We start from the raw sequence: 70,501 nt of genomic DNA, 5'->3' as shown, positions 1-70,501 counted from the left end.
AAGAGAAAGCTTGTCCTAATGTAACTGCCTTGGCATGAACTTTGCAGACTCCATCTGGATTAGGCCCTGCTAGTTTGGCTTTCTTTCCCCCCCCATTCCAGATTCCATGCCCAATCTGGTCCTGGTTTCCCCCATTCTTTGATGCTACCACTTCTTGGAGCTGTTTATAGTTATGCAGTATTAAATAAAAGCAGGTAATTAAATGATGGCTCCTGAATTGCTTTTTAGAGGGCTCTGCTGAGTAGTGTGTTGGGTTTGAGTTGCACAACACACCTGTAGTATTTACCTGTGGAATGTGCATACCATGTGTTTGGAAAGGAGTGTGTAGCAGAAGAGATTGGGGGTCAGTAGTGGGGAGACAGTTCTTTCAGCAACAAAACTGTCTAAGCCCCCATTCTGCTACTGATTGGTACAACTTAGTGTGAAGCAGAAAATCTACCTTTGTTTCTGTATTATGAATATGCCCTGGTATTGGTATAAATATCTGTATTGGTATTTATCCCCATGAGTTTGAACCTATTTTGTATGAGTATTTGATAATAAGGACATGTGGGAATATGCTTTGGTTTGGGCTGACCTGTCCTGAAGATACACGTATTGTGTAAGCTGCCTGTGAAGACTTTAGTTTTGTAACATGGAAATTAGGTAGAAGGTACCTAGATGGATTTGTCCCTGGGTATGGGTGGTGCTGTTCACCTGAGTAGTGCTCTGAATTTAACTAAGAAGTGACTTGCTCCATTTGATGGAAGCAGGGGAAGAGCAGCATGTATTTGTTTGTGGCATAGTAATTTTAATATAATCCGATATTCCTCTACAGTGCCTGACACTCACAGCAAGCAGTGCTGCGCTGCTGGTAAAAATAGATTGGACTTACCATGACCTTTTAAAAATGCTCCTAATACAGTAGCACAGGCTTTGCCTTAGAACATCTGACTTTTAATTCTGATTGTGAAGTCAAGTGAGGTAAGTAGAATTGGGATCGACTGTAAATGTCTTAGCCACTTAGCAAATCCTCTTGAAGAACCATACTTGCTTGCCACCTGCTTTTTACTGAGGATATGTGGGATGATTACTGGCATGTTATGAGGTGATGTCCCTCACCCAGGCAGCCTCTCTCACCACTGGTTTGGCACCCAGGAATCCTCTCCCCAGCACCAAAACACTGATGACTCTGAAAGCACATTGGTTAAACTGCTTACTGGGGTAGAACAGTTTTGGTGTGTGTGCTTCCCGCTGTGATTATGTGACTTACGTGATCGGGATGTGAACAGCGATTTGAAAGGCTCATGGTTTATGGAGCTTTTGTTTTTTCCACAGTTTTCAGTTGACCAAAGAAATGGTGATGGAGAAGCCAAGTCCCCTGCTGGTCGGGCGGGAATTCGTGAGGCAGTACTATACCCTGCTGAACCAAGCACCTGACTATTTGCACAGGTAAAGCTCTGCTTCACTATGATCTCTTTTTCTGTGTGGATTTCTCAGTTTGTGTGTTAAAAGTGGTGAATGAGCTTATCACCGTGTCTTGGCTTGCTGAAAATCTGATTTATTTGAGCCAGATTCTGGGTGTAGTTTACTTTCGGTTTTGATCAGCTGGATTAAAACATGAATAATAAAGATTACAGGAATTCTTTAAATATCTGAGTTCTGGCTGTTATTGAAATGCTGCTAGACATGTATTCTAAGCAGAAAAGAAGAAAATGTAAATCAAAAATGTGTTGCTTGCTTCTTCTGGTTGTAATCAATATAAATTGAAGTTGGGTAAACATTATTTAGTTAAGCATTTCTCTAGTTTTGCCTTGATACAATGCTCCCAGACTAGGAGGAAACAAGGAAAATGTTGTATGCTTGTGTAGTGGTATCTCTCAGGAGTTGTACCAACAGCTCTTTCTTAAAGGAAAGTCAGGGAAATGAGGAATGTACAGCAAACTACAATCTGTTATCTAAACAAATCGATCCCCTTTGATATGACAGGTATCCTACATTCTGGAACTAACCTCGTTTATGAAGATGTGCTTTGTTTTGCTGTGCTTTGAATAGCCAGACAAACAATTTCTAAAACCTTCTTCCCTCCAATCTCAGGAACACTTATTCAGAGTGTTTCTCCGCTTAGGTGGACAGCTGACCTTGTCCATTTGGGTCAGAGGAAAGTTCACAGTGTGCCGTGGAATTCAGTTCTAGTCTTTTATCTGCTGGCAGAGTGCAGCCCTGTGATGCTTATGGCATTTTAGCTCATAATCCCTCAGTTACAGAAAGGAGGATTGACCTGCAGTGCTTTACTGTACATGAGCAAAACAGTACCACTGCTCCTTGCTCAAACCTGAAATAGAACTTGAGGGGAAGCCTTTCAGCACTCTGAGTGTTGAGGGTTTTATGTTACTTTGGGGACCTCGTACAGAAAGGGGATGATGGGAATGGATCGTTAGCTCCTGTGAGACTTTGGTTTTGGCTGTTAGTACATGGGTCTCTCAGCTTACATGGGAGAACTTTGCATTTTCCCCCCACCCCCAAATTGCTAGCAGGATTATGGGATTGTATGGCTCTATTCCAGTGATTCAGACAGAAAACTTGCTTGAGAGTGTATTATTCATAGTGTACTGTAATGTAGAGGCTTAAGGTTCTTACATAGCAAAGCTTAGCATTTAAATATTTCTTTACAACAGGTTTTATGGAAAGAACTCTTCCTATGTCCATGGTGGCTTGGATTCCAATGGAAAACCAGCTGATGCAGTCTATGGGCAATCTGTAAGTACTTAAAAAAAAAAAGGCTGTTCTTTCCTTCTGTTTTGTCACCTTTGTGGTTGACAAGAGAAATATATCCAGCTGTGATTCATCCCCCCTCTGTCCAAGTGCTTTCTGGAAAAAAAATTTAAAAAAATGAACTGTTTTAACTGTAAGCAGCAAAAGTTAGGCAAGATTTATTGGAAAGCTCATAATGTAAAATTGCTTGCAAAGCAAACTTAAAAAGGATGCTGCCAAGCTTTCTCTCCCGACTTAGGGAATATATTCTAAACTAGTGTTTTATGGTTTTGCTTTCTTTGAAAACCGTTAACGAGCAGAAATGGCTTCTGCAGTGTAACCCATCTATGCCATCCTTTCCCAGGACATCCACAAGAAGGTGCTGTCATTAAACTTCAAGGATTGCCACACGAAGATTCGTCACGTGGATGCTCACGCCACCCTCAACGATGGTGTCGTGGTGCAGGTGATGGGGGAGCTCTCCAACAACATGCAGCCCGTGCGCAGGTTCATGCAAACCTTTGTGCTCGCACCTGAGGTACGTATTCCTGAGGGCCTGGGGTGTTACAGTGCTTCTGGAACCCTGTCAGGATCCATGAACTCTGTCTGGTTCAGTGTTGGAATCTGCAGGGTTAGGCTGGGGAGGTAGCTTGCCACTAAAGTCAGCAGTAGCATTCTGAAAATTCCTTTGGGAATTATGCTACTTCTGGATGATTGTACATTAACCTTGGATATCAAAATTAGAGTTGTAAACATCTTGACTTTTGACTCCTAGTGTGCAATGCATATTTTTTCTTGAGCATATTAAAGTTATGTTATCTTTGCTTTGCTCTCCTAGCAACTGGTCCTCTTACTGAAAAGAACTAGTAGAAAAAGGGGAATGTCTCCTGTCATTTGAAAGCATGGGTTCCAGATTTCCTTGTTGTATAAAGTGCTGACTTAGCATTTGAAGTGGCTTTTTAAATAGTCAACATTTTTTAACAAAGTAGTTCACAGAATTGAAAATGATAATGAAAAAGGAGTGTTGCAAGATTATATTCCAATATGACTTGGACATAAGAATTGATACTTTTGACAGTAGGAAGTTGTCATTCATGCTTTTTCAGTGTTGTGAGCTATTGGAATTAAAGCACTAATACAATTTTTTCCACTGTTTCATGCAAACTTGTTAGTGTCATGTATCTATCTTTCTTGTTTTCCTGCCTCACATATATTTTGTCAAAAGAGGCAAATTTGGATTAATCTTAGGTGGGAAGGATGATTTGTTTCTTATTTTCACATTATTTCAGTTCTTGCATTACTGAATGGATGTAATTGAATCAATTTTGCTTCTAGGGTTCTGTTGCAAACAAGTTCTATGTCCACAATGATATCTTCCGCTACCAGGATGAGGTTTTTGGGGACTCTGACACTGAGCCTCCAGAGGGTAAGTAGCAGAAATTTTTAGATGGTACTCTTGGTTAGTTTGTTTCTGGATCTATATCAACATTCTATACCCTGACCAAAGGAAAATATCTTGCTGGAGAAGACAGATCAGTGTTAACTTTTATGTGCATGTAGGTGTTTTTTTTTCCTTCCCTGTAGTTTCTTTACACTCCAGCAGGGAGTTGTGACATGCAGATGATTATTTTTCTGGCATATTCTGTTTCTATTAAAAGAATTGTAAGACTTACTTTGGCAGTTGCAGTCAGATTTGTGGGCTATAAATCTGGTTCTCTGAAGTATTTGGAACGTGTTGTTTAAACTTGGTCAAAACTGAGTAACCAAAGTGATAGTGGAAATATAAGGAAATGTCTGTTCTTGGTAGTGTTTCCCATGGGCTCTTTGGCAGAGACTTCACCTGCATGTTGTGGTAGGTGCCTTGTCTCTGAACCTCATAGTGAAGATGTGTGTGATGTATCTTTTTACTTTTCTAACCTTATTTAGAATCAGAGGAGGAAGGGGAGGAACCTGAGGAAAGACAGCAGACACCTGAGGCTGTTCCTGATGATACTGGTGCTTACTACGAGCAGGCTGTCAGGTAACAGTATATTTATAGGTGAAGTCAGATGTTGTGTAAGACAGGCTGCTTGTAGAACAGGTCAAATGAATTTATTGCTATTCATGGTTTTCCTTTTAGAGTCAAAGATTTCTGTTTATTGGTCAGCTGAAACCAATATGCTGTTAGGCTGAACATGGAGACTGGGTTTTTTTCGCTCTTTACAGTGTAACAATGCAAATTTGCATCCCTCTGCAATGTGGCTGTATTTAGATTAGCCTTGTTCTTCCTCTCATCTGCCTGACTTCTCTATTGGACAAGTAGGATTCCTTAGCACCAGCAATAGAATAAACACAATGCCACCTCTTTCTTGCTTTTTGTGCTGCTGTATGATAGCAATGACATTGAGGAACACCTGGAAGAGACGACTGCAGAGGCAGAGCCTGAGCCAGAGGCAGAACCTGAACAGGAACCTGAACCAGAGGCGCAGGAAGAAAAGTCTGAGCCAGTATTGGAGGAGTCAGCTCCAGAAGAGACTGTGGAAAAGAGTCCTTCTCCAGCTCCTGCTGATCCAGCTCCTGCAGTGCAAGAGGACTCAAGGGTAATGACAATGGATGAGTCATTTCCATGATGTGGTCGCTTCATCAGTATGTTTGGCTCCCCTGTCTTTTTTCAGAGCATCCTCTCTCTGTCAAGAGAAATATCTGGAATTAAGTGTTTGAATGCTCTAACTCCCCCCCCCCCCAATTACTCTGCTTGTGACCAATTGCCTCCTTCCTATTTGTTTGTATATGATAACAGGTTGAAATTCTAGTTAGTAATAGTTGGTTAAAATACCAGGAGCTAAGGTCAGGCTTTGTGTATTTGGTAGGTATGGGAACTGTGTGGCAGCAGGGAGAGGCTCAGATTCTTTGTTTGTAAACAGAGCTGCTGAAATTCTGAACAGATTGCAACCAACATGCTGAGTCAGGAAAATGGGTGAAATGTGACTTTATTTCCACCTGGGGATATTTGTCACTCCTCAGTGTTAAGGGAGGCAGAAGTGGACAGATTGTGATTTGTGAAACCAATACTTTGGTTAACCTTGATGTGCTGCTTGGTCGTGGGCCACTGCTGTGTCCTATTTCAACTTTATGTAGAATTTAGAAGTAGGGTGGAAGTGTGACTCCATTGTCATTATACAAAGTCTTTTGAATTTAAATGATTTGAAGGAAGTTGCAGGGAAACTAGTGGCTGGATCCTGAATTTCAAGGATAGGTTAAAATTTGTTACTGTTATCCTGTGTCTGTTAGCTGTACTATCAGGACTGTATTTCAAAAAGAGATGTAGTTGTATTATTATCTTCTTCTTTAAGACATTTTCCTGGGCATCAGTAACCAGCAAGAACCTTCCTCCCAGTGGGGCTGTTCCAGTATCGGGAATACCACCTCATGTTGTGAAAGTACCGGTCTCGCAGGTAAGAATCCAGCACCTGGAGAAGTTTGTGCTGAACTGGCTGACAGTAAACTGAGGTGGGGAAAAATATAGTGAAATCTACTTGCTTATGGGTCTGACTTCTCAGACTCCAAAAACTTTAAAATTCTGTAGTTCCTGATAGACTTGATAAAGATGTTTATTCTCTGGCTTTTGGGTTGAGAAGTAGTTGTTTCTCCTGGAGGAAAACTAGGGAATGTTCATGTGAGTGCTGCTTGCTTTTAGCATATAAACCAGCGTGAACTAACATGTATTTTTATCAAAGGTGTAAAGAACTATTATTTTTTCCTGTATTCTGTCAACAACTTGACAGTGAGTTCTTAACAGCTGAACCCTACTGGTATGTCTGTCTGACACTCAACTATTCACTGCTTTTTGAATTGATACAGCCCCGCCCTGAGGCAAAGCCCGAGTCTCAGACCCCACCTCAGAGACCTCAGAGGGATCAGCGAGTGAGGGAGCAGCGAACCAGCATCCCACCACAGAGGGGTCCTAGGCCAAGTAAGAGAAGCTACAAAGAATAAGATATTTTCTACTGTTTAAAGGGTTTTGGGGAAGCAGTGTGATGATTAAAGCTTTTAATTTTTGTTACTAGGCAAATGACTGCTATTCAAGTGTTTGGCCTCGTTGAGGTGATAGAAAGCAAACAGTTACAAACTTGCTAGTGTAGAATGCTTATCTTTTTATATATATGAATGGATAAGTAGTGTGAATTCTGATTCTTGTATATGGTGCTAGTGCTGACCATGGTGTGCTTTTCTCTTTGTTCCGGGGAGTACCTTTTCTTACATAAGTTTTGCTTTTCTGTTCAAGTTCGTGAGGGTGAACAAGGGGATGTGGAAACCAGACGGATTGTGAGATACCCAGACAGTCATCAGCTTTTTGTTGGGAACCTTCCCCATGATGTGGACAAATCTGAACTTAAAGACTTTTTCCAAAGTAAGCTGGTTGCTTTGCTGCCCTGAGGGGTTGGGGGTTGCAGCCACAGGCGTGGTCAACAGAACATTCTAATGTATGACCCAAGAACTTGGCTTTTCTCTTGCAGGCTATGGCAATGTTGTTGAACTCCGCATCAACAGTGGTGGAAAGCTCCCCAATTTTGGGTTTGTGGTGTTTGATGATCCTGAACCAGTTCAGAAGATCCTTAGTAACAGGGTAAATAAACTTCTAGTCAGTGCTTTTTGGTGTGTTGACAACAGACTGTGTTTTTCAGATTAACAGGGAAAGATTGTACTTGGTCCCATTGGCCTTTCTTGAGCATTTTAAGTAGGTGTGATGTCTGTCTCTCCTGTTACCAAGGTTTGTGCAGCATTTGTACAGATGGAGTCTTTTGTCATTGAAGTAGCTTGTAACAACTTAGGTGAACATGAATTTATTCATTACAGAGCCTTTTTCTAACGGGAAGTTGCTGAACACAGGAAGCAGCTAAATAGCTTTCAGGAAGGTAGAGAAGAGAGTCTGATTCTATGGACAAGTAGAATCTTGTTTGTTGAAGAGGTTGAAAGGAAGAAGCTGTACTGGTGTGTAGGCTGAAAAGAATTGTGCTAACAAAGGCAGGAGGTACCTGCTCAGCCTGTCAGCAGTGATTGCTAATGCAGAGTGTGCACCCATGACTGCATGGTAGGCAGTGAGTCTGTACAGACTTAAGGAAGCATCTCTATGAGCATCCTGATCTTGATTTACCCCTGCAAGAGTCCTAGGGCTGCTGGGCTTCAGGTACACTGACTCATCAGCACTGCCATAACCGCTGCTGGCATCCCACAGTGAAAGGTGTCTGCCCACATGAAACATCCCAAGCTCAGATCAAATCTCAAGGCTTAAAAATCTGCACCCAAGTTGCCTTTCACCTTAAGCACAGAAATTTACTGGCTATGCTTCTGTGCAGTGATGAAGCAGAGAAGAAAGGATGTCCTTGGTGAAGATCTGGGCTGTAAGCAAGCACATGGCATTTTAACACACCTCCTACCCTGCTTGGAACAGCACTGAATTCTCTTTGTAGTATCCACTGTGGGAATCGCCTTGCAGATAGGCTCAGTGCTTTGAGCAAACATGTCTGGAAACTGTAGGACTTTTTTTCAGGCTAAGGCTTTGGTAGACAGCTAGCCAGTAAAGCTAAACTTGATGTCTGCTGCCTGAGGTGAAATGTGGGTGTTTACACTGAAACACGGTGTGCTGGTCTTTGCCCTCCTCAAGCCATCAGCTGTGCTGCACAATGTGTTCCATCCTTCAGTCTGTTCTTCTACAGTCAGTTCAGCAGATGTGAATGGCTTGTCTTTCCATTGGATGAGAAAGCATTGTGCCTGTACCAAGGATGGGTCACATTTTTCACGTTGTTGTGTGGAATAATTTGAAACAAGCAAGTCCTTAGTCCTGTAGTTGGTGGATTCTTGCAGGCTTCAACTTTTTGTCTGGTTGCAAATGGGATTTGTGGGATGTTGCAGTCCTGCTCCTCTTCTGGTTTTGCTTCACTGAGGTTTCTGATCAAGCAGCCACTTGTCAGTGCAGTTCTAAAAAAATGAGCTTGACCAAAGTGAAGGACTTGACTGGCCTGTGCAGCAAGGTGGCAGAGAGGATCTGACATTCTTCATGCCACAGGAAAAATCATCTGGGACTCTGCATGGTGGTAGACTGAGTTGCCACATAGTAATGAAAGGAGGTTGCTGTTAATAGTGCAAGTCCTTTTCTAAAACGTGTCAGAATGCTCAGTGTTAAGCCTGAGATTGCTTTTCCAGTGTCACTCCTTTGCATCTTTATACCTTCTCCAGTAAAGCCGCAAGACTGGATGCATAGTTTGACTATTGCCATTGTTTAGTAAGCAATCCTAAAACACTTCAGTCTTTCCTGGAGAGGAGGATATGAGACAAGGTTGCAGGAATCTGCTTGACCTTGAAGAGCTACTGGTGAGTCATTACTGAAAGTCCCTTCTCTGCTTTCATTGCAGCCCATCATGTTCAGGGGAGAGGTGCGCCTGAACGTGGAGGAGAAGAAGACACGAGCTGCCAGGGAGGGTGACCGCAGAGATAACAGACCTCGTGGACCCGGAGGCACTCGTGGGGGGCTGGGAGGTGGGATTCGAGGGCCTCCACGTGGAGGAATGTCCCAGAAGCCAGGATTTGGAGCTGGAAGGGGGATCGGGCAACGCCAGTGAAGGCATCGCGGATGTTGACACGGAGGCGCAAACCCTTTTTCCTGCAGATTTGTGAATTTCAGCCTTGGGTATCTTGGAATGTGGCCCTAGCCTGTTATAGACTGCTACGTTTGATACTATTTTGGCCCCTTTTTGTTTGTGTTATGGTTCTGTGATTTATTTTTTTTCTAGTCCTTGTCCCAGATTCCAGCTTTGTGGAACAACGTTTTAGGAAAAGTGGATTTTAAAAAGAGAAGAACTGAGTTTTCTTGTTCACCTCAAACTTACGGACTGAATTTTTTTGGTACCAGTGGTTTTTCCTAAAGGAATGTCTCTACTTTTTTTTCTTTTTTTTTCTCTCCCCTTTCTACTGAATTTGGGTGCATTTCAGTCAGTGGAATCATATTTCACGTGCATGCGTTCAAGAGCCTGTAGGAAAACATAGTACTTGGCAAGTATTTCAAGGGCAGAAAAACAAAACTATTGATGTTTCTTTGAGGGTCATATGAACATCCTCTGGTGTGAAGATATTGCCACTTGAAAAATTGACTTTCACCTTTCTCTTTGTGGCGCTGTAAGAGTGGAATAATGGGTATCTGTAGAATCTCTTTTTCTTTTGATACATGATCACAGAAAGGAATTCGAACTACTGTTTTACCACTTTGAAATTTTGGATTGTGGGATAGCTTTTAAATGTCTAGAACTTGACTCTTCAAACACTTTTCCTGAACTTGTGAAATTTTTTATTGAAATAGGGAGTTTTTTTCATGTTTAGTTTGTATTTGTATAAAAAAAAAGCAAAATTGTTGTGCCTTCTATTTATCTCTCATTCCAGTTTTGGCAAATTGTTTTAAAAAATAAAAATAAAAAAGGTCTAGATTTGCTTTATCAAGTCAAGAGTATGTTGGAGTTTTTCCAAGGGGAAGAAGTTCTTCCTTCAGTCACTAGGTTTACTAGGTAGAGGTGGTTATAGTAAAGTTTTTAATACCTTCTGTGCATCAGCTTAGCTGCATTTAAATAATTGAAAACAAGCCTTTTTTGGATGCAGAATTTAATAACTTGAACTTGAGGCTGGGCAGGTCCTGTCACAAATATGGCAAAAATACAACGGAAGAAGAAATACCTCACATCCTTTACAGTTCCACCTGTTGTATGCAGTAGAGTTATTTTTGCAGTACTTCATTCCTTGCTTCTGCCAGACCTGAAGTGGATAAGATGGCATTTTTGTCAGAAGTACAGAAGGCGCCTCTCTGTCCTGGTGTCAAGATGTCGAATGGTCTCCACTGCCTCTGAAAGAAGATGAAACTGAAAGTAAAATACAGAACTGGGTAATTGCAATCCAAGAGATCCTGTGAGATTGTGCTGCACAAAGCACTGTTCATGCAGTGCGTGGTGTTAAACATCCGGATGAAAACAGCAGTTTTGTGTCTACACCAGACCTTCGGATCTCTTGGTAGTACAGAAGAGCTGCTTTACTTACCTCTGTCAGGTTTCACTGTGTCCATGTTTCCTTGGTTTATTACTATGACTGTGCACATGCAGTGTGTCATCTCTTGACCTGTGCTTGCTGTAAAGCTGGAGCAGAGCTGCCCTTGCTATTACCTGTTTCTGAACAGTCATTTTTTGCCTTTTACTTGCCAAACTCAGTGGTTGAACTTGGTTGTACTATATGTTGGTAGAGTGTTGGTTTCTGTTTTATCTTTCTTTTCAGAGGTGGTACACTGTTTGTCCCTTCCCTCCTTACAAATGTGTCTTAGATTAGCCTGCTTACCATCTGTACCTGAGGATTTAAATACCTTAGTGAACAGGGGGAGAGTGCAGTGTGAGTGTGGTGTGCTCTCACAGCCAGGATTCTAGAAATTCTGCAGTTCAATCACAGTAATTTACTCTCTCTTTCTAAAAATTATTCAGTACATTTTAAAAATAGTTATAGAATTAGTTTTTTTGTTTTTTTTAAATCCAAACAGGAAAAGAGCTTGCTTTCTGTAATGGTACTTGCATTCTTTGTCTCAAAAAAGAACTGTACGTTTCATATATTTCAAATATGTACAATGTCTGAAAGGTTTATGCACTGATACTGAATATAAAGCACCCATGTGCCTTTCAGAAAACCACTGTAAATCCCCAGAAAACTGAATCACTGTAATGTACTGACTGATGCCTGGGTGGTGTTGACAGCTGCCCAGTAGATGCACTGACAATATGCTTTTGCTGTTGCCTCCTACCATGGAACCTTTGCTCACCCTCCTGGACTCAAGGTGGGAAATGCCTCCATGCCACCCACTCCAGGTGCTTGCTTGGAGAGAACAAGAGTTCCTGGAACTGGCAGTTCAGTGTTTTCTCAGTGAGTAAGTTGCTTTTTTACTTGTTCACTTCTGCCCCAGGCTGATGTACCAGCTGACATCCCTTTATGCCATGGGGGGAGGCTGCTCACCCAAGAGACCTCTTTTTCTGGAGGCAGATGCCCAGGTCTCTTTACCTGATACCTCACTTTCTAAGTGGTTTTCTTCCTGCATAACATGCAATGTGCAATTTGGGTGAGACCAAAGTTAAAATAACTATCAGGGAGTCGAATGTTTCAGTTTCGCTTTTGTTTCCAGCTTTCCAAAGTGCTGCTTTATTAAATAAAACGAGGAGCAGCTTGAAATAGAAGAACACCTACACAAGCTGTTTTTCCTGTGTGCAACATAAATTCTTTTTAAGGGACAAATAAACCACTGAGGACTAAAAGCTTTAGATGGTTTTGCTACATGTTAAAAGTGACCTTGGTTATAGATGACTTAAATGGTCAGTGGTGAGATGTAAATAATTACAGGAGGATCGTTTATGGATGCTGTAAATCATGGGGCAGCATTTGTTTTAAAGGAAGTGGGAGCAAAAAAAGTTTTGCCTACTGACTTTCTTCCTTGTCTATTCCCCTTGCTTACATTAGCTTTTTTTTTTTGTCACTTAAGTGCATGCAAAGTCAGACTGAATGAGAGACAATCTTAAAACAGATAAGAGATGACAGAGAATGTGTTCAAAACCAAATTATGCAGTAATCTGATAGTGGCAGTAAAGATGTTACCAAACCAGAAATAATGCTGTAAGTCATCATCTTTTCTCTGTAATTTCAACCTCTGCTAAATGTCTAATAAATACTAGAAGGATATGAACTGGGTGAAAATATGGAAAAAATAAAAATAGTTCTAGGGTTTGACAAATTGTTTAAATTGATGTGCCATTTCATCAGTTAGCTCCGTGATTTAATTAATTGACTAAACTGCTCCATTATAACAGATATCACTAAATTGACTATTATTTCCATGCCCATATGTGCTTACTTCTATTGAAGATGTTGCTGTACAAACCAACGTCATCCTAAGTAAGAACATAATTATGTCTTCTGAAGTTTTGTTTGGGGGGAGCAAAAAAAAAACTTTCTTGATATAACTCCCATTCCCCCATCCAAAAAAACCTTTAAAAATAATCAGCAACAACCCTTAACCAACAAACCAAAAAAAAACAACCCCCAAACCCACTGTAGTTGCATAACTCATGTTTGTTAAACCTGTATTTGCAACCTGACATTTGGACTCACTGGGAGGAGAAATTCTACAGCCATTAATGACAGAGTAGTTTTTTAACAATATTCCTCTGTATTTCTCTTTTTTCTGAAGCTGTGTTTGTGAGTCAGCTGACAGGAGGAGTTGGGGACATGAGAGGTGATACTGCCTGTAAGTTTAATTTTCAGATAAATAATTGGTATTTTGATTCTTAGAGTAGCATAGGAGAGAGAACCTGCTGGTTGCATGATGCTGCTTCTGGCTTCTAAATGTTACACTATTTGAAAATTGGCTTACTGTAGAATCTGCTCATGTTTTCCTAAAAAAATAATTGTCACTGGGATGCCATATCACTGTGAATGGGAGGGGAACACTGCTGCAAATCCTCCTGAGTAATGCACACTGTGCTCTTGCTACAGCTGAGACAGGTAAGAGTTCCTCACACCTGTCCTATAGCCTGAAACACTGGGCTTGGCTCATCCTGCTCTTCCCACAACACTGTTCCAGCACAGGTTGAAAGTCATTCACTTGGTAAGACAGTTTATGGGTAACTGTTACAGTAAAAACTGGAGGTACAGGATCTAGTTACTGCACAACTTAGGCACTTCTTCCTATGGAAATCAACAGGAGTCAAGAACTGAGATATCTCTGTAGATCAAAGGCAGGTCTGGGGGAGGTCTGTGCCCACCTCCGTGCAGGATAACCAGTGCTGGCACAGCGGCTCCGTGTCACACTGGTCAGAAGAGGGTTGTGCTGGCTGATGCTCTCACCCCTGAAATTCCACCCTCCTGCAGAAACATGCAGTTACACCTTTACACTCCCTGCTCCCAGATGCAGTTTCTCCAGATGACCCCCAATGACTCTTGGTTATGGTGCCTGACAGTGCCACTCTGTTCCCTGCAACCAGATGGAATAATAGGAACTGGGAGTCCTGGCAGCATCTGCCCTTCTGTCTCACACACAGCTGCGTGGTGTGTGCTGTGAGACTGGTGCACAGGAAGAGCAGGAGCCAGGCTTTCCCTGTCGTTCCTGCCGCTTCCAAGTGACGTGTGTAGCTCCAGTAGAAGAGGTTTTTGTGATGAAACTGAAAACTGAAGCCAGATTAAACTCTACTTATCTATGTGCAGTGGTCATTCCCATACAAATAGGAATGTGACAGGAATTGTTGAAATTCTTTCACAGTGCACAATACTTTTTAGAAGTGAATTTATATGCTGCATGGGGTTTTGTTGTGCTACTGTGCTATTTTGTGTTTAACTTTTGGGCAATGTGGCTTGCCTCTTAAGATCACTTTGTGCTACTATATTGCATATTTGAGACAAAGAGCAGTCTGTGGGGTATTTTGGTCTTGAACCTGCTTGTCTAAGCACCAAGAAATGTCAGAGGTTTCAAGGAAGCGGCATCACCTTGACAAATGCAAGATTAGTGTCTGTATGAGACTGGATATGACAGGATTTCCTCAGCGAGGGATTAAATCTTTCACCGAATATTGACCCTTCTGCCTCCCACCCAGCTCAGTGTTTTACATTTTGCACTGCATTGCAAAGTCTGTGGAACAGGGAATATTTCTTACTATGTGTTGGTGCACTGCATTGTACAATGGGCCCCAGTCTCGTTCGGATCCTCTCTTGAGCCTTTTTGTTTCATCATCCAAAAGCGAATTACTCATGTTGAATTTGCAACGCAAATGTGGCAGCACTCTACCAGTCACACAAACCCTAAGAACAGAAAATTGTTCAAGGGTCCAAATATATAATTCATTAATTTTCTACTGAAGAATTAATTATTTCAAACATATATTTCAAAAGATAGCTTATGCATAGTTGCAGCTGAAGTTTGGGGAAGCCAAAGTAGATCCACATCTGTAGAATCTATGAAGATGTTTTAGAAAGTACTTCTAAAAATACCACCACAATAATTAGAGAAACACAATACTATTAATTATGCAATAAAGTGTTAGGATTTATATTTTTCAGAATTATATATATATTTTTATTTGTTATATTTTTCAGAATTTGAATTTGAAAATTAAGCAGTAAAAGGTGCAAATACATTCCTAGACGCCTTGCAATGAGAAGATATGATTTTATATGTCATTAGGAAAGTGCCTAGAAATCAACTTTTAATGTACTATCTTGATATTCTAATAATGTATTATAATAAAATTTTTATATTGATAACTTGGAGTTATATTAAGTGGCATCTGTTGTCTTTGAAACAACGTATTTGGTTAAAATAATCCTTTAGGATAGTTTTGTTGAGTCAGTGGATTGACACAAGGAATTCATTTTGATAGGCAATATCTTGCATGGATCAGAGCTTCTGTGAAAAAAGTTTCATATTAACTGTAGCAACTTGCTTAAAGTCTTGCATTTAGAGATTTCACAAGCATGGTAAGTTCTCAGGAGAACCCAACAAACCTCTGGATTAATGTTCTACTAAATTATGAATGTGTAAGAAAATTGGGAGTTGAATGACATGCACTATGAAGAAAAGAAGATAGTGTTTTTGGACCCTAGGGAGGTGGAAATCCCTGCTATTTTATGTGTTCTTTAAAAAAATCTGGGATTCATCAGTGCAAGTAACAGTGGTTTCGTTGTTAATGATCTACCTCTTAATAAAATGACTCTTACTTTTTATTAAAATTACAAAATACTTCATCCCAATGCCTTTTCTGTAATACAAAGTGTATCCGGTGTCGATAACATGAAAGATTCCTAAATTTAAAACTCTCCTACGATGCTTATGTTCATTATAGATACAATGCCTTCTCTTTCTGACTTGTTATATGAACATAACAGTCGCAAGAAGAATCACTTGGAAGATGTGGTGTTGAAACTGTGAATCCTGTGTAAGAGAACTTGCTTTAGAACCAATACACTATCAGATTTAATTGCCTGTTTGAAGATGAAGCTATTTTTTTTTTTTGTATCTCTTGCTGCTTCACCAATTTCCAGCCCACTGAAGCCCGTGAGGAGTCCTCCTAAGAGGACTGAGGACTGAGCTGTGCTCAGCTATGCCATTCCCCCTTCCAAAGTCCATCACCTATATTTGGTTTGGCAACTCAGGCAGGCCAGCTGTAAGATGCCAGGACACGATTTCAGTGGCAATAAGAAAAGTCTGGCTCCACTTCCAGAAAACTCTGTGTGGAGGAGCGCTGTCTGTCCCTGGAGCGTTCGGGGTTCCTTCCATCCTTTCAGCAGCTGGTGGAAAGGATGGAGCGAGCCGCCCTGCTCCTGGCACCTTTTAAAGCGTGTGTCTGGGGCTGAGAGGCTGCTCGGGCCACGAGGGTGTGCGAAAACAAAGAACGTGAGCACCGAAACAGAACCGCGCCTGATGTTTTATCGCAGACACAGCGCGGTGCAGCCGCCGCGCCGGAAACATGGCGGCGGCGCCGCTTCCTGCGCGCAGAGATGGCGGCGGCGGCCGGTTCCTGCCTGAGGCGGGCGGGCACCGCGGTGACAGCGGGTCCCCGAGCGCCGCCGAGGTGTTCGGCGGGGAGGATGGACAGATGGACAGCGCTGCGGGTACTGCGGGAGCGACACCCGCAACCTCTGCCGTGGCGCGAGCAGGGCGGGCTGTGACGGGAGCTCCGCCCGGTGCTGGCGCGGAAGGGGCGGCTGCGGGCGCGGGGCTGAGGGAGGGCGGAGGACGGCGAGGAAAGGAGGCGGCTCGGCCCCAGCCTCTGCCCGCCCAGCCCGGAGCTCAGAACACCCCTTCTGGACCCAGTGCTTCCAGCTGACCTTAAGCAGAATTAAGCGGCAATTTCATGTTTTTTTTCCCCCGTGTATTTCTGGGAAAGGAAAGCAGGCGGAGCGGTGAACTTGGCGCTTGTGCAGTCGGAGAAATAAGAGTTGATCGCAACTCCCAGTGTTTCTGTGGCATTTGAGTTTCTTTAGGCGAATGTGGGTGTTGAAACGCGTAATTTGTGATATTTACGAATATGTTAAATTTAAAAATAAAATTAAAAAAAAGAAAGAAAAACAGAAGCCGGGGGCCCTGCAGAGCGGATGATCCTGGTCTCAATCTCCCACTGTAAAACCAACACCCACAGTCCTGAACACACCGAAATTTCAGTTCAGTTTTACACAACAGCCCCGCACAAGTCTGCCGGTACTTCCTCGGTGGGGCCACATGGCAGGAATGTCCTTTAGACCGGGGAGTTCGCTTTCCTGGGTGAAAAGGACGATTCTGGGTGCAGATATGAAGGTTTGGAGCTGATCTCTGCGGCTGCTTATTCTGCACATCGCGAAAGGACGTATTTTTGAACAAATTGTATTTTAATTGTTTCTCTCGTCCCTTACAAAAGTGCTGCCTGGGGCTGGGAGCACATAGCACACGACCAGTTTTAAGCTGTGTGTGCTCTAGCAGGAAGGAATTATCTTGGTGATGATTTCATTTCCCAGCAATGCCATTATTACCTTGGCTGGTAACTTGAAAAACTGCTCTCCTAAGATCTTTATCATCGTTTACATGTTATATGGAAGAATGGGGCAAGGGGGTTGTTAATAGTTTATCTGGTTTTGAGACGTGAAACAACTGTGTAAAATTCTTTCAAACTCCATCATTCCTTGAAGACAGCAGATTTTAGAGTAATGGCATGTTCTCAGAATAGATTTGAAGGGCAGGATGTTGCCCTTCTGTTTTCTGTCACAAAATGCCACCTGCCACGCCAAGAGGGATCTCCTGTTCCACTGATGATATTTCAAACCTGACAAAGCACCTGACTGTGGAAGGAAAAATACTTTTATCGTGTCCATCTTTAAGATTCAGTGTGAGAGGCAGTCCCTTTAGCATTCTGAAATGTCATTTTCTGTGTCTGCACAGTTCATCTACCCAAGAATTTTATGGCTAAGTAAAAAAATGCCACATCCTAGCTTGCAAAATGGTACAAGAAATTTGGGGTTTTTTTTATCTTATATGGACCTTAGGCCCAGTTAAACTCCTGGCTAGAAGCTGTTTCAACTTGCAGGAATATTTAAGGCATATTTTGTCTCTATTGAAAATACTGTTCCTTTGGACCTGACTTTAAAATCCAAGATATTGTCAAAACAAGACAAACATGGACCTCTGGAGATCATCTAATCCAGTCCCTTCCAACTCTAACTATTCTGTGGTTCTGTGAACTTTCTGTTGGGTACCTGTCTTTGCTGTGTGAAAGACCAGAGTTGTGATATGTCCCTCTTGTGGAAAACTTGCTTCTGCTGCCCGGAGTTGATCTGAAATCCTGAGAAAGGAAGAACGACTGTGTGTTGGCAACTGGGTTAGCCCTGCAAGTCTGAAACAGCAAGGAGCAGTGCAGGAGCCTGGCTGCTGTGGCTGCTGCTGGAAGAATTCCTCTGTGGGGTGGAGCTCAGGACGTCACAGATTGGAGAGATTATTTTTCAAAATAAAAGGCTTAATGTAAAACTGGTCTTTTGCCTTATTTTCATGAAATGTGTTAGCACTAGTGTAGCAGCAGTGTGGGCTGCAGTGTGGAACCTCCAGCACTAAAAATCCATGGAGAGAATTTCAGAAAAATCTTTAATTTTTTTTTTATTAGAATCAGCATGAATGTATGATTCAATAAATATATTTTATATACATTTAACGGCAGAAACTTTACATTCCATCTTCAAACTGCTGAAATAGAACTTCTGTTTTAAAATCTTTTTTACAAGCCAGAAAAATAATCTGCCACAGTGTCTGTGTGGTCATGCAAATGGTCTAAGTTACAGGTTTATTTCATCATGATGTAAAAATACTGATTTGAAGGAAGCAATTGCTCTGCACTCTGACCAGTGTAGCAAAATATCCTTAAATGGAGTGTAAGGCCATACCAATTTTGTGTATGTATATATTTATATGTAGCTATATATAATAAATCCATATAGAAAAGACAGGGAGGTCCCTTTTAAGGTGGACAGGGAGAAGACATGTAAGTACTTCATGATTAATCTAGTTTATTCCTTTTGAAGAATTTTACATCCTAAGTTTTAAGCATGGGTGCACTTTATATTTTGTATTTCTCTAGTCTCTCCTCTATTCTTGAAGGGAGAGTAGCATGAAAATTAATAAGCATTGACTTTTCCATTCTTTTTTCAAACCTGTGTTAATGAACTAATAGAGGCACTCAGAGAGCACTTGCATTGCCCACTTCTCTCTCCCTTCTTACCCTAACTCCAAGGATTAATTCTTACTCTGTGAATACTTTTCTGATTATCTCCTGTGAGATGTGGATATTTTGGCACCCACCTTGCAAGGCAGAAGATGAAAACAGCTGAATATCAACTATTTCATTGTCTGTTTTAAAGAGGCTTATGTGAAGTTACGGGGAGATGAGTTTTGTTCTATTAACAGCAGCTGCTCCTTTTTTCTATGCCGAAAAGTTGATCAAACCAGGCCAGTTTAGTGTCCCTGCTTCCTTCTGAGGTCTTGATAAGATTGAAGAAGGAAGAGAAAACACTCTGACCTTGTTGCCATCCTTTCCTGATTATGAACAAGCTTGAGAAAATATCTGTATCCTGATTTGTCTTTTTTTTAGCAAGCACACAAAACCCCACGTAAATAGTTCAAATGTGGACCTAGTATTTACAAAAGAGCACTGATAAATGGGCCATGGTGGACATGTCAAGAGGGTCTAATCCTCGGTCTGTCCTGCCCCTTTGCAGGAGGGTCTGTCCCACAGCTGACCACGTTCTTACCCTGAGTGGAGGGTGACTGGCATTGCTCTCCTGGAGGGGACAGTGACTGCTGGCACAGGGATGGGGCACCCAGTAACATCTCACACTGAGCCAGCCCAGCCCTTGGCTGTCCCCGGTATAAACAGGGTCAAGGCGCTGTTGTGTTTTGGAACAAATGAGCTTCAGTAAGCCAAGCTTTGGAAACAAAGATTTCCTTCATACAAATGGCTTGCAGATGGGAGTGATACAGAAAACCGGGCAGAACAATGCCACTGCTTAATAGGCTTTTTTTCAAAAGGTATTTCTGGGAGATGTTCTTCCTAGATAGCAGATTTTGAGGGCTGGACTTGTGAGGTGAATGCTGAGGGAAACAGAAAATGTTTATCAAGGACGCAAGGAAAACACTCTCTAGGTGCTGAACTGTTCCCACTTCTATTTATTTTGCGTGTTTTCAGTTGGAAAGTATTCCTGCTGTGTGTGTTTGTATCTCCCCTCCAAAGTAAAACCAAATGTCCAATGGTTGTCCTGAAGGGAAATATCTTAGTATTTTTATTTTTCTTCTAAATTCATTTACAAAACAATGTAAATGGATGTGCGTTTATAGTTGGACGGGAGAAATTCCTGGGTCCTCCCCTCTTTTTTTATATCACTTAAGTGTAAGTTTTTCATTACTCATCACTTGTAATATAATAAGCATGATATGCTGTACACTGTGGTAGAATGTGAGGGAGAACAGTCCATAAAATGTCCCTGTCCACGATGGTGTTTAGCCTGCCCGTAGCTGTGGTTTGATCTCGGGTGGGTGGTCACAAACAGCTGCTTCGGACAGGCTTGTGCATCGTCGGGATTCAAAGGCTGCTTCCAGGATGGTGTCACCAATGCTGCAGGGATGGTAAACTGCGATGAAATGCAGTGACCTTTGCATGTCAGGCCATTTTCGGCTGAAGTCCGTAGTCTGTTGCTTCGCCTTTACATCTCTCTGTTAGTCTCTTAATTCACTGAGGTTTCACTGTATCTCACACACAGACATGTGAATGGCTTTTAGCACTTCTGTTTCAGTTCTTTTGAAACAGCCATCTCTTTGCTGCAGCTTGGTAAGTCCATAAAGAAGAGGTGAGCTCTGGCCATGATTAGTGCTGGCAGCATGTCGTGACCAGACTTGAGAACCGCACGGACTTATCTTTTTGTGTACGAATTCCATTTCACAGTAGGCTTGAGATGCTCCAAGCGGTGCATTTTTCAGGATAATTAATTCCACATGCATGTGGTGAATTAAGTCCCTTGGCCTTTGTGCCTTAATGCCATCTCCCGTGCCTCTGGAGCTGCTGGTGTCCCCTGACCTCCCGCCCCAGTCCCAGGGAGCGCCGTGCTGCTTGTACAGTGAGATGCTCTGACCTTGCACCGAGCAGCGAGATGGAGCTCAGAGGCAGAGTTCAAGCACAACAGGTCACTCAGGTCACTCTTCCCAGCGAGGGGAAGGGATTGCTTACCTGTTTCTCAAATGCTCACACAACACCACTGTTTGTATCTTAATGTTTGTTTCCCAAAAGTTACAATTTGGGCACTCCCAAAGCTGACAGATCCCCCCAGATTAACCTGCTGCTGTGAGCTGATTTAAGGAGGGATGTATCAATTATGGTTCTGAACTGTGTGTTTTTCCAACAACCCTGTCAAGTTTAGTTACCCTGCTCAGGGCTGGAGGGCTGTGAAGGGGGTGGAGGAGTGTGGAACATCAGCCTGGGGTGGAGATGCTGTTTTTACAGTTCTCCACTTTGAGTAGGTTAACTTGGGGATTTGTCAGCTTAGTCCATGCTGTTTCTGAGCTTATTTTCTCTTCTGATCTAACCCTGGAATTGGAAGAATGCAAGTGTTTTGAATAGAAACATAAGCAGATTTGGGAAGAGTGGGACAGAAAGGAAAGATATTAATTCAATGTAGGCAGGGCAGAGTGTTTCAAAGCCCTGGTTCAGTTGTTTCCCGGACTAGACAAGCACAAGGCAAAGAAACTTCTGCTCCCTTCTGCTAAGATTTTGTTGGGTCAGCCTCTAGCTGAGCATCTCTTGTACAGCTGAGCTCTACTGCTATGACCAGTAGGACTGGCCATGATCACTTAAACAAAATGGTAAGGAGAGGATGTATCAATAGCTAATTCATTAATGATGTTTTTTTATTTGTTTGGGGTTTTATATTTATTCTATTTTTCCTGATCAAAAGTGGGATTGATGGCAAGTGGAGGCATGCATCTGATCAAGGACTTGCCAGGATTGTTCATTGTACTCCTGCCTGTGAGGGATGTACCCTGGTGTGCAGTTGTTCAGTGAGATGCATTTCCAGCACCATTTTTGTGTTACAGAGGCTGCCCCTTCTCCACTTCCTGTCTTTATTTGCTGGTCTCTCAAGCTCTGTTTTTAGAGGTGACACTGCCCATGCTGTACCATATCTCTTCCTCCATGGGACAAGTCAATGAATTCTTTCCAACCCCTCAAGGAATAAGCAGCAGTACTTAAAGCCTTGACTCCCAGGAAGACCATATGGACAGGTTGCAATTGTGACTGCACTTAACTACAGCAAGGAATAAGTCCTACAGGCTCCTCTGCCTTACAGAAGCCATGATCTGTTCTTCCTTTCTCATTTCAGATCCCTGCCTTCACTCTACTCTTGGCTTAGGGAGTTGAACTGTTGGGACTCCTCTGCTCTCTAACACTGCAGCCTCAGCAGAGCAGACCTGGCTGAGAAGCTGTGGACACAGTTGTGTCCTCCTGTGGCACATCACAAGCTCCTGAGCTGGTCCTGCTCTTCAGGAACTCGTGTTGGTTCTTTAGCCCATCACAAGTAACTGTGATGAGGATACTTCTGAACACGTGTACGTGCATATCCAGGAGAGGTGGCTAAGGCACCGCCCGTGGCACAATCTCTTCAATGTTGCATAGTTTTAGTTCAGTAAAAGTCAGTGTTTGGGGACTAGGTGTCAAGCAAGAAACACTGGAGCCCTGGCCCCAGTTCTGCTGTCATTGGAAGTCATGCCCTGTTGATCTCTGCAGGGTTAGGACAGGGCAATGCTGACTTAAGCAATTTTCAGGCGTCCACTGTAATTGTGACCCTGAGGGTGTCATCACTGCAAGGTTGATTCAGGCTTGAACCTGGAGCTGTAATTTAGTGCCCAAATTCTGTGGTGTATTTAACCCAGGCCAACTGGCTCAGCTGGTCTGGAGGCTCAAGCCTGATTCATGGTTTTGTCACACAGGTAACCCAGCAGTGCCTCAGTGTCACCAAGTGCCTGGATAAGGCAGACGTCTTCCCACAGATCCTCTGGGGAAGAGGGTTTGCTACAGTGCTAACAGTCCTGGGACCAGCTTCCCAAAAGCCTTAACAGCAAAAACTACCTGCAAGCTCTGTGCCCCTCAGACTTGGCAGCCCTACCTCTCCCTGCCAAGCCTGACTCACCTGCCACAGCAGTGACACACTTGCAGCCTGAGCACATAGTTAATGACAGTACCTTATGCCTCAGTTCCCTGGGTAGGTGAGGAGGGTGTCCTTGTTTGGCTTGAGCTACTTATGCAAATCTATAAATAAAAGCTAATTTCAGACCAGACTGATGGCTTATTTATGCTGGTGTCGTCCCCTTCCCAGAAAAACATGGATGATTTTATACTGGAAGTGCTGACATGTTTGACCCTCAGGCTGGGAACAGCGTTTGTATCCTCTTGCTGGAACTGCTGCTCTCAGGAGACTGCTGAGGTCCCTCTCCCCTGTGCTTTTTGTGGCAGCACTAAGCAGAGCCTGTGAGCCCCAGCAGCAATGCTTTGAGTGCTGCAGGGATTGTTAAGCCAACACGAAGCAATCCCTGCCTTTCCCCACAGTGGCAACATCCCCTTGTGCTGAATCTGTTCATCTGTTCACTCTCTCTGTGCATGGTCTGGGTCAAACCATGGCTGACCCATCTCCAGCACTGCTGGGAGCCGGCCCTATCCCAGGGTGGGCTTCAGCACTCTCCCTGTAATAGACCCAGGAGCAGGAATATCACAAACATAAGACTCCCTTATAATTTCTACTCAGAAACTTGGCAGTAAAGTGCATGAGGACTGCAACTTGGGTTTGCTAAATTTGATGGTCTTATTACTTAATACAATCTCATAATTCCTGCTGCCTTGCACCATACCTGTTACCACTGTCTGCCTTGAATGCCAGGAGCGATGTGGCATGCAAACAAACCTCTCCTATTGCTTTTCCTTTTCCTTTCCCTTCTCTGCTGGTCTTTGCCAGGATCCTCATTTGGCAATTTAACCAGTAATTTCCTCTGCTAGGGACTGAAGTCATCCTTCTCCTTGTAACCTGCCACGTGGTTTGTGTCCTTTCCCACGTTACAGCAGCAGGCAGCGTGATGCTGGGACAACGTGGTAGGGTGATTGAGGGAAGAGATGAACAAGGAAAGCTGTAGAACCTGCAAACAAAAGGGTCATAATTCCAGTGCATGGGATGCCTGCTGCAAGGGAGCTCACAGGTTGGGAGTCCTCACCTGGTTCAGCCTGTGCTTTCCACTATCAAGATACCTCCAGTACCCCTAGCCTGGGCTGTCCACTTCAATGGTCCTGCAGGGTGGGATCACCTAAGGGCTGGTCATCCCAGCAGTTCTCAGAGGAGAATGTCTCATCCAGTGCAAACATCTGCAGGCAGAGCCTGGAGAAGCTCCAAGTGGATGCTCTGTGCAAAATGTGCAACAGCTCCTCACACCTCGCCTGGTTCACTGCAGCTCATTTCCTGTGGGGCCCTTTGCTACACACCACGGTAGAAGGAGACTGGGAATACAAGAACCTGATTTCCAATAAACAGCTGCTGTGTAGCTGGATCACTGTAAAACATGGAGCTGTAGAGGGACAACAGCCCAAAAGCCTGCATTCTCTCTGACTTATGTTGCTTTGCTTTTACAGAGCACAATCAAAAAAGCCCTTACTGGCCACCCTCATATTCCCCTGGAGTCCTCCTCATGCTTGGCTGTGAAAGCACTCCCCTGGTAGCTGTTACCCTGCCTGCTTAGGGGGAATGGGTTTAGTCCTGTATTTTGCTCTGCATTTCCCAAGACACTGATCTGTGCCAGGCCCTTCAAAGGTTGCAGCGCTGAGGAACTGAGCCCCATAGAAGTGAACACTCAGGTGGTAAACGAGAGGAGATGAATACAGAAAAGTACAATAGACTTGAATGAAGTGAGAGACTTGTATAGGTTCATTTGAGCAAGAGATGTGTAACTGCCCTTAAGAAATGATTGTTAAGGAGAAAGAGAGAAGGGAATGGGAAGACTTAAAGAACCTGAAATAATTTAAGATGCTAAAATTAATGAGTTTCTGCTTTGGTGCTCATCCTAGCACCCTGAAGAACAATCCTGTATCTCAATTTTCTATTTAACTAGTGTACTGTCTCCATACAAATGATGGAAATCTATTGAAGTAGGAGCAGCACAAGATGCCCCTTCCATCCATCTCCTTTTGAGAAGGACATAGGAGTGTGTGAGTGCTTCCAAGCAGGGAATGGATCAGATACTTCCCTTGCTGAGCTCTGTGGGATGCTGCAGCAGGGCAGGACGTGCAGCCTGCAATCACCCAGACAGGGGATGCACAATGTCCATGTGGGAGGCAATGACCCAGACCTGCAGCTGCACTGGTAGGATTGGGGCTTTTGGAAGCAGAAGTCCATGTTGTGTTACCCACTGCTGCCAGTAGCAAGGTTTTGGAGTAAAGAATGGGGTATTGAAAGAGATTGTCTGTCTTTGGCACAGGGATAAGAACTATGTTTTATTAAGTAATGGTAGTACAGTACAAAAATATGATTCTATACAATCTGTGAAAAATATGGCACCTTTGAAAATAGCTTTTTCTCCTTTCATATGTTCCTTTCTTTTTAAAAATATACACTCTAAATGCTTCTAACCTTTTTTCCACCAGCATTAGGAAACCAAGGTCTTTAAATCGCAGTCAAGATAAAGGGCAACCAACAGTGTAATTTGAATTGTCTTTGATTTGCTTTAAAATTAAAGATCTTAGAAGGGGCAGAAGAATAAGAAAAAACTTCCAGAAAAGTCTGAGGAAAACAAAACAAAAAATGTTCCTGTTTAGAGGTTGTGAGAATATTCAGCATTTGAAATTGTTTGATGTTTTCAGGATCAAAGTCTCCCAGCCCTGACCAGCAAAGGCCTCTAGGACAGGAGAATTAGGGCACTACCAGAGCCACAGAGCAGCTGTTCACAGGCAGCTGGTGCTTGGCCAGGGTCAAGGCCAAGCCCTGCAATCTGCAGCAGCCCACGTGCTCCCTGCTCTGCCCTGGACCCTGTTCGGCTCCTCTCTGATTTCCATGGTACCATGATCCCAGATGGAAAGCCACTTTAATCAGGAATTAAAGTGGGAAAAACTCTTCTACCTGATCAAAAAATAGTAAGTTTATCCAGCTTTTTTTTTTATTCTCAACAGTTATATTTATGTCTAAGGAAAAAGAATTCCTGCTCATGAAGTGATAAACTTCCCGCAACATCTGGAAGTAATATTATTTGGGATACAGCTCTCTTTTTCCAAAGAATCCAACTGAATTAGGACCCGATTTTATCTCTTTACTGTCAGATCAACTGCTGTTTTATTCAGAGGTTTTTCTTCTGAGCCTTGTTCTTAAGAAGAGATAATAATTGCGAAGTTAAATTCCATCAATATTCCTGGAAGCTACCCTGCAATATCAAACCCTGTGCATTCTAACTAATAAATATAATTGCTGGCACTATCCAAGCAGCCTACTTTGAAGATGAGATAGGTTATCAAAGTGAGTTCTTTTGCAATACAGAGACTAAACACAACCTAGTACAAATGGAGAAAAATGTTTGATTTTGAAAACTGCACAGACTTGCCAGGGGCTACTAGGACAGTCTAAAGTCTTGCCTATGTGGTGAAACTCTCTGGCAGGACATCTCTGGGACAGTTATCTCAGCACAGTCACACCTTTACCAAGATCCCTGTGTGTTTCCTGTTGGGATGTGAGTGCTGCTGGCTGTCACTGTGCAGGCAGCCCTGGAGCTGGAAGATGGCTCAAATAAAAACTGGCTGCTTAAGGAAGAGAAAATAACGCTGCTTGTGGTGGGCATCAAATGTACCCAGTGTTTGGCAGAGCTGAACTGGAAGCAAAGGCAGGCTGGTAAGCCTGTGATTCTTATTTTAGTCCCAAAACTCCCATGGGCTGTACAAGCAGCTGAAGTGCTTCTGTATGGGCAGGAAACATAAGCATCTTTCTGATGATTTTTAGTCCCTAATTGCCATCCTCTGGCCTTACTCCGTGCCAAGAAGTGGCACTGGAGCTCTAGTGAAGCAGCAACTGTGAGTGTAACTGCATCTGGAACAGTAGGTGTAGGATGAACACGGGATTCTTCAGTCTTGAGCTGGAGCACAGTGAAGTGAGGTGGAAATGTCTTCCTCCTCCTTGCTCTGCTCCTGCCCTTGGGATGTAGGATCAAAACTCGGTTGGGTGGGAGGATGGTGCATGGGATTTCTTAACCTACAGGCAACTCCTGAGGGCAGCTGCAGTCAGGAAGGAAACCCACAGCACTGCAGCTGGCTGTGCCCTGGGAGCCACCCCGGGTAGCCAGGGGAGACTGAAGGTGTGTGAACCACGGCCAGATTGCCCGACTCCAAAGCGCGAGGTCTGGGCATCCAGGCAGGACCTTCTTTTTTTTCCCAAATGACAGCAATTTGCAGTCATTCACCTGCGTGAGGAAGGAGCCGTGGTGCACCGGCTGCCAAGACTCTGCCCTGCTGCTGGGCAGAAGAGGAAATTCCCTGGGTTTGCCTTTCATCTCAGACAAGGACACGCCGTTTGAAGCGATCGCGCAAACCGCAGCTGGCACGGCCGGCGCGCACGCCGGGAGAGTTCAATAATTCAGCAAGCAAACCCAGAGCCAGCAGCAGACTTGGGCTCCAGCCAAGGCTCGGGACGTTGTCCTAGCATCAAAAAACGCCTCTGCTTGACAGCTTGAGATCTCTCTGCTTGGGAAAGCACCGTCTGCCAGGGGAAGCAGAAATCCTCAGCCCACGGGTTTCCTGCTGCTCCAGTGGAGGGAAGGGGCTCGTGTACTGATTCACACTCGTGTGGTGTGACCTTTCCCTATCTCAGCAGCGCAAAGGGACTCAGAAAGCTGGCTGGCTTTTGCCAAAATATTAGGAAATGCTGCCGTTTGCCCTAGTCCACACAGTAACCACCGTGGTTTTTATCTTTTTTCTCCCCTTTTCCCCTTGCTATTCTTATCCTTTGTTTCTTCGTTTCTTTCTTTTTTATTTTTTTTTCTCTCTTTAAATAAAGTGTATTTAGTGCTGGTGAAAGGTGCTGAATTGGCAGCCTCAAAGATGGGTGTCCCCCTACCCAGCCCAGGAGAGCCCTGGGGCTTTCTCTGGGCTTTGTCCACTTGGCACCACCCCTGTGTGGGACAGCTCACAGGTCCCCGGCTCCCCTGCCCTCTCCCACGCCTGCCTCTTGCTGTGCTGGTTGGGACACCCGTGGCTGAACATGACTCCAACCTCCCTTGGGTGCTGCTTGTCTCTCTGCCTTCATTTAGTGCCTAACCCAGCCCTGACCCCAAGTGCTTCAGTGCAGACTGATTGTCTCTTCCTTCGTGCTCTCTTTTATCTGCTTTACTAAAGTGCAAACAAACACAGCTGAGTCACCCTGGGTGCTGCAGCCAGCTCACACCCAGGGGCCCAGAGAGGCAAGTGGGACACCAAACCCTTAACTTGCCCACTGGCCCCAAGCCAGGCTTTCAAGTCACACCCTAGAGGTGTTTGGCACATTCTCCCCTACCCCAAACACCAACACAAACGTGTGCTACCACTTGGCCAAAGGGAAACCCCTTTGCTCACCCATTCCCACCTCCCTCCCCCCTTTCCCCATCCCCACCAAGCTGTGCCAGCCTCTGCCAGGTAGCAGAGAGGGGCAAAGCAGCCTGCTCCATCTTCCCATCCACATTAAAGGTAAATGCAGCACCAAAATAGATACAAAAATAGAGTTTTGGGTCCATTGGCCCAGCTTCACTATTAATATTACTGCTATGAAATGTCTGAAAATAAGAGCTGCTCTCTCTATACACACCTTCCCCCCCCTTACTGACAGTATTGCCACGTGCCCGGTCCTGTCACAACAAGGCAAGAAGATGCCTGTTTTCTCTATATTTTAAATACAATCACTTCCATCCCCCCATTGCAAACAAACATGGCAGAAAGGGGTTTGGAAAAAAAAAACCAAAACCAACCAAAACAAATGAAAGAAACCCTATTTTAAAAACCCTTCATAATTTCTAGCATTCTGAATAGCATTTCTGCCTCCTGGGACTTGAATCCTGCCAGGTTGTTTGAAAGGACAGAAGCTACCTGTGATTTCTGATGGAGGCCCTGATGTCCTTCCTGTGTTTCCTTTGGAAGCTCTCTGATGGGGATGAGAGAGATAATGTATTTGCTTTCCTCTATGCAAAAGTCACAAAGTGTTTGATCGGCAAACCCATGACTAAAAAAAGTAAATATATAAAATAAACAACAACCCACAGCCTCTTTCTTAAGTTTCCCCATCTATCTAGTTTTCAAAGTGCAAAACCTAGAGAAGCATAGAATTATTTTCTTGAGGTGTTTTTCCCTTTTGTTAGGGCTTTTTTCCCCCACGTGCTTGACTGGTATGGCCTTTCTACAGCAAAAGTCAGATAAAGCATAATTGCAGTCGTTTCTGCACATGGAATTATGAATCATTCCAGTGACTTGAGAATCTAAGCTGTTAATAGGCTAAAAAAAGGATTTTTTTTTGTTCATCTTCTTTTTTTTTTTTGATTGTTTTCTTTTTGCATTATAATTAAGCATGAATATATATTACTATATTACACTGCTTGGATTGCTGGAGCAATCCAAACCTTCCTATGCTGTAAAACTAACCCCCACCCTGCACTCCCCAGATCAAGAGTTTCTTTTCTCCTCCCTGTGCCAGTTGTCCTCAGTTCACATGATTAAAAGTCCCTCCCAGCCCCCCTCCCCCTTTTTTTTTTTTTTTTAGTAGATATTGCCGCATTCTTAAATTCATGCATTGCTGCATTGCTATTGCACATATATAAAGGATCGCTCGCTCCCTCCCGGCCGCTCCCCTCCCCTCACTGGTTGTGCACGTCCTCTCTGCGGACGATCTTGTAGATGATCCAGTAGAAAATGTTGAAGATGAGGAATGCCATGGGGAAGCCGATGCGGGAGATCTTATCGATCTTCTTGGCTCGCTGGATGAAGAGCTTCCGCATCTCCTCGGGCGAGCGGGACGGCGGCGGCACTGGGTTGGCCGTGTTGTTGTTGTTGGCACCCTTGACAGAGATGCCGTCCTTGGCTTGTAGGCAAGCTGGTCCCATCCCGTAGGCAGTGAAGTTGAACCTGCCCTCACCGGCTTCATCCTCCTGAAACAGATTCAGCATGGGACTCTACTTAAAATGAGATATAGACAGTGCACCCTCGCTATAAGGCTCTCCGCTGACAGGTTCCTGCTCTGCTCGGGAAAGATGCTCCCACCATGCCCTGACCTCAGCACCCTTGGACAAACCCCCTGCTCTTGGGAGTTCAGCCTTATAGAGGGGTGCCAGCTGTGTGATGCACAGATGCAAATCAGGGGATCCAGGCACCCCGTGGAGAACAGGACTGACTTCCACCCTGTTGAGCTCTTTGACATATTGAAGGGTTTATGGTACTGCTTTAATTTTTCCAATTGCATCCCCTGTTTTGCTTCTGCCTCTCCCTCCCCCCCCCATCAGCACCTTCTTTGCTTTGCCTGTGCAGTTGCAGCTTGCCCAGAAGGAGCGGGCTCCATGTAACTCACGTAGTTGAAGCTACAGTGTGAGACTTCCTACAGAGTTACATGGATGTGCAGGAGCCAAGACCTGACCAGGAAAAGAGCTCTGCAGCCAGCGTGCAACCAGCCCTCTGCTTGCCTGCCCACAGGACCCCTCCAGCCCCACAGCCCTTCCCACAAGCCAACTTTTAGGTGAGGAACAGAGGTGCCCTTCTGTGGGCTGATGTTAAGACATGGCTGTTTGTGGTAATGCCAATTATTGAGAAAAAATTAATTTATTTTCCAATTTAAAGGCGAATGTCATTGCTGGGGTTTTTTTGGTGAAAATCTTGCTGGTGTCTCAGAATGATTTAGCCCTACTTTATTGAACACAGGGATGTAACCTTTACAGTCCCTGTGTGCCAGGACCTACGTCTCCCCATGTGCCCCAGTAAATACAGACAGCATAATGGGTTTGGAGAGAGCTGTCTATCTGATCTCCCTAATCTAATCCAGAGGGAAGAAGTTAAGAGGTGGCTCAAAAATGGAAAGGGCCAAGTGAAACCTGGCAACAGGTTGATTTGTTTTGTTGGGGGTTTTTTAGAGAGGAAGAAAGACTCCTAAAGATGAGGATAAGCTAGCACCTTGCATCTAACTGGCAAAAGTCAGAAACAGATTTTTCTGGATTCCCTGGTATTAATGCCAGACCATGGCACTGTGTCTGGCACACCGAGCTGTGAAGAATAGCCAGTAGGTTTTGATGCAGACCTAATAAGTATGGGCATGGGCTTGTCCTCTCCCCAGCTGCCTCCACCAGCATGGACCACTACAACATCTCACTTGTTTTTAGCCTGGCATGTCATGCCTAAACCAGGCACAGCTACCCAGACAAGTCAGGACATCAGGACAGAGCAATTAGGCTCTTTGGCAGCTGCACTAACCCATTTGCATATTAGCAGTCAGATTTTAGTTTTCTGATGAGCCTGCAAACCTTGTTCATTTCGAATTTGCAAGTGTTTTTGTTTATGCTTTGTTCCAATTAAATTGCTGTGAGATTGGGCAGGGAGTGTACTAGCAGCCTTGTGTTCAGTGGAACAGCTCTGGCAAATATCTCTTTAACTCGTCTGTGTATTAGTGGCTTTTTTTCTCTTTATTGTTTTATCAACAGACTGATCTGCATACAACAGCACAGATCCAGGGACAGGATGCCTGAATCCAGATGAAGAGATAAAGCAGTATGAGGCACCCACGTGGGTGGGTTTAGCTTTGGCTCAATTCAACAGGCTGCACCTTCTGAACCAAAACTATCCCCACTGATTTTGGGATGGTCAGACAAAGTCAATGGGTGCTGATGGTCTCATCTGTTACTTCTTTTCCCTTGCATTTGTCCCACATTTTTCCTCCCTGGACCTGACTGTGTTGGGCACAAGTGAACAATTATGTCCTGTTTTACATATCGGATGACCGAGGCAGAGAGAGGAAAACCTACAACAATGCAGGGATTCCTGCTCCTCAGCCCTCAGTTCCTCCTGGAATGGGGGCAGTTCTCCAAGCATACACTGTGAACTACTACAGGACAAGTTAGACCTTGGGAAAGACTTTTAAAGACTGAGACAGTGAAGCGATGAAATGGGGGGAGGTCTCTGCATGGGATGGATCGTGGAGGACTCTTTAAAATAGAGGGTAGACAAATTTACCTACGAGGTATAAAAAATATTCCGTGTTACCTACGAGGAATATTTAAGGCAGACCTTGGTGGTCACCTAGGGGCTCACTTAAGATTTTCATCAGCAAAATTTTCTTTGTTTTTTTCTTTCCTAGCAAACGTACTGGTTTTTAATGATAACCTCAGGACAGCCTCTCAGGCTGAAAATTCGCTAACGCCTTCCTGATTCTACCAGTTAATTAAGGACAATTTTTAAGTTTTTGGCCTTTGATCACAGCCACCTTTGTGTTTCTTTCCAGTGTGTTCTGTGAGGTGAAGTCTTTGCTGTGGCACCTCAGCCTAAAAGCCAGTAGAGCCCCAGCTGCAGGAGATGCATGTCATTGCAATGCACGCTCAGATTGGCATCAGCCATGGCAGGTAAGCATGGAGCGAGGCTAAGGCTGAGAATAAAGCTATTTCCTTCCAAGAGGAATTTGCAGTCAGTCTGAGAAGCAGATGCTTTTGAACACGGAGATGACAGAGACAAAAGAGGTGTCACTTACCTCCAGGCTAAAGCAGGCTGTCTTGTTGGGGGGATGCTGTTCTCTGACAGACATCCCTCACACCTCCCTGCCTGCCTCCCCCCAGCCCTGGCTGCAGCTTCTGAAGAGGAGAACTCAACCAGAACATTGCTGTGTGAATTGTTCTGTTGTGAACAACTCTTTTGGCTTAGACCACTTGGCTGGCTAACAAAACCCAGCCTGCTGGACCCCTGGGGTCAGCAAGCTGTTAGAACAGACACAATTCACTGAGGTAACCCTGGTTTTTGATGTGTGAGCCCCCCTAACATCTGATCACATACTGAGGACTTCCCTGGGAGCTCATGGATTGGTTCAGTTGACCATGATATTCTGCTGGGAGAGATTTCAGCTGTGTCCTTCATGCTTTATGTATTACCTTATGATGCCTCCTCTTCCTTCTGAACCTGAGCAGCTCTTTGTGCTGCCGAGACACGAAGTTGACAGCAGCATATTCTAGAAGTGCAGAGAACACAAACAGCAAGCACACAGCCATCCAGATGTCTATGGCCTTCACGTAGGACACCTGGGAGTCAGAAAAAGAGACTGAGATGGGATGGCTTTTTCACCCAAATGCCTTTTTGTTGCCATTTTACATGTTACTCTTAAGGTCTTTGGAAGGAGTTGACCAAGCCATGACAAGGTTGACATCTGCTTTTGGATATCAGAATCTAGTTCATTTAACATGAACATATTATCAGTTCACTGAAACTGCTCCTGGTCTCTAAAGCAGCAATAATTCTACAGTTTTTAATTTATCCGGGTTTTGATTGTGCCTTTTTATATGCAAGGAAATTAGTAATCCAATCTGATCATACTGGAGGTCCTTCATAAAGGAAATTCAGTACTATTATAAAAGTATGATGGTTAACTGGCTAAAAAGCTAAAATGTACAGGGCATATCCATGTGGCTTGTTGCAGGGGTTTGTATGGTACAGTGCTCCTGGGAGCTGTGGTGAGTGTTGAATCTTGAGGGGAAGTTTTACTGCTAGTCATAGAGAATCTAGAACTTTTCAGGATGGGATTGGAATTTTTTCTGTTTTCCCTTATGATGGAATAGTGCAATGGCAGCAGAATGCCTCTTGTGTTGAGCAGGAGGATCTGTGTGGTGATTTACTTATATGCTATCCCCAGAAGGTGCATGTTTTGCCCCTGGTGAAGATAAGTTTGTTCCCTACCTTGGGCAGTGATGCTCTGGAACCAGAGCTCTGTGTGGTCATAGTGAGCACTGTGGTGATCCCCAGGCCAACACGAGCTGGTGCAGCATCCATGTTGATCCAGAACGAGATCCAGGACAGAATGACAATAAGGAGGCTGGGGATGTACATCTGGATCAAGTAATAGCCCATCTGCCTCTCCAGGTGGAAACGAGCTTCTATACAGGTGAACTTGCCTGAGGAGGACAGGAGATACATGGAAAATTACTGGTAAGGCACAGTGAGCCTCCTGTTTTCAGCCAATGTCTGAGGATTTTCCTTGCATTGCTTAGAACCAGAGTCTTGTTAGAAGAGGAAATGAACAGCTGTTGCCCAGTTCTGCAAGGGCATGCAGTGACAGGACGAAGGAAAATGGCTTCAAACTGAAAGAGAGAAGGTTTAGATTAGATATTAGGAAGAAATTCTTCCCTGTGAGGGTGGTGAGGCCCTGGCACAGGTTGCCCAGAGAAGCTGTGGCTGCCCCATTGCTGGAATTGTTCAAAGCCAGGTTGGATGAGGCTTGGAGCAACCTGGGCTAGTGGAAGGTGTCTCTGCTGGGGAGTTGGAACTGGATGATCTTTAAGGTCCCTTCCAACTCCAAACATTCTGTGATTCTCTGAACATCAACATAGCAAGGAAAGCTCTTGGCAGTATGTCCTTTGTCACTTAAATTTCAAAGACAAAAGAAGATTCTGGGAGGGAAAGTCCAGACCAAACACCCTTGAATTGATACAGATGTTACTGGGGACAAGAGGATTTCTCACATTTGTGTCCATTAGCTTTTCACTAGCTATATATGTGTACATTTACTGGCAAAATACCTATGTGTATTTGTATGTCTGTTGTCCCTAGATGTGCAGGACAAGGCTTGTATCAGCTGAGTGACATCACACACAGCAAGAGCAAATGCACAATCTTGACTTCCTCTCTACTGAACCCAGCAGATAAGGGTAAACAGCACTGACCTGTGTTGTAGTGCTTTGTGCAGTATCTCAAGTCTTTTTCTTCTTTGAGGATAAACTGAGGCAATGTCAGCCCATCAGCAACTTGCACCGCTCCTTTTTCTTGCCACTCAAATATGAGATCATTCATTGTGTAGCCAACTGTTGAGAGGAGGGGACAAATACCATGTGAAACACATTAAATACTGATCTGGAAAGGGACAGTGTTGCAGAAGAGATCTATGTTTGGAGGCAGGGGTGTGTCCTGGCCTTCCTTGGCAATGCTGCCATGAATGGGATTTGGGTTGAGGCAAAATTGCTTGTGCAAGGTGATGAGCTGCAGTGGAGCTGCAATGGTTTGCAATGAATTGTCTGTAATAAATCACATTTTTTCTTGAATTGGGCTTTGTTGAATTTGTTTTCTACTTTTTCCAACTTGACCTCTTTCTCTGGAAGAAGCTCCTCATCTTTCCCTCCTTTGGTATAAGCAACATGTACAAGGGGCAGATGTTCATCCAGAGACACAAAATGCAGCTGAAAGCACTTTCACCTCTCTCCTCCAAAGTTAAAGGCCAGTGTAAATACAAGCAAGCCAGGGCTCCTTGCATGGGATCTTTTAAGGTTTGGCTTCTCTAGAAAATGTCACATGTGCTGAATGAATGGAAAATCCTGAGCAAGAGGTTCTTGAACAAGACTCCAGTGAAGGCTGGGCTGGGAATGGGTTGCACCTGGGAAAGGAGATGGCAGGGGAGAGGGAAAACAGGTTGTCTCCTCTCTGAAATGGGGATGTGCACAGGACTCACAGCTTTCTAACTGCATGATGCACGTCTGTACGTCCATGGGGAAGTTCTTCAGGTCCATGGGGCAGGCCAGAGTCAGTGTGATCCTGAGGAGAGAAGAGAGCACAAGGGAATGCCAAACAGTTTGTGGTACTGCTGAGGAGTGAACCCCCTCAGACATCCAGTGCTGCAAACAGGCTGGGACCTTGCCCGAGACACACTGCTGTGCTGGGGGAATGATTGATCATTCGCCACTTCCCTGCCTGTCATCTCACACGTGGTGTTGGAAAGCATCAGAAATGCTGAACATTTGGGTCTGTGATATGATTCCCAGCAGAGTCGCCTGCTGCAGATGGTGTTTCATTGCAATGTTGTTTCAGACTGTGCAGAACAAAGAGTTCCCACACCAAACAGTTCTGCTGCTTCGGTTTTCAGTTCTTGCCTCAAGTTCACAACAGTCTGGATTAGCAGCCCAAGCCCAATATATGGGCCCCCAGATACATTTGTAAAGACTGGGACTGTTTGTAAATGTCTGAATAGAACATTTGTGTCCTAAAAAAAACCCAAACCAAACAAAAAAACCCAACCAAAAAGAAATTTGATCAAGATCATATGCTTCTGTGGGGGGAAAGAGAGACTTCAGTGGGATTTTGTGCAGGGAAAATGCCCTGTGCTAAGTCAATATGAACTTCTGTATCTTCCTGAATTCCTGCTGAGCCCTTTGAGACCTCTACTTCTGTCTTCATTTTCCACTAGGTGAAGGCTGCATTTTCTGTGGTATATTGCTGTGCTGCCCTGTACCATGATCTAGGCTTAAAATGTTTCTTTGGTTCAACAAGCTGATACTGAATGATTTGCTTCAGATAGTTAGACTTGTGTTATTTGGTTTGATAATGTTGAAAATGCTGTTCCCTGAAGTGTTTAGGGTTTTCAGCATTTTGCCTTGATGTAGAAATAGCAGAACTACCCAGGGGACAGAAATTGAATTTTTCTATCATCAGACCTACAAGAAACTTATCAGAAGGGAAAGATACTTTAATTTAAAACCTTATGGTGGAAGAAATTCTCTGCTTTAGAGGCATGTTGGGACAGAAGATGTGACAAAGTCCATCTTCTTGCAAATGCCTTGCCTAGAGTTTGATTATTGCAAATACCAGTAGCCAAGAGCCAGTTAGAGAATGACAGAGCACTTAAGAGAGGTCTTTTTTTTTTTTTTTAAAGGGAAAGACTATTTCTCCTTTTGGAAAATTTGCATTTACATTGTGCTCTTTCTTTTTCATTTTCACAGGAAAATTTACATATAAAGAAACCTATATTTTCATTTGGAGATGAGTATGATAGCAAAGTGATTTTTTTTTAAACAAGAACTGAAGCTGTTTTCAAGTTTTTGCCTTGGAAACAGTGATCAATTCAGCCATGTTCCCTGCTGAGTCATTGCTCTGTTTTGCAGAGCAAACCCTAAGGCTGGGGTGACCCATATTTCCTCTCTGTACTCCTGCAGACCCACGTGGAACAGGACTCTGTGCCATGCTCACTGCCAGGTTGCTGGTGGCAGTTTTACTCCCTGCCTGGTTTTACCAATTAAGAAATGTGAGGTTTCCATATTCAGCCAACACACATGGCAATTCTCTTATTGTTTTGGCCATCAGGGAGCTGGTCTTTGGGCTGGAACCACCTTGATGTTTGATGGAGGTTGTCTAAATTGCAGCATTAAGGTGTTTATTTTCCATTTTACAGCTCCACGGTGCTTTTTTTCCCCCATGGCTGCCACTGGGAGCTGCAGTGTGAGATGGGGTGTGTGAACTGTAGGCAAATTTACATTACACATGAGGTGAAAAAGTCTTCAATATAGAGTTAAACTTTCTTGAAGTTTGATCTTAGTTTCACTGGTTTCAAATAAAGAGTGGATGGGGTTGGAAGTGAAGGTGGGGGATCAGATGGATTTCCTGCAGGAAATTCAGTGCAATTAGTTCAGCTCCACTGATGGGTTCTTGGGTCTAGTGATAAAGGGATAACTGCAAAAAGTTAAGTTGAGACAAAGCTATGGAGCCCTTCTTAGCATTGTCTCTATTTTATTTTTTTTTGTCAGGAAATGCTGCAGCTTTGAAAGCAGAGTTTTCATGAGCTTCTACTAGTTTTCACAGAGTACAGCTGGTTTTAGGCTTGTGATAGTATAAAATATCTCAAGTAATTTTACATTAGGGATGTTATGGAATCTACTAGAGAGGACCCTAAGTTCTTGGACTGGGAAATGTAAAGATCAGCTAAATTCCTTCCCAGACCAACCCTCTGTCTCAATATGCTTTGGCAGAGGTGCCTTCCCAACACATTGCTAATGGTGTGACCTCCCACCTTAAAAAACCCTAAACTTCTTTTTTTCCATCATCATGCTCTAGGCTTGAACAGTGGGAGTTCAGCTCCATCCTCCCCTACCTTTGTGGGACTCTTCCCATGGAGTCACCTCACCTGATGCTGTAGAGGACGTTGCCGTTTCGGGAGATCCTCAGCAACTTGTTGTCTGTGGTAATCTCATGGAAGTGGGCCCCTTTCTCATTAGCAAAGAACAGGTCAGGTTTCCAGATGGAGTCCAGCATGGAGGGGTCCAGGTCCAGGGAGTCGTCGGGGTACTCGTTGTACGCCAGCCGTGGGTCGTTCCACTGCTGTCGCAGGAAGATGTTCACCCTGTAATCCTGCACGGCGTGAACAGAGAAACACAGTCAGTGCTCAGAGCAGGCTGAAAGTGCTGAGAACTGGGGAGCACCTATTAAAATAGTTCTCAAAACCAATCCATGTCCAGGCCTAGCTATGCCAAGCGTTTTTGGCATTATTTCCCAAGGAACTCTTATCAATTTTTAGCTTTGTAGCTTACGGCTATTTCATAGCATGAGCAGCTGCCTGTCCTTGCAACCCTCTGTTACAGCAATTGTCAGCTGTGTGTGAAGTGTCAGGACCTCTCGTCTGGACCCTGGGGCTGGAGAGGAGATGTGCACTTGTGGAGGTCACAACTGCCCCTGTCAGCAGGATGATGTTGCAGAGGATTAAGAGGGAGGGGAAACTGAAGCCAGCTTCCTTTCAGTGCTGAACCTTATTGTGACTATCCATGGTTTCCCCGGACTTGGGAAAGGAAAAGGCACTGTGAGACAGGCAGTCCATGGAAGGGAAATTCCTGTGTGTCCAATAATATGAGGGTAACTCAGACGAACTGACGGGAGCAGCTGCCTTTGGTGAGAGTACGTGAACATGAGAAAGATGTGCCTGAAGTCTGCTCTCCTAATGCTCAGTGAGCGTTCTGGGTTCCCCTCTCTAATTTCAAAATGCCATAAATGCTTCAGATTTTATAGGATGGTCATTTTCTTTAATTGTAACTAGTCCCTCATCACTATGCAAAATTATACCTGCTTCATAACCACAAGTCTTACAGCTCCCCTAAGTTCCCCAGGCCAAGGCTGGTTGCTGAGGCTGAGCTCAGACCCTCTCCTGGACAATTAAAGGCAGTTTCTGTTCTCCCTGTCTGACCAATAACTTCCCTGGGTGACCTGCGTGCCCCTTTTCTTCTGACTTTCACATGAGAAAGTGAGCCAACAAATTGAAATGGGGAGAGGATGTGCCAGCTATCAGGAGAGGGATAAAAGCTCCATGTCCATAAATTAATTGACATTTTCTAAGTATAGAGGCAGACTGAGTCTGAAGAACAGTCTGTAATAAACCCATTTCACTGCCCTGGCCCAAAAGAATAGTTGCTCTCATGATTAAGGGTTTCTTGGGTGCCTTTCTAGTTCTAATGTACTTTGAAGACTTTTATTAAGAGGCAATTAATGGAAGTTGTGTCTGATGTGCTTGCTGGTATCTATTACCTGCTTCAGGCATTTGGTGAGAGAATCTCCCTGACTCTGCCAGTGTGCCTGTTCTTTCCATCTGGAGAACACAAAGCTCTGGAGTTGGAGGGTGCATGTGTAGGAGAGTCTTTCTGATGTTGCTCACCTGACTATGAACCTACAGCCTCTTGTCCAGGAGGACACAACTCTTGTGTGTCCAGTCACACTGGAGGGTTGGGAGAGGATTGTGTTGGATGCCTTGTGTTTTGGATGAGGCAGTTCATAGCCAAGCACATGGTCTAGAATCTGTTTCAGGCCACTTAGTGCCATCTGCGTCCTCAGAGCACAGAAGCTGCTAATGACATTAACGATTGTGACAACAGCAAATGAACCAAGCACTTGACGCTAAAAGGAGCAGACCTCTGAACATGAAAAAGACTTGCAACACTCTTTCTTTCTGCTGATATCCCAAATGTCACCTTCACAAGTCCTAGCGCATCCCTCTGACTTAATTATTCATCTCTGTCGACCCTGGATAATGTGTCTTGAGAAAATGTGAATAGCTGAGGACAGCTGAGAGCCAGGGTCTCAGTGCAGGACCAGCCAATGACTCAAGCCTGGAAGGGGAAAGTAACCCTGAATTTCCATTTTCCATGGCACACAGCAGCTCCCAGAACAACGTGTATGTTTTCAATTCTCCCTTTTCTATGTGTAAAGATCTGCAGCCATTGCAGTCAGGGGAAATCAATGTCACTGACCTAATAGGTAGAAAGCAAAAGGTTGTTTTGCTTATTCAGCTACAAATAAGGTAGATGCGAGCAGGTCAGCTCCAGTTTGGGACTTATGTCATGTACAACACAAATTAAACTCATGTTTGGAAGAAACTTCAGCGGTAGCTGCCCAGAAGTGTGCTCAGCCTGATGGAGTGGTGGAAGGCGGGGGGGAATGGAGCCAATCTCCCTGCGACAGTCTGTGTTACTGTGGATAAGCTTTGTTGCTGGAGTAAATTCACTGAATCAGCTTCAAAACTTGCCAAAAGGTAATGAAAGGGTGAGACGAGGTGTAGTGTGGTTTATGTTGCCACCACAGCAGGCATGAGAGACCACAGGCAGAATGACAGCCACAGTCTTTGTCACCATGATGAGGTATCTTAATTAAATGCCATGGGCCAAATGAAAATTAACTTCTTACAGTAGATGGCTATGAGAAGGTCCCTTCTAACTCATCTCCAGAGTTAAGGTGTCCTGTACTCATGTCCTATGTGGAAACAGTGCAGGGCCATGTAGTGAATGTGTGGTGTCAGAGCCTGCACCACCTCCCTCCAGGGGATGAGCAGCAGTGTAGTAACTCAGGGTTGTGCTACTCTGTGCTCCTCCTTTGGAGACAAGTGTTTACAGTGGATATTTGTTGTTTTGGAATACAGATAACCAAGCATTTATGTATATATATCATCTATATGATATTAAAAAAGGCAATGACAAAGAAATATAATACATGGGCTGAATGCAATTCTCTGGCTTTGCCATTTTATGGCATTAATATTTCACCTCTGTGTGTGATTTTATGAAGGTCTTCCTATTCAGTGAGTTCACTTCACAGTCCTGGCCTGGCCACTGAGAATGTTGTTTTCTCACAGATGCCTTTTCCCTTGTGTCAAACAGCTGCATCACACTGGGGTATGGAAGGTTCTGAGCAGCCTTTTAGGTTCCTTGTGTCCAGCCTTATTTGAACATAAATGTAACACCAAGCACTGTGGCTGCAAACTGGACATGACAGTGCCTGAGGAGCCAGCAGAAGGCATGGAAAGCAATTGGGGTATGTCTGTGGCTGTGACACAGCTAAGAGAAGAGTTACGGAACTCTGCACCAGCTAAAGGACCCTGTGTGCTGAAAGCTTTGTCCTGGGCACTGCAGTGAAGCTGAGGGGTGATGAGCCAAACAACACTCATTTGCTGGCTACCTTGAGATATGCAGCATTTCTCCTGGATGCTACTGTATGAGATCTTAATTAGCATCACCAAGACGTCCACAGTTATTCCTAAATGATGGACACAATGGACCAATTTATGATGTGAACTTTCAAGCAAAGGAAAAAGAGGTTTGACTGGGGCTGCAAACTCAGCCAAAAAAAAAAAAAAAAATCTCTTTCTCCATATCCTTCTTTCGACTGGAGTTCCTCATTTGTGTGCCAATCACATCCAGGCATTGATTATCTTGTGCAGCCTGCTCCTCTGGCTGTCTTGGGAGTGGGGAGCAGCAGCTCTGTGCAGTGAAGGCATTCAGGAGCTTTGCGATTTGGCACAAAAGGCATTTTACTCCCAAGGGGGAAAAGACACAAGGCAGGGTGAAAAAAAAAAACTGAAGTGATCAAAGTAGTTCAATTTGATAATGCTGAAATGAAATTCTGCTTAGTGACCTCGCAAGGAGACAAGGAAACAGAAGATCATTTGAGACCTTTCCTTCCCAAGATCCCACAGCCCTGGCATCTGCTGCTGAAAGCAGTGACAGGCTGGAGGCAGCACTGTGAGGAAGGGATGGAGGCTGTCAGGAAACTCAGTAGTTTTCAGCCCCTGACTCAAGGATTCTGTCAGAGCAGCCTCTGCACTGAGCAGTTTTGGTGAGAGGCTTCCCTTTGATAAATTTACATTTTGCTAATGGAACAATTAGGGTGGAGACTGAACTCCCTCAGAAGGGGATTCTGTGATCCCACCTGGGCAGAGCATGAGGGGCTTTAGTAGCATCGAGTTCATTCTCTAGAAAGGGAACGAGCAAACACCTTTAAGGGTACCTGCCTTGCAAAAGAAGCACTACTGCTGTCCACAAAAACAATGAGCACACCAGGAGCTGCCCTTGAAAGGGTTAATATGGCTAATAAGGTTAATAACCTCCTTACTTTATCAGAGCTGTAGCAAAGCAGCCAAATTGAAGCCCGGTGTGAAACCACACCTAAGCCAAAGGGAGGAGGTGCCCCTGAGGAGGAAGTCAGAAGAGGGCAGTGCCTGGTGGGGGGTGGGAGCAGTACCCTGGTGCTTAATAGGTGTGGGGGTTTTTTGTGCTGAAACCCAAAGCAGAAAGGTTTTTTGTCTTCCTACAAAAGGAGGAGAAAGTTTATCTCTGTGAGCCAAGGATGGAGCTGCTGGTGGTGAGTGATTTGTATCCAGCATCCTGAATTTCAAGTGTGTTTAGTTGTGAGGTCTTGTTCTTCAGCTCGAGGGTTTTTTGTGTCCTTGTATTTGAGTTGCATGGTCCCATTTCATGGCTTCTTTTTTTTTCCTCCCCTCCCTTCTTTATTCAATGCAAAGACAAACTCCAGCCACACATAGCTGAAACACTGCAGCTCCAACAGTGAAATGGCAGCAGGCTGTGAGTGGTTGTGAAAACCTTTTCATTTTGTGCTGCATGACTTGTTATGTGCTTATCATCTCTGTGGGACTGATGGTTGGGTTTAAGAATGACTGACTGCAGAAAACTTTGCTCAAAACCCAACCTTTGCTGCAGGCTTTCTGCATTGATACTCACATCTTTTGCTGATCTTGGGGTGAGTGGGGCCGGTATTAAATGTGTGACCCATACACTCTATCAGACATATCTGCTGCACTGTGGCTTGTGAGGCTGGAATGAATTGCTTGGTTTGCTTTGCAGGATGCTTTATTTTCTTGTTGGAAATCTCATGTACAGTTGCCTCTGAGCACGTACTTAAAACTTGGACAGTTGCAGCCTCCAGCTTCTCCTGTCCTTAGGAGGTTCTGGGAGCCTGATTGTGGCTATGTTGCAGCTGGCTGGAAGGTCACATTAGGTTTGCTCTTTTCAGATGAGATAACTGTGGCATGAAAGCAGCAAAAATAAATTTGCATATATATGCTGTGTCTAGGGGAGCCTGCACTGACTGTTTAGTGATTTACTTTCTTTTTCACTCTCTAGTTTGCTGCAGGTTGGTCCTTTTTAAAACATGGGACTGGATCTTGAGTCCAGCTTGAACTCTAGGTGATGATGTCAAAAAATATTCCTCCTTTTCCATCTGCATTCACTGTGTACACAATGCTCCCAACTGCCTGAGTCAGTGAGAGGACCATAAAATTGGAGCTTCCATTGAAAGAGAGAGCCAAGGTTATCACTTAATTTCAAGTTTGCTGTTATAGTAGGGAATTTGTTAATTAAATGCTCAGATAATCCTACCAGTTGTCTCATGCTACAAGAAAAAGCCAGAACTGGTGCAGTTTATTCACTTAAAACCAAGACCTCTTCCTGAGATGACTGACATCTGTTTGTTTTGAATGAGGAATTTGTATGTCTGCAATAGATTTCATGGTCTGGTATGACTTGGGGGGGATTTGTTTATACTTTTGAAGAGCAAAAAGGGATTTAACATCTTGCGATTGAGGGTTGTTTGGTGTTTTTAATAAAAATAGTTGGAAAGAGTGGATGCATCTTTGCACTTGTCCTCGGGAATCCCTTGCTGTTGGATGCACTATTGCAGTAATGCTTTAGGACAGGAGTCTGCACTTATCTGGCTGTTGTGGTTGGTCATATCTTTCCCCTGGAAGCGCTGGTTGGGTTCACAGGGATGTGTTCCTAGTCACAGGTTCCCTTGTCCTCAGAGCTCATGGCAGGTGAGGCTGATGGATATAAGCTATGAGCTGCAATCTAACATAAATGTCCAATCAATTATGTGCACCACTAGAGGCTTTTATGTTGAGTCTCCAGTTCTCCAGGATTCTTAAAGGAGTTACTTCCCCTCTCTAAGTCAGGTCTGCTTTAGGAGTTGCGTTTGCTGGATGACTTTTCCTCCTTTTTTTTTTTTTTTTTAAATTTCCCTTAACCTTACAGCAGTTTTCAGATCTCCATGTCTTGCCTTGTTTCTCTTGAACCTTTCTGGGGCTTTCTGCCCACTCAGTGGAGTCTGTGCTTTCTCTTGGCCCCAACTCATTTTCCTTCCTCCTGAAGTTTGTAGACTCAAGTGGCTGCATCAAATACCTGGTTTGTTCTATTTTTCTGTATTTTCACCTCTTCCTCTACCTTCCATCATGCCTTAAGCTGTGAGTGAGCACTGACCTCCAGTTTCTCTAATCCTCTGCATGGTGACCTCATAGTTTACACTGCTTTGTGATATTCAGGCATTATAAACTAAAAGGGTAGCAGTGGTATTTTCTATAGGACGTAACAGCCCACTAAGGAGATGTTTGAAAGCCTTCTCCAACTGCACCTGTGGTATCCATAAAAACCTATGACTTCTCTTGCAGGTAGTAGTGCAACAGTTAAATATAAGCTGGCATAATACTCAGACCTGAACCTGACCAGGCCTAATGATGGGAGTTTAAACCATAATGTTCTTTCTCTTTTTGGCCAGTGAAGCAGCTGGGGGAGTTTTGTCATCATCAGTCACAGGGGTCAATGTTAGACTACAGCTTTCTTTATGGTAAAACATTGATTTGCCCTCCTCTCTCTTCTGCAAACTTCCACCCCTCCTCTCCTTCCCCTGGTACTTGACCACAAGTGCCACTTGTTTGAATTCAAAGTAGCCAAGTCTGTCCCAAAATCCCTTCACAACAGGACCGTCTGTTGTTCCCAGAAACTGCACTGGGGAGCTGACACTGCCTGTCTGACCTGCTGCATCCTCAAACAGCAGGGAGGGGACTGGCTTCTCTGCAGAGTAAGTCCCAGGTTATGAATCCCAAAGACCTCTCTAGCTTGCAGAGATCTCCTTTTTAAATGTTTCAGTACCTGTGTTGCTTGTGTTCTGGTTGGTGTTTACAAGCAGAATTGCTGTTCCCCAAGAAGTGCATTATCCCAGGCTGTGTCAGCCTGACATCTGGACTAGCTTGTCAGAGCTGCCTTGGATATTTCTAGACAAAGCAATGTGCCCAGAGGGTGTTCTTGGGTTCCCATGGGAATTTTTTTTTCCTATGGAAGACAGACTATGAAATGAGTGGCATCTGGAGAGGATAGCAAGTCCCTGCAGCCTGTCTTGGAGGTGAATTGCATCTCTGGCTCTCTCTCATGCTAGTCTATGCTAATTTTATGGAGCATCCTGCTTACAGGGATCATGTGGCATCTTTGTATGCCTGCTCCAGTGCATCTCACAATGTAGGACATATGCACTGAAAAACATGTCAATGGAATGTGCTCTGTACATCCCACAAGGATCCTTTGTGGGCCTGCCCTGCTCCCTTGCACTCTGGATTGTCTCTGCTGGTTGTGTAGGAGCACTATTTCTTGCCTGTAAGGCCGAAGGAGGTATCCAATAAAATAGTAAATTAGCAGCAGATGTGTGTTTCAGTTCTAGTTCTTCCTCTATTGCTTTATATACAAATGAATCCACGATACACTTCTTGCCTATGAACTCTGATAAATTCTGCAATCCAAGCAGGAAATCTATTTCCTTGTGCTTGGACAGAATAACAGCTTTTTTTTTTTTTTTTCTTTTAACCCTATTACCAGAACTGAAGTACCCCCAATGCAAACACTTCCAGCAGAATGGTATAGTGTCAGAAGAGACTTATAACCCCAGGTGAATGGCTGTGGATCTCCTCTGACAGTGGTGTGCATGCCAAGTAATTTGTTCAAGTCAAGGGGTGTGATCTATATGTAAAGCCTATAAACTCCTGCCTGAATGCACAAAGTGCCTGAAGCTGGAGCCTGGCATTCTTCATTCAGCATTTTTCTAGAAAAAGAATTACCGAAGGGTAATTAAACACCATATTTCTGGATTATCTTTAATTAGCACAGCAGTAAGGCATTGTACCTCCAGAGTTTTCCTTTGCTGTTCACTGATTATGTCACAACCAATCTTTAATAGTTTTCAGATGGAGCAATTATCTCCTGTTCCAGTGATCCTCTGCTCCTAGTACCTTGCCAATTACATACAGCCTTTAGCCATGCTCACTAATTTTGTATGAAGTGAGCCTTAACTCACAAATATTGGTTTTGATTTTCCATTAAAAATAATTTTCTACCAGAAATATGTCTCCAAGAAAATAATCATCTTAATCTTTAGTCTTATAATTCCCATAAACTTTGGGAATCTGAACTATGGTGGAAACTAAATTTGAGTTCAGCTGATTTTCCTTCTTCTTGAATCCAGATTCATTCTGGATTTATGCCCACTTAAACACAAAATATCTGCAACTGCCTCTGAGCTTGGAGCCTCAGGCAAGGCTATGGAAAAAGACTCTTTGCTTCCCTTTCTGACCATTGTCCTTTGCCTGTGCAGTGTTTTTGTGAGATGCAGACAGAGGCTGTGTGATCTTCAGCTACGTGCAGTGTGAGTCTTGTGCGTTGACCATTAATGTGCTCAAACCTTAGGTGAGCCTGGGGGCACTGAGACAGTATTTTTCCCTGGTCACACTGAAGAGGAGGGTGATGCAGCATTTTCTGGAAGTGCAGTGAGGCTGAGCCAGTAGCTGAGCAGCTGTGCTGTGATTTTTACTTACCATAGTTGTTTCTGCAATCGAGCCAAAGCTGTTGATGAAAATGTTGCAGCTGACGTTCACTGGCGGGCCTGCATGACAAGCACAGATTGGAACAGCAGTTCAGTGTGTGCTGTAAGACAAGGTATTTCCACTCCATGGAGTTAAAACCATTATGGGAACTGGGTGACTGAGGGGTAAGTAGGGGAGTAAGGTCTGGATGATCCAGCTTGGTCTGGTCATGATTCTGATGCCAGTTTGACACCAGACAGTGCTTTTGCTTCACCTCTGTTGCCCTGTTTGGAAGAATGTTTATATATCTCAGCTGTAGACTGTTCAGATGAAAAGGAATAGATCAGAGCCAGGCAGGACAGCTTTCCATATATCTTGACCTGGCTATATGGGTGGCAAGCTCACCTTGAATGTGATAGCAACGTAACCCAGGAAAGAGCTGAGAGACTATTGATGTTCATTTAGAGCTTACTGATGAAATATTCATATGAAGCACCTAAATGTTCCTGAACTAGGATGATGTGCTCCCTACAAAGGCAGTGCAGCACAGTGTAAGGGTCAGGCTGGCTGAAGGAACAAGTACCCCATGAGGTGATGGTGGTGTCTGCTAAGGCTCACAGCTGGATAGGAGACTTCAGGGCTCTGCCAGCAGAAATTCTCTGGCTGTCCTGGTTTGGCAAAGGGTACTCCCAGACTCTGGGCTGTGCCTCTCCTGGGCTTGATTTGCTTTCAGACTGAAGCTTTGCTTAGCAGCTCCACCAAAGGAGTGAGTGAGGGTTAAAGGGGTGAAAAAATTGTGGTTAGAGGCCATGGGGGTCAGTCTTTTGTGTGATACTGGTGCTCAAAGGTATCAGTATGACTTGGAAGTGTTTCACGATATTGCCTGGCAAATCTGAAGTGGGAATGTTGCATTTACACCGAGGAAGATGCCAAGAGCTGCAGTTCAGGACAAAGCAAAAAGCTGGAGGATATTTTGGAAGCAGAGCATACCTGGTGCCTGGAAAAACAGTGGCTTGCCCATATGTAATGAAAAGATTTCTGTAGAGCCTTAATAAGGGGAGAGGAGAAGGAAAAGGGGCCTCTGCTCTGGGAGCTCCCAAAGGGCCTGCAGCAGGTGCTGCCCGGTGTGTGGTGGGGAAAGGCAGCTCAGGCAGAGAACAGACACTGCCCCAGGGACCAAGATCCCCATCTAACACTGGAGGAATTAATCTCATATCATCCCTGTGACAGATGCTTCTGGAAAGATAAGATCTGTGAAAGTGGAGAGTGTGGATTTTTAGATTGTTCCCCCATTCTTTATGGAGTCAGGGATGGTGTCTGCATTTCAAACACTGCCTGGTGGCTCAGCCTGCTGGGGGAGTGATGCTCCTGTTAAGGTCACATCTGCAGTCTGGCACTCACTGCAAGATGAAATACTGGAGGGGGAGGAATGGCTTTAACGAGAGGCTTGTGCCTCTAATCAGTGCAAACGTCCTCCTGTGTGGCAATTAATGGATTTTCCTGATTACTAAGTAACATTTGGAGCTTGGTTTTCTCATCTTCATTTCCCTTTCCTCCTCTCCTACTTTGGCCTCCTCTGAAACTTTGTGCCTGTCCCCTGTGGGATTAGGATTGCAGCCACATAACAGTGATGTTCTGTGGGTGGGATTTTCTTGGTACAAGTCCCAGGCAATCCAGGCAGGCTGCTGCCTAACCAGCTCCCAGACAACCACTGCCAGCTCAGCAGCATCTCACACTGTTCAATCTGTGCAGCTCTTTCTCCAGACTATTAAACATTGGCATGGGTTAAACTATCAGACACAAAATTATATATATATATTTTTTCCCCTTCACCAACTCCTTTTATCTGAAAGCTTGGCCAGCAGCTGAAAGCACACAGTTTATCAGGCTTTAGCACTTGTTTTATCCCTTTTGTAGTGCTCCTGTTGAGCTCAGGAGCATTGGTTTTCTATTTTGGATCCATCTCATGAACCACACGGAAGGTCCATGTGCATGTGATTCCCCTCCCAAAGGGCACATTATAAGGAAAATACTGAGCTGATCTTCTGGATGACTGAATGTGTTCATGACAGACATGGAGTATTTTGGTTCTCCTGTTCCTGATCCAGTGCTGATGTGAAGCTGAGTGTGGAGTGAGTTTGGCCCAGTGCACGTGAAGACTCTCCTTGGGGCAGCTCTTGTCAGGACACTGAGCTCTCCCCACCATGTCCAGGGGGAGCCAAATCTGTGCAGGATTTGGGTGATTTTTAGTTTGTGAAAGGCTCTAGAAAATTCCCTGACTCCCACTGAAACGTGCCACCTCTGCAGTGGGATGCAGCTGTGAAGGAATACAGTTTTCCAGCAGCAGGGCTGAGGGTACAGCCTGAGTGAGGGTCCCTTGTCCCAATGCCATGTTCTGCTCTGTCCCTGCCTGAGTTGCTCACTTTGTTCTCCAACTTGAGCCAAACCCCAGAAGCTTCTTCCTTGTTCTCAGAATGTGAATCCACAGCTAAGTCCAGACTTTACAGTGTTTATGGAAAAGCTGCAATCTTCTTTTTGTTAATCTTCCCCTCCCCAAAAATCAATCTGATATGGATCTTTGGTATTATTTTCATTTAGATCTAAGCAATTAAAATGTCCTTATGAGTTACTGCAGTTAATTTAAATGATGTGCTTTGAGAGCTACAACCCCAAGCTCTGTAAAACACCTCCTATTCCTCCCATATAAATTGGAGCCTGATTTATGTGTGGGAGGCTAAGCCAGCAAAACTGCCCTGGGGGGAAGGTGTAGTTCATTGAAATAAAACCGAAATTAAATTATCTCAAATAAAAATGCAATACAGCTGCCTCTAGCAGGAAGTTAATGTATACATTTCATTAAATATTAAAGTTTAATTTGTGTGTGTGCATAATTTAGTGGTAGGCAGGTTTACAGGGTGGTGTTTTAACTCTTTGTGATTTGGGTAAGAACAGCAGTGCTCTCTGTTGCCTGGTTGATCACTGGGACATAAGGTTCCCACCTTTTTTTGGGTTTAAAAGCCCAGTACAGAGCTAATTGTTTGAAGCTGGGTGGCAGGTGCTGTCACTGTGATTAATGGGTCCTGGGAGTCCCGTGTTAGCACTGCCAGTGACTCCAGGGAGAGGGGGAACTGGTAGGAGGAAACAAAAGAACTGAGCTTTGAAAAGGGCTGGGCAGTGGCTGGGGGTGGGGGGCAGATCCTGCTGTATCTCTGTGTGTGATTCAAGGCCAAATAGCTCCGGGAAAGTGAGCTCAGTTAAAAAGAAAACGAAAAAATCATAGAATGGTTTGAGTTGGAAGGTCCTTAAAGACCCTCTAGTGCCAACTTCTCTGCTGTGTGCGGGGACACCTTCCACCAGGCCAGGCTGGAAAACCCAACAAAAAAAACCCCAAAACCAAACCAAACAAACCACAAAAACCAAGCAATCAAAATAACCCAAACAAACAAAAAAGACACAAACCCCACCCCTGTTAGAAGAGGTGTTTTGAGGAGCAAAGAGAGAGGATCTGTTGCCTCTGCCAGGGCCTGATTCAATCCTGTCTGGCTACCACTAAATACAGGGTGGATTGGAAAAATTGGGTGTGAGACAGTGGAGCTGTGTTGGGCTTAAGAGTTCTGTTACTGTGGGGGACAGGGATGGGTCTGAGCTGCCCCTGGATCTTACTGAATTTCTTTGGAGCTGATGGGAGAGACTCCTCTTGGCCACAGTGGGTGTAAGGGGGAACATTGCCTGCTATTAGAAGGTGCTGTGGGCAGTGACTTCAGGAGAAAGTTTTTCTCTTAACCTGTAAGATGTTCAGCTCCCTGCCAGTCACTGCTTGGTTTGGCAGGATCCCTGATCCCTACTTCAGTGTATGCTTCCTGTGTGTAAAGTTTTTACAAGGTTGATTCTACTCTGAGTGGACATCTTTCCATGTCTTTCCAGATATGTACAGGGGATCCATGTGCCAAATATAATTAAGAACACCAAGATTGTTCATATTCCATATACAATTAGGGAGGTATTCAGGAGGATTGCATGCAGCTTTCAGTCCCAAAATGAAACAAAGCTGGGTTTTTTCATACCTTTAAAATTTGGTCTGATCCTGGCATCGTATCCTGAAGTTCGCCCCATCAACTTATCCAAGAAATCAGAAGGAGACATGGGTTTGGGGGCAGACCGTGCTGCTGCTTCAGCTTCTTTGGAGGCTGCCAGGCTGTGTGAGTAGAAAGAAAGAGGAGGTTTTAATGTGCATCCCATACTGAGGAGGGTTTGGGGTCCAGAAACAGAGCAGTCAGCATCTTATTCCTGCTGAGGCAGGATGGGCACCCATGTGAATTCCTAATGAGGCTGGTCTCAGCTAATTTGTTTGCCCAGCCCAAACATCTCCAAATACAGAATCCCAGCTGCCACCAAAGTAGAAGAGAGATGATGAGTAGTGAAAATCCTTTTGTGAGTTTAGGTATAGCTCCTTGGCGTGCCACTAAATTACAAATGTGAACTCTGGCGCTGAGCTCCACAGGTAAAATACACTCTGAGATTAGCCTTGGGCTGCAATTACTGCTTAATTACATGGCAAATAGCAAGGAGCACATTCGGTACTCTGACAGCCCAATTTTCCAAAAGGCAGGTAGGATCAGAGCAACCTGGAATTTGAGGTTTAAATGAGCGTCACGTGATGGTAACGCTCGTGCAGAGCCTTTGGGACTGTAGGGGAGAGAGGTGGTTGTGCTTCCCACTTGCTGATCAGTCCAGCATTTGCTATTGGTACCTGCAATGCAGGGTTTGAGTTCAGCTCAGCAACACGGTCTCTGGACTGGGAGATGTCTGGACGGTGATCCTGAAATCACACTCATGTTGGGTTGAGGATGAAAGCAAATGGGGTGGTTTTGGGACCTGTATGGCCTCTGGGGCAGAAGGAGTGAAATAACCAATTTATCTGTGGAAGATGAAAACCTGTGACTGGCAATGTTCCTTCTGGCTCAGTGGGAGTCTGCAGGGTGATGATTTGGGCTGATGAAGTCTGTTGTTGCCATCTACACAGGAAGAAGTGACCCCTGGTACTATGTGCTCATTCTCAACTTTGAGGATGGTTTCACTTCCAAGACAGTTCCCCCCCTTTGGTTATGTGACTTCTACTTGAACACCAGTCTGTTCCCATGCTGAAAGTGTGGTGTAAAATTGCCTAGATTAGCCAAAGAAAAAACAACCCTTGCATTGTGCTTAGGGCAAGAGCTGTCTCTGCCTGTGGGCTCAGGTGCCTGATGCTGGTTGGAGCCTGCAGGCAGGATTGCAAGGCAAACGTACCATGAGCCAAAGGAAGCTGCTCGGGAGGAAGTGAGGCTCATTGCTTCACACTTTGCAAAACTCCTGAATTTTTTAAAGTACAAAGGCCGTGTGGGAACTGACAGAGCCAGTGGGAGGCCTGAGAATGTTTGCAACAGGTACAAGATATTTAGCTACATGTGTCCTCACAGGTGACAGCATGAGGGCCTGACCTTGGGAAATTTTGCAATAGTCAAACCTGATGTTTTTTGAAGAGTAGTGCTAAGTACTGACACAGGGTCTTCTGGGAAAAATTTGGGACAGTGGCTGTGCATTGTATTAATGTGATCCTGCCCTCAAAGACCTGTTCATCCAATGCAAGTTTGAGATGAGCCTCCAAAGACACAAAGGTCTTGATAAGAACATTTTGAGCCATTGAGGTCCTGAGGAATTTTAAAACTGACAGAATTCAACAGTGCTTGGGTGCCATAATTTCAAAATCAGGAATCTAGTACCCTGCATTGCATTGACTTTCTTTTCTCGTGTCAGCAGTGATGGCTTGCCAAGCGATGGTTTTCAATCCTGCAAACTCACAGCTGCAGTCTGGCTTCTTTTGTGAGCTGCAAGAGGGTACTCTGATTACTAGGTTTTTAACGATTAAAAATTAATTTCCACAATGAAGAGGGGAGATGAATTCCAGGCCACTTCCACTGAGAGTCTAAACCTAGGATTTCATTCACCTCTTCATATATTCACAATCCACTGCCACACTGGCCATGTCTGAGCAGGCTGATGCACACTCATTCTTGGTGTTGACCTGACAGGTTGTGGATTTCACTTTTACTCCAGACACAGTGCCCTTTCTTATCTTGTCCCTATCTCTGCTCTAAGGAACTATGCAAAGCCCAAACCAGTGTGTTTCAGGGGTAAATGGGGTTGTGGAATGGGTGATGGTTTTAATTTAATTATTTTTAGGAGGAAAGCGATGGGGTGCAATTGATTTGCAAACTCAGAAGAAAGCTGGGGGTGGGAGGACAATCGATACTGGGCTCGACTACTGCATTCCAATGGAGTGTCTGCATGGCAATGAGTCCAGAGAAAAGATTTCAATTAAGCAGCAAATGACTTGGTAACCAAAGACTCCTGCCACTTCAGCAACAAGATGCCAAATACTGCAATACACTGATTTCTTCTCATTAACTGTTAACTGGAAGAAGTATATGGAAATGGAAAAGTGTGGGGGGGATGAGGCAATACAAATCTAATAAGCATCTAATAAGCTTTAAGTGGAAAAAGATAATTAGAAACTGCAATTCCCCTGACATTTGTTTTAAAAAATGAGGTGAAAAGGCAAAGAAATCAGTGCTGAGCTTTCCTGTAAATTCAGCGTGAAAGCCTGTACTGAATATGTTCACTCACAATGAGTGAGGCTGCTGGTATTTTTTGGGTATCACTTTCTGATTCTTTCCCCATCAAAGTTGCAAGTAAATGAATTTGATGGGCTCAGTTCCTACATGGAAGTATTTATTTAGATAACTGAATCCCAGAAGCATCTGGGAGAGGACCAGACTCTCACAGCCCCACTGCTTTCTGCAGCTTCATGCCCATCTCTGAGCAGTTCCTGGGAACACCTTTGGGGAGGTGCTGGAACTGTCAAACATGGTTTAATGCCTCCTAATATGTGTTTTTAAATCTGTTTGTCTGCTGTGTGTTGTTACCCAGGTGACCTGGGGAGGATGAGTTCTGAGTTTTGTCTAGTTTCTCTTTGGTTATTAGATGTTTTCCTATAATGACCTGGTAACAGCTTCCCCCTAGATTTAACAAGAAAAGGCAAGAAAGGCAGGGGATGAAGGAGTAGCAAAGCCTTTCCAGCAGCAGGCAGATGAGTCAACTCTCTAGCTTAGAAGAAATAGTAGAAAACACCACTGGGAACTACAGAGAGGCTGGTCCACCCCACTGTGCTTTAGATGGATGGTTTCTCTCTAACAGAACCTCAAAAATCTTCACTCTGGTTGTGACAACTGAGCTTTGCAATGGCAGTTTAGCTCAGACAGCACTCAAAATACAACTAGCTTCTGTTCTCTTCCAGGTCTGTCTAGACTCATGCTGTGGGCTGCCTTGGGAGCTTTCTAGGATTTTCTCCATGCCTTTCCTTCTTGCAAAAGCACCCTTGAAAGTCCCACAGGACTGTTCATCTGCTGGCCCGGCAGAGGCAGGGAGAGCAACTTGAAAATTATTGACAATAGAAGGAAATTGGAGATTTAGAGTGTGTTGTGGTGGTGTTGAAAGAGAAGATTGATTCTGTGAATAAACAAAGGGAGGCAAAGCACGTAACAAAAGCACCGAGGCTGTAGTTTGCATTGGTGTAAGAGTGTTGTCTGAGCTGGGTGTCTCGGCGCATTTTAATAGCAGTCAGACAGCGGCTTATCTTATTTATGCTGGTGTAATCCCTAGTGGATCTGGCTGAGAAAGTGCCATCAGGCAATCATCACAGCCACTACAATGGGAAGGATCTCTTCAAAGGGTCGATGAACTAGCATAATCTTTTGTGATATTAATGCTGGCTGTAAGCAGACACCAGCAAGCCCCCAGGAGGTCCAGCCCACGAGCAGGATAGGAAGGTGAAAACTGATGGAGATGAGCAGCTCAGCTGCTCAGGATTGCATTCCTTAAAACACAGCAGTCAGGCTTTGCAGGACACCTATCACTGCTTTCTCCCAGCCTATACAGGCACTGTTTACTCTGTCTGCATTATTTTGTTTCATCGAAACAGATGATATATTCTTATAAACAATTATTTGGTTTAGAAAGTGGCTCTTCTGCAGTCTGGACATGTCTGTTTGTTCAGTTCCTGGCTCCCCAGTTGGCTGTTTCCTCCTTCTCCTCTCATTTGCATGGTCCTTGTGCATTATTTTCATGTCTTTTTCTTTTTTTTTTTGAGGGTGTGCCTGTGGCTGTCCATCTAATTAAGTCCAATATCACAAACTGCCCTGTTCTGGTTGAATGCTGATACTAAGGAATATCTTTTTGCAAACTAAAAAAAAAAAAAAAAAAAAAAGGAGTGATGAAGGAATTTAATTAGCACAGGGCCTCTATTCCCTTGTCAAATGATTTAATTGTTAATCATTAATTCTGGATGTAAAAAAAATCATGTCTGGAAGCAGAAACAAACTCTTGCAAAACAAGTGTTTGCAGAGGAAATATCTCTGCAAAGTGTGAAAGGCTCAGGTCCCTGTGAAGGTAAAGTGGTGCCACATCAGTGGCTCAAGAGAACAGCACTGGGTTTATTTCTCTGGCTGGACTCTCAGAAGAAATGGAGATACCTAACCCCTTACCCTGGTTCAGTGCTGCTCAGCAAAGCTTTCTGATGTGGTTTGTTGGGAGTTTATTTTATTTTTGAAACGCAGCAAGCCAGAAAGCTTGGCAGGGATGTGTTGGGAATAGTGTTCAGGTGAACTGCCTCACATTTGTCCTTCAAATGCTGTGTATTCTGTAAGTAGATATCCCAAGGGAGGGAAATATCCATCAGGTCTAAGGCAGGCTGAGGTGAGCAGAGTGTTTCCCCTGTTGCCTTTAAAGCCAGGCTGGAGCAGTGTGGGGGCTCAGGGACAGAGGAGGATTCATCAGCTCAGCTTTATTGACTTCAGCAGGCTCTGAGAAGTGCAGTTGCAAAGAACATCAGACAGCTGGGCACAGAAAGGCCTCGTGCTGTCCATGATTAACTAGGGTTGCCCAGGATAACTCTCTCCTCACTCTCCCAGAACCATCTCCCTGGTCCCTGAGCAGATACTGGAGCTCAACAGAGCCCAGCCTGGATTCAGCCTCTGCCAATGCTGGAGCTGCCTGTCTCCATCTTGTCCTCAGCAGCTGGAGAGAGGCAGGAAGGACAGACAGAAGATTGTCTTGGTGAAATGAAAAGGGGCAGCCCTAAACTCTGCACCCAGACTGTTATTTATGACTGCACACCAACATGTTATCTGGAGGGAACTGCTGCCAGACCCTGGCTGGGAAGGCTTGGCAGAGACTGCAGGCAGACTTTTTATTTTAATGATTAGATTTACTATCAAAATTAATAGCACAATCAATATTGATATGCAATTCAATTAAAAAGGATGAAACTCATTGCCTGCATGTTTTTCTCCATCACCTTGTCTGAATTCCTGGCTTACAGCATTAGAGGAGGGCAGGATAAAGAACAGTGGAGGGTGGGTGGAAGAAGAGAGCCCCAATACTATATTTTTGGCCCATCATGGTGCTGAGTAGAAGGAGCTGTGAGTGTTACAGATGTGCTGGTTGCACAGCAGTGGTTGCAGTCCATGTGGTCATGCTCAGCTGCTGGTAGTTACAGCCCCTGCCCCGCGGACATGGGGTGTGCTATGGGGGTGAAGTTGCAAAGTTAACTCTCAGAGGTGGGGAGGGAATTTGGACTTGGTTGTTTTCTTGATTCAACTGAGTGTTTATGCAACAGAGGCATGGAAGAGGCCTGGATGTTGAGACAGGAGAGGAAAATAGCTGTGTACAGTGAGACTGGAGAACTACAGAATTCGAGAACCTGTGAGGACATTTCACTCTGAGAAAGAAATGGGCAGTAAACTACTACTTGTCCCTGTTCATGGCAGGAGGGGGTGACAGGAAAGAAAGAGTAGGCTTGTTAAATGTCTCTGTCCTGGATGGTTGTGCTCTGTTGCTGTGAGCTCTTTAAACCAATTCTAGCTCTTGCACCAGAAGTAACTGCATTGCAGTAGTCACAGGATGTAATCAGTTAAAGTTTTAACTCAAAGGATCCCAGAGCACTCTCAAATGTCCTGCACAACCCATGTTGCCACTGGTCCCTGTGGCTGTACAGGAGGAGAAGAACTGGGAGGCACTTTTCCATGGATCTCAGGGAATTAACCCTCTGTGATCATTCCTATCCAGGGAAAGCTGCAACAACTTTACTGAAGTGAGAAAAATCTCTTCAGACTGCAGCAATCCGATGTCTCTGTGTTCCACTGCCACATTCCTGCAGCCCATGGCTCCTATGCCATATGGCAAAACACCCTGTCCAGAACTATAAACCATCCCAATTACACTGATTAACTCTGTGGAAAGGCACCAGCACTTGGAACATTTGCTGACGCTGCCTGGACAGAGCAACAAGAAAATAATAAATGATTAGACAATCGGCTGAGGGGGGAGAAATCTGCCCAATGTGTATAGCTGAGATGGGAAGAGCACAGGGAGACCAATGAATTGCGTGGAAATAGTGCTCAGTTGCATGGCAGATCTCTGCTCTTACAAGGATTGTTGTTGAGTGATCGCTCTTGCTTATTGCACATTAAAAAAAAAATAAAGTGTTTGTTAAATTAGTTTTCAAGCCACAGGCATTCTCTCTAGTGACATTCTCAACTCAATTCCCTCTTCCAGAAGCGTCTACAGCTCTTGGAGCACACGTTGTGACTTTCTGGATATGTGTGATCCTAAGCCACTGAGACAGGTTTGAAAACAAAATTCGAACAACGGAGAAGCACAAGTCAAAGCTTGGGTTTTAATCACTTGAGAAATAAACCCAGCAAACACCAGCATTGACTCTTACCTGTACATATACTGAAGGGTTTACAGAGAAGAAGAAAGTTATAATTGCTTTTTTTTTTTGTTGAAAAACAAAGGGATAAAAACATCCCTGCAAAGACAAAAGCATCTGTCTAGCTTCACACGCACTGAATATTCCTTTTATAGTCAGGGGGGCTAGTCAAATACTTAAAGTTATGCATAGACAGCCCTCCTGAATGCAGTAGATAAAGGGGGAAAATGTCTTTAGGAGATGAGGCTTCATAATCTAGATAACAATATTCTCTTTACTGGTGTGCTCTTGATTTAGTGTTTGGACGGAGAGCTGTGGTGGGAACCTCAATTGATGTCAGAAGGTTTTAGATCACAGACCAGACAAGTGTCAGAGAATTACGAGAAATCGTGGATGCTCTTCTATCTATAGCTCTGCAGTCTCACTATCAGTTGCATTTCCATCAGTTCAAATAGCTCACTACGGCAGCTCTTTAAAAATTAGTTTTAGCTTAAGGATTTATGCTGCTCGTTAAGATTGGGTGAGGATATTGTAACTTTTTTTTTCCTAAATCAGAAGCAATATGAATGGAATTCTTTTAAAAGAGATGAAATATGACATGCAGTGCAGAGTGGGTTTTATCTTCTGAAGTGAAACTTTTTGCTCCAGATCCTTTGAAAAGGCCACCTGAGCTAACCCCTGTAACCTACCTACAAAATTGTGGGTCTCATAGTAAGACTGGAGTTCTCTGATGTGCATATTTTGTGCTGTGTAAAATGAGTTGTGTGACAAGAGAGCTCATTTTGGTATTTTCTGATGGAATTAATTGTTGCCATTGCAACACAAATACCCTGCTAGAGTTGAATATTCCCTCTGTACTGTCTGTGATTCCTGTGTAATTTATCAGTTTATTCATGAACTATAATGAAACATAACTTCTGGAATTAATAACTGAGCCCCAGGTCCCCTGCCCAGGAGGGCTCTTCTCCTCCCGACTCCAGCTGCCCTCTTTGGTTTCTTCAGCTCCCTGACCAAACAAACTCCATCTTTCCAACCCTGGTGCAGGAGAGCACGTTGTGTTTGATGTGGCTGGTACTTTGTCAGCCACACTGCTGGGAGATGATTCCAAAGCCCAGAGCTCTGTGTCAGGGTGTGATGGATGGGGCTGGATGCTGGACGATGCTTGCAATTCTCAGGCACAGGAGGTGTCAGGAGAGGTGGGATACACACATTTTGGTTTGTAAATGAGATCTTGGGAGACCTGGTGCAGCAAGAAAGCCTCTGTTGTGTGTGGGTATGCCAAGAACTAATGCCCTGCTCAGAGGGTGAAAGCACTGGGAGCAAACAAAAGACAGGATATACCCCATAGAAAGTCACTTTTTTGTCGGCAGCCTGTGTTCACAGTTCTTACAAGATAAGAAAAGGGTCCCTCACCCAGGAACTCAGAGCTTCTCTACTCTCCACTGGGGTAATACCTGTGGTGAACAGATCCTGCTGTAATGGGGGACTGAATCCATCGTGCACGGGGACTCTTGGCAGCAATAAGGACATTTGGAGCTAATGATTTTTTAAAGGGTGCTGATAAAAGCTGACCCTTGTGTGCTTTCAGGTTTTTTAACTCCCCCATAAAAGAGGGGAGGAGGGGGTCTGTGCTTGGGGCTTTGTACAATGCATCTTTTTTTAGTGGCATCGGCTGAAATAAAAGAATAAAAAAAAGAAATCAAGGGAAATCACGTAAAGGTGAGAAACCCATGATTTTGGCTGGATTTTCTGCACGATTCCTGGCTCAGCTGCATTTTGCCGCTGAACCACATGCGCGCGATAGTGGTCTGATCCACCACCGATCCCACTTCTGTTGCTGTTTAATTGATTTGTGTGTTTGCTCCAGCCCTGGCGGGGGCGGGGGGAGGGATTTGCATTCTGGGCGAGTGGTCGCAGGCGTTGCTGGCAGGGCAGGCACCGAGGGGAGCTGCTGTCGGCGGCTCCGCTCTGAAGGCAGCCTGTGTGATGATTGATTGCACTGCAAGCCCTGCTGTTCCAGGCATGCGACACTCCTCGTCTTGGCAACCTCTTGGTAGTGTGTTCCCTCTTCTCCCACCCCGCAATGAGGCACTGATGAAAACTAGAGAGTTCCCTGGCTGTCTGCTCAGGCTTTGGGATTTTTTTTGTCTTCTTGTTTTTTTCCTCAATTTTTTTCCTAGTGGGCCATGAGCCTTAGTGAAAGGATGAAAAGGGACAAATCATAAGGAAAGCAGGGATGTAAAAGTGTGTTCTTTTGTTTTCCCCTCCCTTTCAAAGTCCAAATTTCATGGGGTTTGGTAAATTAAGATTTCCCCTGCTTTTCTCACTGGCACTTAGATCCAGCAGAGATGTGTTTACAGGATGCCAATTTTGTCTATGTACCAGCCAGATGTGGTGCAGCCCCCAAATCAGCAGCTTACCATGGTGCAATATATGGATGGAACAATTGTCTGCATAATGGGGAGTGCTCAGCATGTGTAACGATGGGTGCATCTGTCTCTATCTATTTCTGCTCTCTGCAGGCCCTCTCTGGGCTTTGGTCTTACTGAGGGGACAGAAGCTATATTTCTGTTTTTTCAATTTCTGTGCCTCAGTCTTCTGAGGTATCAGAGAGTTTTAAGAGCAGCTTGCAGATGTGTGTGTGATCTATTGCACCAGTGGGATCAAACCATGCAGACCTCCAGGACTAGATCAGCTAAAGCATTATCAGTAGTTTCCCAAGAGGTGAAGGGAACAACATTTTGCACCAACCAATCATCTTGACTAAGAAATACCAATGCAAACCAACTCCGCTGGAGGGAAATGGTTCCTGTTGTCTGGCTTTGTAAACACAATTTAAATTGTTTGGATACTTTGGGGGAAGGGTGAGGGAAACAAGTCAATTTTATTTTTGTCACTTTAAGGGGAACTGACCTGCTGGATTAGCAAGATTTTATTATGCCGAGTTCAAAAAGTTGCTCTTTTCTGGGCTGTGCAAGTAGGTCTGGGAGTCAGCAGCCAGTCTGGTGTTGAGTTGTCTGGTCATGGCTGCTAACCATCCTTCCAGTGCCTTGCAGTGGAGCAGCAGCAGAAATTCCTGCTTTTCTCCCTTCTTCCTTTTTGCTTCATTTAACCCAACTTGGTGTTGGGTTTTATTGTGGTGATCGTTTTTGTTTGGGTTTTTGTTTGTTTGTTTTTGTGTTTTTGGTTTGTTTTGTTTTTAAACTGAAATTATCAAACATTCTTGGAATGACATCTTTTGTCAATCAAAAAATTGAATCAAACCATGTTGGGGTGGGTATGCTGGAAGGTGAAAGCAGGTGAAAGGGTTTGAGCCCTTTTTCTTGAATGGTGTGAGGTGCACAAGTATAACCATAATTCATAAGAATAGAAATAATTTGTGCTCTTGCTGATAGATAAAGGTCAGTAGAAAGTATGCCCGGTAATGAGAGCAAAGGGGTAATTTTCTGGAAATAGTGAGACCCTGATTTAATGTGCCACAACAGTGAGAGCTGATACAGGCAAATAAACCAGATGGAAGTAAAAATTTGTTAACAGCTGATCTGCTGTCCTAATACTGGCCACTTTGGGATTCTCAGAAAAGCGCCAAGTTAAAGAAAATGAGCAAGTGAAAATAGGTGATGTGATTTAACATAATTAAATGTTGCGGTTTGATTTGGATGTTATGATTTTTAAAGCAGGAGTTACTTTTTAAGACCCTTGTCTTTCATCAGTACCTAAATAAAAATTATATTCATTAAGTGATCTGACATCTTGTGCTTGACACTGAAATTGGGAGAGTCCTTTTAACCTGCATGCTGGGATGAAATGAGAACAGACCTGTCTGCTGGTTTTCTATTACAGATGAATGATTGCTGGTCGGGGCTGGGATAATAAAGTAATTTAATTTTGGACATTGATTAACTTCTTAATTCAGTTGTTGGGATCCTTAGCTCATGAGGATTTGGTGAGATGAATTTCATAAGCAAACAAGAAACCTGTTTGCCCAAGACCAGGGAACTGCCCTGAGCTGTTGTTTACAAGTTCTTTCCTCTCTGCCTGGAATCACTTGGTCAGTAGCAGAGTGAACTTTGTAGCCTTTAGTCTGTGCTGTTAAATCTGGGGCACTGGGAGTCAGAGGGCCCTTTGCTTCTGATTTGCATCCCACCTAAGGGTCTCCAACATCTCTTTAGTGAGAGGAGAGAAATAAGGGGGGACCAAATTCTCATGTCTGAATTCTTGTTGTTGAAGGAAGTCTCTGTAGTGCCCTTACACGTAAGGGCAGGATCCCACCATTCCCTCCACGTATCAATCTCTTTCCTGAAGCAGCTCCCCTGAGATATTTGCACAGTAAGTTTGTGTTCTGCCAGTGGGACTTGCTGCAGTGTAGGGTAATGTTCAGAGTGAGCCAAGGTGGACAGCCAGTTTGTGTTACCTAAAATCTGTGCAGCGCCAGTGCCTTGGAGACGAAGCATATTTTATTACTGCATGGGAGAAACTGCAATGTTGTTTTGTAATGTTTTTTGGTAAGCAAGTTAATTATTTAGTGTTTTCCTGCTCTTTGTACTCAATGTAAGGGGGTGAAGGAAGGGGGCTGGTTTTTTGCCCAGACATTTGTGGAGCCTTTCTTTTCTTCTGAACTATCCAAATAGCAGTTCTGGAGTTGTTTAAGGCAGCTGTTTGGAGAAGGTGGTTAAGGTCAGACTGTTAGAAAATGTTTTGCATACTTTATGTTGATTTGTCTTAATTGCCTAAAATCCAAGAGAATCAGGATGCCTGCCTGGCTGGATGTATTAAAGTCCCTGCAGAAGGCAGGGTCCCAGACATTTTGTGCTTTTACTGTGATGACACCAAATTAATTTTTCTTTCCAGAATGATTTATAAAGGTTTCTAGAATTGTCTACATTGTCACACTTTCAAACCTTAGACGTGTAACCCTTTTAGTGGGGTCTCTAATGGGGCTATTAAAGGTTGCAGACCAAAGCAACTAAAGAGTATCCTTAGAGCCATCTAGTCCAAGACTTTGCTAAATCATTTTTATTTCATGGAGGAGATGACAGGCTCGGCAGAGGCACAACAGGTCCTAAGGCACAACTTCTAATAGATTTTAGTAAGCATGAGGAAAATATTCTTTAAGTATTGAGAATATCTGCTATGCTGTTTCGCTTGTGGCTCTGGAAGTCTCTGGTTGGTGCTTCACTCAGGCAGCTCTGAGATGTTACCTGGCACTGCAGAGCTATAGCAGGAACCTTAGAGGTATGGTGCACATTATACTCCTTTTTCTTCACCTGCCTTTCCTTTTGTGATATTTTTGAGAGGCTGAAACCAGCAGATCTTCAGTCACCCTAACTTGTCAAGACTGTCTTAGGAAAGAGTGTCTTTCCTCCCCCAAAAGTTAAGAGGTATCATATTTACAATGGCACCTTCTTGTTTTAACAACTGGAAGTTAAGAGCTCTGTTACTGACAGAAAGGAATATAAACACGCCAGTTGGAGCAATCCAGTAGGGACTGAGGCTGGCAGCAAGTTTTAGCCTGTGACTCACTTGGAGCAGTAGCCTTGAATCACTCCTGCTTGCTGACAGATTGCTGTTCAGAAGGGGCCAACTCTGATCTTGATTCAGTGAAGGTCGTGCTGTGGATTCCTGATGTGCAGAAGTACAATTAGGACAAAAATCAGGCCCAAAGAATTTCAAAGCCTCACAGGACAGTGTCCAGTTGGGTAAGGAGTCAGTTTTGGGATATCTTCTATGTCCTAACTTGTACAAGGTGCATTCCTACCCCCAGCTTATGCAGTGGTGTTTCTGGACCACTGCAGCAATTAAAATGTGATGGTTCAACAGAAAGTCCAGGCAAGATCACCACGGGATAGGGGAGCATTTTGTTCTGCGTGAAGGAATTCACAACTGAACGTGCAGTGTATGTAGTTAGACTTTGGGAGAATGATTGTACCTGTCTCCACAGATACAATCAGAACATCTGGAAATCCCCCTGTGAATATTGTCCAATTTATTTTAAGGAAGTCGGATTTTGCCTTACTGAGATATCTGTAAGGAAAGCTTGGTCAAGCTGCCTCTCAGTCTTCATCTCCCACCCCAACCCAGCTTCCATCCCTGCCTCTATCCAGGTTCTCAGTAAATGCCTTAGTCACAGCCAAGTGACTGCAGTCTGAGAAAGGCAGGTAGCAGAATGGGAAGTGCTCTTCCATAAAGAAAGGCATGTTCGGAATAAGCCACGTATCACAAACTCCTTCTAAAACACCCCAACTGTAACAGAAACAAATATCATATTGGCAATACCATAATGTTTGCATTCACACACCAGCTGTTACTCTTTCCCACAGGGTCTTTTTTTTTAAAAGGCTGGTGGAGGAAGATTTTGTTAAGCAACAAATCTAGTCTTATTTCCTACATTGGCTGTATATAATTTTCCTTGGAACACTGGATTTTTAATTTTTTTTTTTATATTTGTGTGGTACATGTACTAACACATAATGGATTCTCTTTCCAGAATATTTTTGACAAACTGACAATAAAACGTGGTGCACTCTGTAATTTAAAGCCATGCATACTTCTCTTATGGATTACTGGATTATCAGATTTGGGTTTGTTAAACATTGTGTATGAGTGAATAATTGGCATGCTAAATTTATGAATGACTGTTAATGAATAAAATTCTTTTACTGAAACTGAAATAGCAAAGCTATTCCTGGACCAGAAAGGCTGGTAGATTTTTGGCCTGTAATTAATTGAACATGTAACACAAAGCGGGAGAGGAAAAAAAAGGAAAAACATTGTGTAGAGTCAGTTCTAAGCAGGAATTACTGATTTTTTTTTTTTTAATTATTATTTTTTTCCTGCTTGGAAAATGATTGCAATATATAAAGCAATTTGATTTCATCCTCCCCCAGCAACTGAATTAAAGCATTTTCAAATATTCTTAAATGTTAATTTTGGGAAAACTAAACTTCCAGAAATACCTTTTGTATGCAATATAACCTCATCATATATACCACATATGCATGTATATAATTTATGATACTATGAAGCTTTTCATTAGAATCTGAAGTGACTTGTTTACCAAGGTTTTGAGTGCCCAGGTCTGTACTTGATGTGCTGAGAACCTCTAAGTGCTCACATGTGTTGAGTGATGCACAAGTGTGTATCGATTTCACTTGTTCAGTCTGTTCAGAGGAGACCTGGATCGAGGCTTCAATACCAGGGCCATAGGAAATGCAAGCCTGAAAAGACTCTTTTATTTTATTTTCCTTTTGCTTTCTAGTGTTTGTGCTGTTTAATCTCGTTTGTTTGTTTGGGGGCTTTTTGTTTTGTTTTGTTTTTTTACCCAATGCTTCAACACTGTTTTTAACTAAGAGTTTATTGCCACATACATGTTCTCCCTTTCAATCCACCCCACTATATTGTGCAGTGCTGTGATACACTTGTGTCTAAGTGTCACAAGATGAGAAAGGATGGCTCCGAAGTATCGGGTGCTGGACATGGCTTTTTAGAGATTGATGATTTTAGTTATTTCTAGAATTTATTTTTTGGCTTGCCTAAGCATTAAATGCTTTGAGTTCATGTTGCAATCTTGCTGTCTCTGATTTTCTGTGGAGTTACAGAAAAAGTGGGGATATCTCGATTTTTATGCCTGGAAAGACTTTAGTGTTCAAAAGGAAAGAGAATGCAAGCTAGAAAAGTCTGGCCAGTATCAGCAGGTCTGCTACTGTGAATCATAAGGTATTATACCAGTGATGTATATTCAAATAATGTCCGTGTTTTCCCATTAAACTACAACATGACACTTCGGTAAAATGCAGAAGTAAGAGCCATGCAACTGAAATGAAGTCTAAGACTGATGAACAAGTTCAGGTCATGACAGAGGTTTTTTCTCCAATTGTATTTGGCATCTCTCACTTGCTACAGCAGGCTGCATCTTTTGTGCAAATATAGGAGCTTCTATCTTCCAATATTTTTTTGTCCATTTAATAAAAGCACTGCAAGGATAGATGGACATGAAACAGTTCTTTAAGACTAAAGCTGTTCCTTCTATCTTGGCCTTAAAGAGAAACGGAACATATCTAAACCACAGTCAAAATATAGCTGGGTGATAATGAACATGACTGCAAAAAGCTCCCCACGTCCCCTTTGGCTTTCACTTATATTCTGCGAGGGAAGAATACTCAAAACAATGTAAAAGAAAAAAAGTTCAGAAGGAAGGAGATTATTTCTTTGCTTTCTGTGACTTTAGAACAGAGCAAGCTGAGGATAGAGGGTGAGCCCTCACAGATGAGCAGTGCAAGCATCCCACGGAACTCACCTGCAATATGAAGAATGGGGAGGGGGCGAGGTGGGAATATTTACCCGGGCAAATTCAAGTGCAGCATTGCCAGCCGCCACTAGCTGTCACTTTGCAAGCAGCCGGGGTCGGTGTTTTCAGCACTGCGGTTGGCGAGATTGCGGTGCTAATTAAACGGAGTAACTCCCAAAGCCGCGGAAAGTCCCGAGCCCAGGGGCTGTGCGTGAGCCGGGCTCGGGGGAACCGGGGGGGAGGCCAAAAGGCAGCTCGGGGAAGGCGGAACGCGGCTGTCCTGAGCCGAGGCTATGCCCGGGGGCTGTGCCCCGAGCTCGGGCTGGGCACGGCGCTCCAGCCCGCACACACTCCTCGCGTAAAGCCGAGCCTTACCTGAAGAAAACGATCGTCTCCCACACGTAGACTCCGAGCGCGTTGACGTTGCACATTTTTCCAGCTCTCGCTGTTTGTTGTTGTTGGTTTTTTTTTTTTTTGTTGTTGTTTTGGTTTGGTTGTTGGTTTGTTTTTTTTTTTTGTACTCCGTGAGGGGTGGGCCGGTGGGGTTGGCCAATAAAGTAACCCGGCACTTAGGGAAGAATCGGTGGGGGGTGGAAGCGAACCACCCGTGCCGGGGCCGGGGCGCGGCCGGGAGGGTCCGCTCAGCACCGCGGAGAGCGGCGGGCCCCGCTCAGCACCCGGACAGCGCCCGGAGCGCGCCCGCCCAGCACCGCGGAGAGCGGCCCCGCTCCGCCGCCGCCTCGGCTCGTCCCTCCTCCGCCGGGGCCCCCGCCACCGCCACTGCAGTGCTGCTGGGGCCGGAGCACCGGGCTGCCCGCGCCGAGACCTCCCTTCAGCGGGATGTCGCTCCGGACATCAGGCTGGCGAGAGCGGGAGGCGCAGCGGGTGTAGGTTTGCCATCGGGGTGGCGGGGGTGAGGTGGGAGGTGGGGGGCGCGACGACCCTCAACAACCCCAGGGTTTAATCTCCGCTGCCGGCCGGGGTGTCTTCCTAATTACATCCACAGGAATTTGTCAGTGTGGAGCCGTGCTGCAGTCCCGGTTGTGTCGCTTTCCTGCCCGCCGTTTGGATGCTGTTGATTCCTGCTTCCTGGGCTTTTTTCCTCCCGAATAAGTTATTGCTGCTGTAGGGAAGGTGTCCCATTGCTCAGGGCTAGAGCGGAGGGGAGCGAAGGGGAAGTTTCTTGGGAAGCACTTCCATTGTGCTCGGAAAGAAAGTGGCTCACTGTCCTCCTAATGCATCTCATTTCCCCTCTGCCCTCTCTCCCCTGCTAGGACTCGCCAGATCTTGGGAGTTTCTTGCTGCATTAATTTACTAAACTAAAAAAAAAGGGAAAAAAAAAGAAAAAAAAAAGAGGGGGAGGTGGAGATGAGGGAAGGCAGAGGGGAGGGGGTAACTCAGCCTCTCCACCATCCCAAGGCCCTCCTCTTAGCTGTGCTCATTGGTCTCGGGGCTGAAAAAACTACTCTAGGACGTGGTTGGATAAACGCATGTTGTTCAGCAGAGGCTGTTAACCTTTAAAGCGCTGATACGTTTTGGTTTATTTCAATATTTTTAACCCGAATTGCTGTCTTTTTAAGAAGTCTCTGAAATCGTCTCCCTTGACAGGGCAAGAATAACGTGCCTTAAATCTCCATCTCGTGGAAGATCTGCTTGGCTGGCAGTTGATATATGTTGCTGTTGGTTTTTAAGGAACATCTCTGGGTTTTTTTGGTTTTTTTTTTGTTTGTTTGGCTTTGATTTATTATTTTTTCCTTTTTATCTTTGTTTTATTTGATTATTTTTTTGTTTTTTACATTTGATTTTGCAAAGAGGTTTGGCAAACACCAGAGCCATCAAGGCCAGGGCAGGTAAGGAGCATTTAGTAGTTACTTATTGCAGCTCCAGCTGTGCTCACAGGGTGCTGAGCGTGGTGGTCGGGGTGGGGAGGAATGGTCTCAGTCACTTTGTCTCAGGCACTTTGTCAGCTCCTCATCAGCTTCTGAGAATTGAAATGAAAACTTAGCTCTCCTAAATATTGTTTTCTTCTCTATTGTCCCGGTGGAATGGGATTTTTCTTCTTTAGGTTCTGTTTTGTTTACCTGTCCTGTGCTTTGCAAAACTCCCCATGGCAAAGAGTCACTTTTAACCCCTTTTAAGCTACTTTTAATCTGTTCAAGGACTCCTCCCATCCCACGTTTGAAGGGTAGAGGTGAAATGGGCTGCTTTCTCCACCCCTACTGAAGCCCCACCAGGCTAGGAGATAACTTTTTCTTCTTACTTTGGGTTGCATCTCAAAGGACCTTACTGGCACACTAAAATTTACCTGATGTTTCCGATCTCCTGTTTTTATTTGTTTTAAAGCAGTATGTTTACTTAGTGAAGCAGACAGAAATATCCTTTGGGTTACCATTCAGAAGAAAAGAAAGACCTGCTTGGCTTCTAGCCATTGGTACAGTGGGAATTTAATCAGATTTACTCCAGCTCCTGGGTCTCAGTGTCTAGCTAGATTAATAACAGGCTCTGATTTCAACTCATGGAGACTCCTGGGGACATGATTCCATGCAGTGTTTCCTGCCTGCTGCTTGCTGGCTCCACACTTTACTTTCCCTCTTGACATTTATCCCCACATGGATGAGCCTCTGTCACTGTGCTTTTCCAGCCCCCAGTGTGCTGACAGACCAGAGGAGGAGCTCCAGACTGGGAGTGTTAACAGGACCCACATAGCAGGAAAGCAATGCTGTTTCCTTGATTTTTTATTTTTTTTTACTGGAAACAGGACAAAGAGCAGGAGGCAGAATCATCTCTTGGCATCTGTGGGTTAAGTCTGGAGGCTGTCAGCCTCCTGGTTCCCTTAGAAATGGAAATGGGCTCTGTAAGAGATATGACTCTCTCATGTGATGTTTCCCTTGCCTGTAAGATTGATCTTTTTTTATACCAAAGGTATCTAGACTTGTCTCCTTTCGTCTCCACTTGCTCTCCTGGCATTACCTTGGGTTAGGGAAGAAGGATGACTCTGGTTAAGATCAAGAAAGCAGATGAATCTGTGTGTACATAAGATAAAGAATCTTCACAGCTATTCCTGTTGAAGGGTCTGAAAACTGCTTTTTCCTGGGAAAGAACTTCTTTGCTTTGCTGTCATCTGTCTTGGTGGTGATGGTGACCAAGTGATTTGTGTGGGCCCAGGGACTCTTCTGCTGATATTCAAACCTCTTTATGGAGAGACTCAGGAATGCTGTTTGCTTTGACATTGGGGAAAATGGAGGCAAAACCAGGTTGCAACAGATATCTGGAGCAGGTTTAGGCATCAAGGTGATTTAGACCAGGGAGTAAAAACAAAAGAAATGTAAATGTAAGGAATATGAGTTTGGCATGTCTTATCGTGATGACCCCAAAGGAACCACACCTTCTGCGTTACGTGTTTGTCTGTGCTCTGGTATCTCCCTCTCAATTGCTTGTCTTGGTGCAGTGCCCTGCACATGCTCTGTGAATGTGTCAGGCCTTGGCCAGGGTGGCATCAGATCCTTGGAACTCACATCCAGTGATTTAACCCAGGTGATTCAAGAAGCAGCCAACCAGTCCTCAGTGCAACCCTTCAATAGGGATATCCATGGTGCAGTCACCCACGTTGGTTCTGTGCAATGCCAGATGTTTGGGTTTTCTCTTGTTCTCCAAGAAGCTAAGGGCAGATAAACTGGAAATAGGTCTGGAGATCTAATAATGGCTGGAAGTCAATTTTATCAGTTACTTTCAGTAACCCTTGTCATCAGGTACTTTTCTCCCTGGATCTGTCCAGGCTTGCTCTGAGATCGGGTTTTAGCTTTCTGCTTGGTTTAGCTGCAGTGCTTTGTGATTTATTTTTTGGGGGGAAGGGTTCACTTGCCAGGTCTCCCATTTTTCAAGCAGAGTCCAAATGCTTCTGAAAGGCATTTATCTTCCTTTGGCAGCACTTGTACAAATGACAGAGTTGAAGATAACTTACCATGATGTCAAATGAGCTCCTAAAATTAGAATTACCTGCTGTGCGTTCGTCTTGTTTTTAGTTTCAGAGTAGATGAGTCTTGTAAAACTCACTTGTAGGTGAAGTTGTCTGGAAAGCTTCTGTGTCATCGCCTTTCTGGGCTGTGAGTGATGGATTCTGTTCAACATAAGACACCACAGAGATAATGGTTTTAATTTGTTTTCAGCACTCAAGTGAAATTTGGGGACCTGAAGAAAAGGGTCTACATGAGGAGTGATAAAAACCAGGGAATATCTGCTTCTCCAGTTTCTTTTAGGTGGTTCCTCCCTGATCCTTTCCCTTTGAAGAATGCAAATGAATTTCTTCTCTATGGAGAAAATGAATATTCCTGGTAGTCTATGACTTCATTTTGGTTTTGACAGTTGATAGAATAGCTTAAAGACATGGAAAACACAGAAAGCCTTGGACAGCACTCAGTAATGAGGTGAACATGCACCCTATGCTGAGAATTAACCTAAAGCCTCATTCACAACTGCAAGTTGATTTCATTCTTGATCTCTTTTTTTTCCTCTGGATTTTATAGCAGGTAGAGTAAATTTTAGTTTCTTTTGCTTGCTGTTTAAAAATTCACATTCTGATAATAAATTCATCATGGGGACAAACGCCTTCAAGTTGGCCATTCACACACACTGCCTTCCTTCACCAAATAAATTACAGGATTTTGGGTGAAGAAGTGGCTGGCTTTACTGAGTAGAGTAAAGTACACTCAGCT

At 44.2% G+C, this 70,501-nt stretch overlaps 2 protein-coding genes across 6 annotated transcripts in view; one reads left to right on the top strand and one right to left on the bottom strand.

The window, feature by feature from the left end:
• The window catches only part of G3BP1 (G3BP stress granule assembly factor 1), a 21,071-nt gene extending 10,159 nt beyond the window's left edge, over positions 1-10,912 (top strand). The window contains exons 2-12 of one of the 2 annotated variants that reach the window (XM_027682419.1): positions 1,318-1,431; positions 2,658-2,739; positions 3,098-3,271; positions 4,069-4,159; positions 4,660-4,753; positions 5,108-5,312; positions 6,066-6,167; positions 6,574-6,685; positions 6,998-7,123; positions 7,230-7,339; positions 9,126-10,912. In XM_027682419.1, the coding sequence (XP_027538220.1) occupies positions 1,337-1,431; positions 2,658-2,739; positions 3,098-3,271; positions 4,069-4,159; positions 4,660-4,753; positions 5,108-5,312; positions 6,066-6,167; positions 6,574-6,685; positions 6,998-7,123; positions 7,230-7,339; positions 9,126-9,332 (1,398 nt within the window). In that variant the 5' untranslated portion in view covers positions 1,318-1,336 and the 3' untranslated portion in view covers positions 9,333-10,912. Of the gene's footprint in view, positions 1-1,317; positions 1,432-2,657; positions 2,740-3,097; positions 3,272-4,068; positions 4,160-4,659; positions 4,754-5,107; positions 5,313-6,065; positions 6,168-6,573; positions 6,686-6,997; positions 7,124-7,208; positions 7,340-9,125 lie in introns of both variants that reach the window. The other variant, XM_027682418.1, reaches the window with a different exon arrangement.
• Positions 10,913-28,580: 17,668 nt separating this feature from the next.
• Positions 28,581-67,113, bottom strand: GLRA1 (glycine receptor alpha 1). Of its 4 annotated transcripts, none has more exons than XM_027682631.1 (10): positions 66,165-67,113; positions 50,760-50,890; positions 46,708-46,775; positions 37,930-38,153; positions 35,488-35,570; positions 34,709-34,846; positions 33,726-33,940; positions 32,927-33,073; positions 29,670-29,980; positions 28,581-29,037 (listed from the first exon to the last, which is right to left on the bottom strand). In XM_027682631.1, exons 1-10 carry the CDS (start codon positions 66,218-66,220, stop codon positions 28,812-28,814), a joined length of 1,599 nt encoding a protein of 532 aa, XP_027538432.1. In that variant the 5' UTR covers positions 66,221-67,113; the 3' UTR covers positions 28,581-28,811. The 4 variants fall into 4 exon arrangements, with proteins under 4 accessions (XP_027538432.1, XP_027538433.1, XP_027538434.1 ...); XM_027682632.1 differs by having other exon boundaries at positions 29,670-29,956; XM_027682633.1 differs by lacking the exon at positions 28,581-29,037 and having other exon boundaries at positions 29,338-29,980.
• Between the last annotated feature and the right edge of the window lie 3,388 nt (positions 67,114-70,501).

This window comes from Neopelma chrysocephalum, unplaced genomic scaffold, assembly GCF_003984885.1.
Source record: "Neopelma chrysocephalum unplaced genomic scaffold, ASM398488v2 Primary Assembly neopelma1_63, whole genome shotgun sequence".
In the NCBI taxonomy this organism is placed as follows: domain Eukaryota; kingdom Metazoa; phylum Chordata; class Aves; order Passeriformes; family Pipridae; genus Neopelma; species Neopelma chrysocephalum.
This window is presented reverse-complemented; position numbering and strand designations above follow the sequence as displayed.

Excerpts from the sequence above, each read along its gene's own strand:
- GLRA1 (XM_027682631.1), bottom strand. The coding sequence starts at position 66,220 with ATGTGCAACGTCAACGCGCTCGGAGTCTACGTGTGGGAGACGATCGTT. Across the intron at positions 33,941-34,708 it reads CACAAAGCACTACAACACAG|GCAAGTTCACCTGTATAGAA; the intron begins GTCAGTGCTGTT and ends TGTCCTCCTCAG. Across the intron at positions 33,074-33,725 it reads CCAGAGCATCACTGCCCAAG|GTGTCCTACGTGAAGGCCAT; the intron begins GTAGGGAACAAA and ends TCTGACTCCCAG.